This window comes from Physeter macrocephalus, chromosome 16 (genome assembly GCF_002837175.3).
Source record: "Physeter macrocephalus isolate SW-GA chromosome 16, ASM283717v5, whole genome shotgun sequence".
Classification (NCBI taxonomy): domain Eukaryota; kingdom Metazoa; phylum Chordata; class Mammalia; order Artiodactyla; family Physeteridae; genus Physeter; species Physeter macrocephalus.
This window is the reverse complement of record NC_041229.1, coordinates 68,744,274-68,816,362: the sequence shown is the minus strand read 5'-3', so window position 1 is coordinate 68,816,362 and position 72,089 is coordinate 68,744,274. Positions and strand designations below refer to the sequence as shown.

Below are 72,089 nucleotides of genomic sequence, written 5' to 3'. Positions count from 1 at the left end.
GAGTGCAGAGCTGTTAAAATCAGTGTAGCAAAAATCCAGCTGGGTTTGGCCAGTGCCACAAAGTACAAAATGATGATCACTTGCTCTGCCAAGACCCAAGGTTCCCCAGACGTGGTGGCCTGAGCAGAATTATTTGAATATATGTTCATTCTTTAAAACAAGGAATTTGCTATTAAGAAATAGACATCTGTTGTTTTTTTTCTTGCTCTGGGTCCTGAGGTGGATTTATTGGGAAGCTTCAGAGCCTTTGACTTGCATGGGTCCCTGTAAGGGCTGGGAGACTCTAGGAGTTAGAGATTGCTCTAGATGGGGAGAGGAAACCATGTTACAATCAAGAGGCATTTAAACATAAGCATTTCTGTTAAATTGCCTAAAGAGACCTCAGCAGAAAAGAACTGAATCTCCAATATTTCAGTAACTTGTTGCAACTTATTTTCTCATTCTAAACAAATTCACTTTCATACTTATTTTCAAATCTGTAATTTTGTATTATTTTTATTAAGGAGAGGCTGAAAATTATGAAGCTTCAGGCTCCACAAAACCTGAATCTGTCCCTGTCTGCCTCCATGGCTTTTCTTCTGGTCACCACACCTTAATTTGCCTTTGTGAAAAGGCCCTACTATTCACTCAGTGGTAGGCACGAGATCCAGGTCTAGACAAAAAGAGAGGAAGTGACTGGTTTAGGAAAAAGCATGTGATCCAATTTGGGCCAGTGAGAATTGGGGCCAGACTTTTTGCTCGATCTCTCTACCATTGTTGTTAAGTTGTGGGAATGAAAGTTTGACATTACTGTTTTGCTTCTACAAAAGGAAACTGCCTGAGAATAAAGTTAGCATAGATGAAAGGAGAGCTGAGAGATCAAAAAGAAGCCAAGTCCTCATGTCACTTTTTGCCCCAGAAACCAGCTATATTGAAGCTGGTATACATAACCCTGGGCTTTTCAGATAGACAAGTCAATTAAGCCCTCTTTTCTGCTTAAGCTAGTTTGAGTTGGGTTTCTGTCACTTGTAACTGATAGAGTCTTGACTAATACAGGTCTAGAAAAAAAAATCTACTATTATTTCAGTTCAGAAAATGGTTCATTGGTATATTTGAGTCTTTCCCCCAGCTTTATTGAGATATAATTGACATATAACATTGTGTAACAACTTGATTTGGTACAAGTATCTACTGCAAAATGATTACCACAATAAGGTTAGTTAATGTATCTACCACTTCACAAAATTACATTTTTTTGTACTTGCCTCTTAATAGTTATAAATAGATAATGCTTACTGATCACTCTCATTAAGGGCTTGCATAATCCATTGTATCTTACAAGCAATCTTATGGTGTATGCACTATTATTATCATACCCATTTTACTAAAGAGGAAATCGAGGCATATAGAAGTTAAGTAACTTGTCCAATTGGTCCACTATCACAAAAACAAGTGTCTCAGACTTGAAGCCATGTTGACCAGTCCTTCCATTTTTTCAGCAAATATTTATTGAGCACCTACGAGGCACTGGGGATTTAGGGATGAATATGACATGGTTCTTTCTAAAAGCTCTCAAAGTATTGGAGGGAGGCTGGATGGGAGACAAGGTCAACAGTTCCCATGAATGGAGTGACTTGGAATCACAGTAGAGGGAGGTGCCAACTCATGGAAGGGAGCGGGGAGGCTTGATAATGAAGGAATGCAGATAAGGTGGCAAGGAAAACTGGTCTTGAGGTGCCAGCAGGAATTACCAGGCAGAGAAAAGAGAAGAGGATTCCAAGCAGATGGAACAGCATGTTCAAGGCTAGAAACGCAATAAAGGACACGACTTGTTTGGGAAATAGCAAGAATTTTGGTGTGGCAGGAGAAGACAGTTTTTGAGAAAGAGTGGTGAGATGCATCTTAAAAAGTAGATAGAGGTCAACTCACAAAGTCCTAGTGTGCTGTGAGAAGGAATCTGGAGTTTACCCAGTATTCCTAGGGAGCCACTGAAAGATCTCAAGGAGAGAGTGACATGACTACGTTTGTATTTCAGACAGGTCACATAGACAACAGTGTCACTCCCTTGTAGTAGTCAGGCCCTTCCGTCCAGGCTTGCTCTTTGAGTTTGAGGTTCTTCAGATCGATCTAACTTTTTCCTCCATGATCACTACTGTTGTCATATTTTTCTCTCTCTTTCATCAATGAGCAATCAACATAACCTGAGGATTCCTTCACCTATCAGCCAGGATTACAGCATTCCCTCAGAGAAGTAATTCTCAACCACGTGTGGTGGAAGTACATCACTTTCACTTGATGGGTATTTTCATAACACATATGTCTTTGTGATACACTCCCCACTTGCCCTGAAATTCTGATAGACCTAAGATTTGGGAAGATGCATAGGGGTGGTTGGAAAGACTTGCATCTTGGAAAAGTTTATTCTTTTAAAGAATGTGGATCTGGCCATGCAAATAAGTGTCTAATAAATGTCTCTCTCAATTCGGTGGTTGTTATTAAAACACTACAAAATCTGCATGTATATATTAATAATGATACCCTTGGTAGATGGTTGAATGGTGGCTCCCCAAAAGTTATGTCCTTGTCCTTACATCTGGCCCCTGTGAATGTTACCTGCTTTGAAAATAGAGTCTTTGCAGCTGTAATTAAGTTAAGGATACTGAGATAACATCAGCCTGTATTATCTAGGTGGGCCATAAGTCCAATGATGAATGTCCTAATAAGAGACAGAAGAGAAGAAGCAGGGACAAAGAATAAGGCAGAGATTGAAGTTATGCAGCCACAAGACAAATGTCTGGAGCCACCGTAGTTGGAAGAGGCAAGGAAGTATTCTCCCCTAGAGCCTTCAGAAGGAGTGTGGCCCACCGACACCTTGATTTCAGACTTCTGGCCTCCAGAATGATGAGAAAATAAACAAGCTGGTGGTTGTTTTAGACCAGCAGGTTTGTGGTAATTTGTTATGGCATCCTTAGAAAACTTGGATACCTTCTTTCTAACAGGTTATGCTTAACAGTCACTTTTCGAAGAGAAGACAACTTTCAAAAGTGTTATATATGGTTATGTTATATATGGTATAATGCAAATGAATCTGAGCAAGTTAACAATCTCTCTGAGCCAATTTTCTCACCTAAAAACATGGAAATAATTCCATCATCACAAAGTGTTTAGACAATTAAATGAGATAAATGATGCCCAGCAGACAACTAGCAAAAAAGGCAGGTGCTCAAAGATGTATCCATTTGAGAACAGGACACAACACTTACTACACAGACACCCTGGTGAAACAAGGCCTCTCAGGAGAGAGCTGGGATAGTTCACATGCAGAGTCCTGGCCTATGTCAGAACTGCTTTTGCACGTAACCACCTACACCCATCTGGTGTCAGCTCTTGCTCTCACCAACTAACCACTGCCCTCTCCCTCAACCTTCTCTACTTCCTGTTTACGTAGATTGCTGCTTCCTGGCCAAGGGAATTGAACAGTTTCAGCCAGACTGCTTTTCCCCTGGACCTATGCCAAGACTACCTTCTCTGCTTTCCTTCTTTCAATCTGCTTTCTTCTTGTTTTAGAAGCTGTCACATTAATGAGAACAAATTTCTTGCTGCTGTAAGCAATCCACAGCTAAGCAGTTAGTTGCTCCTCTTCCTGGCTGTTGGATTGAATCAGATGGACATGAGAAAAAAAATAGCAAAAATTATGGACGCATCAAGAAATCGGTCCAGCCCTGCTTGCCTCAGCCTCTCCAAGCTATTGATAATGAGGCTTCTTTCACTCAGCTGTGCTGGTCACAATGCCTCCACTCTCAGGCCCAGCCCTCACCTGTTTGTGTGAAGCAGTCCTGACCAAGGCCGGCAGGATAGCAGTGAGTCGAACTAGACCAGAACATCAGGTTGGAAGGCTGCTGAGATGATCTAATTTGTGATTCTCAATGTGAAATAAATGTCCAAATCACCTGAGAGGTTCTTTCAAAACAGAAAACAAACAAGCAAACATTTGGAACTGGAGGATAGGCATGGATATTTGGGGAAAAAAAAACCCCAGATGATAATGATTTTGCCCACAAGTCCAGGTTTATTATTCTTAACACAGGAGATGAGAAGGTGGACTCTCGAGCCTGACTGGATTCAAATTCTAGCTTTGCCACCAATGAGCTGGGTGACATTGCACATGTTTCTTAACTTCTCTGTGCCTCAATTTCCTCACCTGTAAAATAGTAGTAATAATACCTACCTTCATCATAGAAATGTTGTGAGGAGTAAATGAGTTAACATGTGAAAAGCACTTAGACTATATAAGTGTTTGCTAGTATTACCGTTATTTCTATGTTGTTTTTATTGACCAGCTCGAGGAAGAGGAAGTTGATCAGAGGATGAGATGCCTGAATTAGTGATTTGAAGATGATACAGGCAGAGGGGATGGTAGAGTTCAGTGTATGACAGTGGAAATGGGTAATGGAGGCTGAAGAGAAGACTATCACTGGAAGGAGAAAGTGGAGCAGTAGTAAAGCATATGCTGTCTGGAACTAGAGTGCCTGAGTTTAGATCCTGCTTTCACTACTCAGTAGCAGCACAACCACAAGCAGACCTAATTGTTTCCTCATCTGTAAAATGGAGATGATAATAACAGTGACCTACCTTATATGGATGTCATGGAATCAAATGAGTTAATACATGACATGCTGATTTCTCAGACTAGTGACTGGCACATAGCAAGTGTTCTCTTATCCTTAACATTTTAATTGGAAATGAGAAGGTCAAAGAACTGAGGGGCCAATTGTTAGTCGGAAATTGGCATTATCCGAGATGATGGCAAAGTTTGAGGTAAACAGGAACACTGTGAGCCAGTTCACATGAATGAGTGTTCAATAAATGAGTGAGATGACCAGGAGGCTGGTAATAAAAAAGTAAGGAGGAGGAGAGTGATCATAGCCAAATGGCACTAGCCTCCAAGTGGCTGAGTCTTTCACAAGAGTGTGAAAGCACTTACAGGGAGCAACGAGGACCCCAACATCATATTCTGGCCCTGAAATGAGCAAATAAATTAAGGCCAAGAGCTAGGGGGAACAGTCAGAGAAGGGGCTGAGGCTATAGGAGAGTTTCCTGCCTAGGGAGTGACTGTCCAGATGGAGTGGGAGGAGTCTGGAAAAGAAAAGAAAAGATGGGGGTAGAGCCACATTGCTAAACGTCACAGTAGGTGCTATGGACAATAAATGGTCTAGACTAGCACTATTCACTAGAACGTTAGGCAGTAATGGAAATGTTCTGTATCTGCACTGTCCGATATGGTAGGCACATGCGGCTATTGAGCCCTTGAAATGAGGCCAGTGTAATCAGTGTTATTAAACAATCACTGAGGAATTTTGTTAAGATGCAGAATCCCAGACCCTGCCTTCATCTACTGAATTAGAATCTCTGCACTTTGGTCCAGGACTATCTCCCAGAGATCCCCAGGTGACAGATTTAGGCCAGGTATACAGCCAGGTTTAGGCCATGCTGCATGATCTAAGGAGGCTGGAGAAAGTGGGTATCCATATGGGTTAAATATAGGAAAGGCTATCATATAGGGTCTGTTTGGGAAGTTTTAAACTTATTTTATTCTGAGTGACTCTGATAGTTTTTATTTTGAAAGTGTTTGGCTTGGTTAATCTAAGAAAATTTAAAACTTAAAGAATATAAGAGTAGAGAAAATCATATTATGTTAAAGGTTAATACTAGTGTTCCTATTAGGGGAGAATTAACTGCTTGAGAAGAAATTTTTTTTTTTTTTTTTTTCCAGTACGCGGGCCTCTCACTGTTGTGGCCTCTCCCGTTGCGGAGCACAGGTTCCAGACGCGCAGGCTCAGCGGCCATGGCTCACGGGCCTAGCCTCTCCGCGGCATGTGGGATCTTTCCGGACCGGGGCACGAACCCGTGTCCCCTGCATCGGCAGGCGGACTCTCAACCACTGCACCACCAGGGAAGCCCGAGAAGCAATATTTTGATAACTGCTAGAATCCAAAAGTGAGAGTGGGACTTCCCTGGTGGTCCAGTGGCTAAGACTCTGTGCTCCCAATGCAGGGGCCCTGGGTCTGATCCCTGGTTAGGGAACTAAATCCCACAACTAAGAGTTCCTAATCCTGCAACTAAGAGTTTGCATGCCGCAACTAAAGATTCTGCATGCGGCAACGAAGATCCCGTTGTGACACAACTAAGACCCAGTGCAGCCAAATAAATAAATAAATAGTAAAAAAAAACAAAAAAAAGGGAGAGTGACAATCCTTTCTGTGTAAAAGGGAAGATGAATCTGAGATTTGGATGGGCCTCTGGGATGGAAAAAGGGAAAAGAAAGAAGAGGGGAAAGAAGTTCTGCAAGATGGTGGTGGGCTGAGTATGTACAATGTAACAGCACCCACCCCCCACCAAAAAAAGTCAAATACAGTTCACCAAATTACAAATATTCATTGAGCAAGTTATTTAACCTCTCTGTGCCTCAATTTCCTCCTTTGTAAAACAGTGGTAATGCTACTTACCACTTTGTAAGACCTACAGGCTTTTTGGTTGGGGATAACTGGTGAAAGAGCTGAGTTTTCTAGCTCTTGGGAAAACCTGGGTTGTCCTGGGGTAAATTAGAGCCAGTATGATTGAATACAGATGCCTGGAGGCAGAGAGAGTCAGGAGAGCATCAACTGCTGAAAATGCCCAAAACTCTGAGGAAAGTTTTGTGTTACTCCACATTGTGGAATCAAGTAGTTGAGGCAGTTTCATTGGGCTCTCACTGGTCAGGGAGACCTCAGCTTTCATCTGGGGTACAGCAGGAAAGAAAGCAAAACATAAAATGGGCTGTGGGTCCTGCTACTTGAATTCACTGACCCTTAGACTGGCTGCATGAGCCGCCGTCCACTCATGGGCCTCTCTGCTAGCCTATCTGGTCTCTTGGGGCTGGTCTGTTTATGTCCTGTCCTCTCATCCCCAGAGTGGCCTGGTCAGCTCTGGTCTCAGCTCTTATCATCCCCCCCGAGTGGTGTCACAAGGATGTGTGTGGATGATAAGTGCTCTAGTCCTACAGTCTAAGGGTTTAGGGAAGGGAGTCAGCAGTGGGGCCCTGGGTGATTGGGTATCTGATTTGCCCTTGAGGGAGGCCAGATTAGGCCAGGCAGGGCCTTAGGCAAAAGTGGGGTGCAGGAAGGAGGAATAGCTTTGGGGAGCAGGGGTACAGGGTTGCCTAGAGCAGTTGGAATATAATTGATACAGAAGGAAAAAGCAAATGTATTCCAGGAATATATGTCAGCAATTGAACCTTAGAAGCCAAATCCACATTAAGTCTAAGAAAAAAGGAATGGTCAAAAATGGAAGAAGGGGCCCAATTTCAGAAACAACTAAACACAGGAACATAGCAGAAGACAGGGTGAAGGGAGGAATGGCCAAAAGGTACTGGATTTCTAGCCACAGTGCTAGGTTACATGTGGCTAAGTTATCCTCTCCTCAGTGAGAGGTAGAGGTTGCCCTGCACATGGAAACATACCTTTTTTATGTGTGTGTAGTAAGATGTACATAAGATTTACTATTTTTTAGTGTATAGTTCAGTGGCATTAAATTCATTCACATTGTAGTGCAACATCACTACTCTCCATCCCCAGAGGTTTTTCATCATCTCAATCTGAAACTCCAAACCCATTAAACAATTCCCCATTTCCCCCTCCCACCTGCCCCTCATAGCCACTGTTCTACTTTCTGTTTCTACAAATTTGACTAATCTAGGTACCTCAAATAGGTGGAATGATGAAATATTTTTCCTTTTATGCCTGGTTAATGAAACATACCTTTCCCCTCAAAGTTCCTAAGGAACGTGTCAGATGTGCCGCAGGTCATGTCTCAACTAGCTCTGCAAGTAAACCAACGACTTGCTGCTTATCCATCACTGGTTCTGATTCTTCCCTTGAGGGAGATGAATGCAGTCAAGAGGAAGGGGTGCACCTTCTCCCTTTCTATTATTTTTGCTGCCAATTTGCCTCCTCTGTTCTCCAGCCTTTTTTTTTTTAACACTTTTATTGGAGTATAATTGCTTTACAATGGTGTGTTAGTTTCTGCTTTATAACGAAGTGAATCAGCTATACATATACATATATCTGTTCCCCAGCCTTGATCACCACTACCGATGTTAGCTCTACTTGATCACACCACAGCCCTCTTTAACCCCAAAATGGAATGAAATTGCTGCTCTAAAGAGTGAAACTGGGACTTCCCCGGTGGCACAGTGGTTAAGAATCCGCCTGCCAATGCAGGGGACACAGGTTCGAGCCCTGGTCCAGGAAGATCCCACATGCCGTGGAGCAACTAAGCCCGTGCGCCACAACTACTGAGCCTGCGTGCCACAACTACTAAAGCCCACACACCTAGAGCCTGTGCTCTGCAACAAGAGAAGCCACTGCAATGAGAAGCCTACGCACCTCAACGAAGAGCAGCCCCTGCTTGCCACAACTAGAGAAAGCCCGTGCACAGCAACGAAGACCCAACGCAGCCAAAAATTAATTAATTAATTAATTAAAAATATATATATATTTTTAAAAAAGAGTGAAACCTTCTTCAACAAACCTTAGGTAGTCTGGCATCTGAACAAGTGTGTTTGGATTCATACAGATGGCCATGAACCTCTTTTAACTAACTAACGTTTGGACATGGACTCATTCTGTGATACTGCTTAGCTCAGCCTCCCTCACCTATCTGGTCTGTGCCCATGGTGAGATGGATGTGCCCTTCCACTGCCCACCATCACCCCACTCTCACCCACATAGTCCTCTGCTTTTCCAGCACCAGGCTTCTGCCCTCCCCCTGGGATTAGGGCCTATTTCATCATTCCCTCTCTATTCAAAGGTATCATCCATCTGTCTAGGGTCCCAATCATTAGTTCCCATGGTCCTTTTTACCATTTCCCTTAGAAGGCCTAAGAGTCTTCATGCAAATCGACCCCTGGTGGTGGCTGTGATCTCCCAGAATTCTCAAGGTGACATGCAGTTGAGCCTCACCATGACCCGTGTGACTCATGAATTTTAGTTTTGAAAGAGAAGAAGGAGGGGCAAGTTGAAGACTATAGTTCCATGACCAGACACTGTCAGGGGGCTTTGCTGAAAGGCTCTTGCCTATCATAGAGGGTCAAGAGTCTCTCATCCTCAGGGTCTGAAAGTGAACACTGAAAAGGAGGAAAACACATTTTGCTTTGGCAAAAATCAGGATTCAGATCCTGACTCCTTCATCTACTAGGTGGGTGACCTTGGAAAATGATTTAATCTGGCTAGCCCACAGTTTTCTTATTTGCAAAACTGGAATAATATAGTACATAGCATATAGGGTACATCGGTTTGGAATTGTAGTGGCTGTAAGAAACAGAAATACAATATAAGGGGTTTCAAAAATATTTTTTAAATTTTTCTCTCACCTCAAAGTCCTGAAGTAGAAAATCCAGAGCTGTTCAACAATGTCCTCAGGGACCCAGGGTCATGTCACTGCTCTCCATTCCTTCTGTGTGGCCCTCACCCTCATGGCCCAAGATGGTGACTAGATTGCATCTGTGTTCCAGGTAGCAGGATGGACAAAGGGATGAAGAAGGGGTAAAGGGCATGTACCAATTTTGAGGAAAATTTCCAGAAGCTGCCATACAACACTTTTGCTTACATCCCATAGACACAATCACACCTAGCCGCAAGAGAGACTGGGAAATTCCAGGCAGCCTTGTGCACAGCTAAAAATTGGGAATCCTGCTACTGTGAAAGGGATAAGGAATAATGGGGGGACATTTTGAGGCTCTGTTACATAAGTTACTTATTGTAAAGATTAAGGTACTCCATCAATAAATGTTGGCTATTTTTAATATTCTCCCTTGAGGGATTACTAAGGAGTAACTCAGGGAAGCAGAAATAAGAGTGTCCCCCAGATGAAAAGAAGATGTGGCTTTCATTTTATCCTTTGTTAAGATAATGACTCACCCAGACATTGTAGCCTATGAGGTGCTGACTTAAAATTTTCAAAGTTATTATCTCCTTTATTTTCTAGGGCTCGGCTCACTTTGAAAGTCTCTTATTGACTCACTCTGAGCCAATCAGTGTCCTGTCTAGGCAGACTCTCAGAAGGGAGCATACCAGCAACCTAACCAGATACAGTCCCTGAAAGGGAGGACTTTCAAAAGATCTGTGTACCTTCTCATACCCATATCACCGCTGTGAGTGTTTCCTTTTCTGTAGAAACTTCCACTGTCTAGTGCCCCATCAGCACCATCTCTAACATGAATCTGACTTCCCCTCTGCCAGCAGCTTACATTCTGTCTGTGGTGCAGATAAGTTCCTGAAGATTCTTGCTTCTTCTCTGTCGTAATATTCTTGCATCCCTCACTAACTGAGATGGTCTCTTTCATTCTAGAGAACACCATCCCTCCCAAAGCCCACGATCACATTGAGTGGATAACCAAGGCACTAGAAGAATTGATCAATTAACTGAGCACAACTACAACAGACTTCTAGAACTGCAAGGACATGGAGGTCAGATTCCATTCTAGTAGACTTCAAGAGCAGAACCACTTCCCATTTTTTCCTATTGAAATATTACATTGTATCTCAATGTGTAAAACTGATAACAGCAGAGTTGATCTGATTGAATGTGGGGAGAGCCCAAAGCCCAGCCTACCCATCTTGCCTCTTACCAAGCACCTTTGCTCCTACATGAGAAGTCCCTGGGTATCTCCAAGGAACTCCAGGGCTCACTCCACTAACCTCAGTTTGAACATCCTTATTCTGGTCATTCTCTTGCTTTAAAAGCTGGTCGTGCGAAGGGGAAAGAAAAACGTTTTAGAATCAGACAGTCCAAGTGTCACATGTTGAGATCTTACTAGCTGTGTGACTCTTGGGCCTCAATTTTCCCATTTGTAAAATGGAGATGATGAATGCTGCTTTCCTGCATTGTAATAAGACTTAAAGTGAGTTTATGAATATAAAGTTCCCAGCACAGGGTAGGTTCTCAATAACTGCTAGCTCCCTTTCTTCTTTTCCTTCCCCTTAAGGTAAGATGACATCTAGCACATCTTTAATGGATGTTTAACAGCTTTTGCCCACCACACTGACCACTGTGTGTGTAGATGAGTGTGCCTTTATGCATGCGTCTAAAAAAGTACAGGCCACTGCTGGGTAGTTTTAGGTCCTGGCAGCTAATGATTATTGTAGTTTGTGAAAACTGTCCTCAGGCATTAACAGAGCTAATGAAAGTACTATCAGATAAGGCCGTGACATAGATTGAATGGATTAGCTTCTTACGTTTTTTTTTTTTTTTTTTTTTTTCTTTTTTGGTGGTGGTGGCACGCAGCATGCAGGATCTTAGTTCCCCAACAAGGGATTGAACCCATCCCTCCTGCAGTGGAAGTGCAGTCTTAACCACTGGACCACCAGGGAAGTCCCTGTTTGAAAATATGAATCAAAGAAAAATTGGATCTATTAGCCTGGCTATCGCAATAAAGAATAAAGAAGAAATAAAGAATAGTTTCTTGAATGTTGCTGAAGAAATATAGTTTCTCCTACCCACCAGTAGGTGAGCAGGGGCTACTCTTCATTGTGTTGTGTGGGCTTCTCATTGCGGTGGCTTCTCTTGTTGCGGAGCACGGGCTCTAGGCGTGTGGGCTTCAGTAGTTGTGGCACACAGGCTCAGTAGTTGTGGCTCGTGGGCTCTAGAGCGCAGGCTCAGTAGTTGTGGCTCACAGGCTTAGTTGCTCCGCGGCGCGTGGGATCTTCCCGGACCAGGGCTCATACCCATGTCCCCTGCATTGGCAGGTGGATTCTTAACCGCTGAGCCACCAGGGAAGTCTGTTTGGGCAGAGCAGCCAGAGTACCCTCATGCTCAGTATAAGGCACTTTGGGTCACTTTATATAAAGGTCAAGTGAGGGGGAGGGAGCCAGTCAGGCCAGAGACCAGCTTCTCAGCATGGGATTCATGAATCCCATCACTAAGAGGATGGCTCAGGCCTCGTATCTGAAGGAGTTTACTAGTTTCAGTCCTAATTCTAGAATCAGAGAGCAGGGCGCAATGAATAATGGTTGTTGAAGAAGGCAGAACAATGGCCCCCAAAGACATCCACATCCTATCTCTGGAACCTATGAATATGTTATATTACATGGCAAAGGGGAATTCTGGAATTAAGGCAAGGCTGCAAATGGAATTAAGGTTGCTAATTGGCTGACCTTAAAAGAAGGAGATTATTCTGCATTACTCAGGTGGGCCCAATGTAATCATAAGGGTCCTCAAATGTGGAACAGGGAAGCAGAAGAGTCAGAAGGACATGTGATGACGGTAGTAGAGGTTGGAATGTTTCAGTGTGAGGACTCAACCTCCCATTGCTGGCTTTGAAGATGCAAGGGGGCCATGAGCCAAAAACTGCAGGTGGCCTTTGGAAGCTGGAAAAGGTAAGGAAACACTGTCCCCTCCAGGGCCTCTAGAAAGGAACACAGCTCTGCTGATACCTTGATTTTAGCCAAGACCCATTTTGGTTTTCTGACCTACAGAACTCTAAGGTAATACATTTGTGTTGTTTAAGCCACCAAGGTTGTAATAATTTGATACAGAACATTAGAAAACTAATACAATGGGTTATGGGCAAACACTGGGAGATTATACAAGGCAGTGGGGAGGGGCATCCATGAGCCCAGCTGTGGGAAACTAAATAGCACAGAAGCTGGGGAGGTAAAGTCCAATGTGTCAAGGCTAACAATAGCTTAATAGTGATCTCTCTGGCTCATTGGCTCATTTCCTGGGTAAGTTGGAGATGGCCACTCCTTACCCCTTCAAGCCTGCAGAAGGAGGGCAAAAGGCATTGTGGGCACACTTTCCCAAAGTAAGACTTCGTGCTTTTCCTAATCAGTCACCAAATGATCCTGGGAACAAATGGTCTCCAGAGCCCCCACTGTAGTCCCTGTTGGGGAATCCTGCAGGTATCCTGACACTTACACTATCAGGATTGCTTCTCAGACACAGACTCACATGTCCCTGTGAGTACCTGTCTTCCTCTTATAGATTCTTGGAAACTCAGTGTATTTTGCTTTCATCCTCAGAGCTGAGAAGAAAAGGAAATATTTCACCAGGTGCAAGAAGATACCACAAGATGTTAGCATTATTAATGATAACAATAGATAGCATTTGAGTTTCCTAAGCACACTTCACAAAAATGTTACAGACCTCACTTCTTTTAATCATCATGATCATCATAATCCCATAAGGTGCATACTGTTGTTATCTGCATCTTACATATAAAAGAACTAAAATCCAGAGAAAGGAGCGTGCCCCAAACCACAGCCCTAGCAGGTGGTAACTCAGCTCAGTCTTACTCCAAAGCCATGCACTTAGGTATTTTATCACTGCCTTCCTAGGCCTTGAGTACCACACTGCTCCAGAACTAGCTGCAGAGTGGGAAGCTCCAGCTTCCTGTAGTTCTCCCAACACCAGGGCAGAGATTTTTGCCTGAAAATCGCTTCCAATAATAAAATAACAAACATGGTTCAGAAATCTAACAACATTCTTTCCACTCTAACTCTCACGCCACTCTGGTGCACTAAGTGACAGTCCCTTCTTAGGCTCCCAGTCAAATACATCCATCTCTTCCTGGTCTAACTTCCCATCCCCTCTTCCCTATTTCCTCTCAAACCTCATTTGCCATGACTAGCAGAGGAGAGAAAGAAAAAGGAGATAGGGTAGAGGAAGAGGAGTTGGACTGAGCAGGTAGAAAGGTAAGAATCCTGAGCCCTATGTGAGGATGGGCAGCACTGGTGCCCACAGGTCTAGAAGCTGAAGGCTGGGGTCCTCAGTTCAGAGTCAAGACTAGCTCCCAGCTTAAGCAGCATACCCCATGCCTTCTCTTCCCTGTATGCCTCGACACTATTCCTGCTTGGGTTTCCCATATCTATCTTACCAGAGGTAAAGAGGTAAGCCATAGGAGAGAACATGAAGAAAAATGAAGAAAAGAGGCAGAGAGATTCAAGAGAATGCTGCTCCAGTTCAATTTCATATACAATTTCTTGACTGCTTCCTCCAAAAATCTCCTCCTCTGCTGAAAAGCTCCATTCCTGCCATACTGGCCCTTGCTTTGTGCCCTTAAGGATTCCATTCTGTCACTGGCCTACATCAGAGCTCTTCTCTCTGGGAAAAAACAGATGTCAATCTAGGAGCCCAGGCATTCATTCAGCAAAATCATTGAGCACCACTGAGTAGACAGTGTTCTAGGCACAGGCGGTAGAGGGATGAACAAGAAGGATGTTCTCACCAAAATCAATCTTTCGGGGCAAAGTCTTATGTAAAGGAATCCAGAAAGCCTTTCTAAAGCAGAAACAGCCAGATACTCAGGCTAGGCTTTGAAACAGACTGAAGCACTCGCATAAACTCTAAAGTTCCTTAAGCCTGGCAACCCAGATCCTCCAAGTGTATGCTTGATCTTATAAGGACCCAGGCCATCATGCAAGGAAGATAAAGGTTTCATCTTAGATGCCAGCTCTGATTGACTAGTAGTGATTGACCAGGGTCCTGTGTTGAGAAAGATCAGGAGACTCCATTTGGGCTCAAGCAGGAAAAGGCGCTGTGATAGAGTAACCACGTCTGCCACATATGTTTAAGGAATGAGTGATGGCAGATGTGCTACAATTACTATCCCAGCCTAAGGTGGATGATCTTACATTTTTCACAGTTGTTGCATACCTGTTCATTTCCCAGCTAGGCAACAAGCTCTAGGAAAGGCAACATCATACGGTGGAAGGAGCACTGGAAGCTGAGCAGAAGAGCTTTTCTTTCTCTTCTGAAAGGTAGCTGATGGGATGGAATGAGGTGTCCAGAGTCAGAGAGGCAAGGCTTCGGAGCCCGGCATTCCACTCCTCCACGAGTTGTCTGATCCTGCCCATGGCACAGTTGATTCTTGTTTTTCTTGGTAGTTATGTTCTATAAATCTCTACAAACACTGAATTAGCAAATACTGAACTATTACTCATAGGGGAAATACAGGGTTAGGTTCCTGCAAGCCTCAGTCACAACATTTTTGCAACCAATCAATATATAACTACATAACTTTGTTTTATGTATGCTTCTGCTTAAAGACACCTTATTTAATATATATTGACTCATTAACATTGAACCCATAGCCAACAGCACTATAGCTGTTCACACCTGAAAATAGCTCATCTAACACAGGTTTTTCTCTGTAAGGCACATCACAGCGGCTTGCACTTAGGAAACAGTAGGTAGCCCTTCAACATTATGATTCAAGGCCATTTTAAACTGCAAAATCAACATTAAACAGCACAAAAAAGTGAAAAACGTGGCACTAAGTAAACTACAAAAGGGAAACTTGTTTACAGCGTCAGAGCTGAAACAAGAAGGGGAAGCGTTGCCTTGCTTGCCTCAGCTGGGAGCAAGCACATTGGACAAATCAATTTTTTCACTGCTCTGCACTGTCTGTGAATGACTTAAGTGCCAAGAGTATAAACTTGGGGTTACAAATAAATTTTAGTGAGTAGGCAAATTTGCATATACAGAACCCACAAATAATGAGGATGGACTGTACTTACCCTCTGTGAACCTCAGTGATGGTACCTCCCTCACACTACAGATTAAATGAGAGAAGGTGCGTAAAATGCTTCACATGATTCCAGTTAGTTCTTCTTTATTCGAAATATCTGCATTTTTCACCTTCTGTACCTTGTCAGCCGTGCTCAATCCACAGAGATAAGTAGATACCAAGAGATTTTCTGCCGAATGTGCCATCCTTATCCCTGGAGCATAAATCAAAAACTACTCACACAAGCTCAAGTAGAAAAGGAGGTATTTTGATGGAAGCAACCTAAGTGCCCATCAACAAATGAATGATAAATCCAGTCAAATCTATTTAGCCTCTTTATGCCTCATTTTGTTTCCTCAAAATGTTTACCAGTCTGTTTCCTCCTTTTGAAAATGGAGACCATAATAATACCTACCTCAACATTGTTTTGAAGATTAAATGAAACGACTTCCCTGGTGGCGCAGTGGTTAAGAATCCCCTGCCAATGCAGGGGACACAGGTTCGAGCCCTGGTCCAGGAAGATCCCACATGCCGCAAAGCAACTAAGCCCATGCGCCACAACTACTGAAGCCCGTGCTCCTAGAGTCCGTGTACTACAAGAAACAGTAGCCCTCACTCCCTGCTACTAGAGAAAGCCCACGTGCAGCAATGAAGACCCAATGCAGCCAAAAATAAATAAATAAAATAAATTTTTTTAAAAAGTGCTCAGGACTGTGCCTAGCACATAGAAAGTTCTCAAAGCATGGTAGCTATCCTATTAATATGATCCTAGAAGAATTTTCTCAAGAGTGTCTGGAGATTCAGATAGATCAGAAGAATGACATTGGAAAAGGCTGGAAAACATCCACTGGACTGTGATTCAAGGACGTCTTTGGGAATCTTGATGAGTTTCAATGTTGCAGTGGAGGCAGAAGTCAGAACGGGTGCCGGGGAGGACTAGAGGGGATAAATGGGTTGTGAAGAGGTAGATGATGATGGGCATATAGGAGTTCATAGTACTGTTCCTCTACTTTTCTGGATATTTGAAGATCTCATAATAAAGACTTTTTAAAAGACAAAAAAAACACAAAACAAATGAAAGATAAAGAAGATGTGGTATATATATACAATGGAATATTAGTCATTAAAAAGAATGAAAAACTGCCATTTGCAATGATGTAGATGGATCTAGAGGGTATTATGCTTAGTGAAACAAGTCAGACAGATAAAGACACATACTCTATGTTGTCACTTATATGTGGAATCTAAAAAAATAAAACAAATGAATATAACAAAACAGAAACAGACTCACAGATATAGAAAACAAACTAGTGGTTGCAGGTGGAGACAGGGTGGTAGGGGATTAAGAGATACAAACTACTATGTATAAAATAGGTAAGCAATTGTACAGCACAGGGAAATATAGCCATTATTTTCCAATAACTTTAAATGGAGTACAATGTATAAAAATACTGAATTGCTAAGCTGTACACCTGAAACTAATATAATGTTGTAAATCAACTATATTCCAATTTTAAAAAAAGCAAAAAGAAAAGGAGGTAGTTTGAACAAAAGGCACTCTCTGGGGGCACTAACGTGCAGGGGTCAGCACAGTCAGGACACCCTGGGATGGGACTGAAACAGGAAGATTAGATGTAGTCCCAGCTCTCACATGGTTGCATCATCTGCCATCCCTGCTTCTCTCTCCGTGTCTGCTGTACTTTCCTGCTTCTCTCAGCAGACAGGTTTCCTCTCCTTTTTCTGGCTTCCTTACACCCTCATAATTTTAGCTCATGTGTGGCTCTGGCTTCCACAGAGCTGATTCCTGCCTGACTCCACATGGCTGGTGCATACCTGTAGTCTTTGCCTGTCTAGCACCAACCTCCCACTTCTGGTAACAGAGGAGCTCACTGTACATCAAGTTCCAGGCTTGGCCTGTGACCCAGGCCTGGCCATTGACTCTCTCTCCTGAGAATGTGATGCTTTTTTAGGTATCTTCTATCACTTTTGTCATTACTCTGTATATCTTTTTGCTGCCTCGTGGTTTTTGTTTGCTCAGAGCTCTTGTTTATTCATGGTTTCTGCTTACTCATGAAGTCGGGATACTGCCTACTGTCCATGTCTTTCAGCTTCTGCTCTCACTGATGATGATGATGATGATGGTTTTTTCTCTCCAATTCTGATTCCTGAAAGAAAAAATATCATTGGAAGAGTTAATTGCCATTGATTCGGGCAAAACTTTCATGCCAGGATACCCTAAAGGCTAATGTCCAGCCTATTGATCAGCTGCTCCCAGATAAGTGCCTGCCCTTGTCCAACAAGCTGGGCAGAGTTGTAGGGGTAAGAGGGGAGCATATGGTATTAAATGTGGTCACCTATGTTTAAAAATTTATGTCAAGCTGGTTATCCAGATGCCTATCTTTTTCTATCACCCCAAATCCAATCCATGAAGAAATCCTATTAGTTGTACTTTCAAAATATGTTTAGAATATAATCACTTCTCACCATTCCCACTACTAACACTTTGCTCCAAACCACTCTGCCTCTCACTCGCATTACTTCAGTAGCCATTTGCTTCTATGCATAACCCATTCCCAACATAGTAGCCAGAGTGATTCTTTTTTTTTTCTCTTTTACGTCTTTATTGGAGTATAATTGCTTTACAATAGTGTGTTAGCTTCTGCTGTATAACAAAGTGAATCAGCTATATATATAGGTATATCCCCATATCCCCTCCCTCTTGCGTCTCCCTCCCACCCTCCCTATCCCACCACTGTAGATGGTCACAAAGCACGGAGCTCATCTCCCTGTGTGATGCAGCTGCTTCCCACTAACTATCTCTTCTACATTTGGTAGTGTATATATATGTCAATGCTACAGAGTGATTCTTTTAATATCTAAATCAGTTCATATCATTCCTTTGCTTCACACACTGCAATGGCTCCCCATTTCACTCAGAGGAAGAGCTAAAGACCCAGCCTCCATTATACTTTGATCTCATCTCTACCACTTTCCCCCTTGCTCACTCCACTTCAGCCACACCTGCCTTCTTGCTTTTCCTCTAATATTCCAGGCACACTCCCACCACAGGGCCTTTGCTCTAGCTGCGCCATCTGTCTGAAGCACACTTCCTACAGTTACTGGCTTAACTAACTCCTTTAGATCTTTACTCAAATCTCACTTTCTCCACAAGCCCTGCCTGACCAATCTGTTCAATACTACAACTGTAGTACTAAATACATTACAGTAAGTTCTGCAGTAGTAAATACGACACTTCCCCACATATCCATTCCCTCTTACACTTCTGTACTTTTTGTTCCTGCACTTATCACTTTCTAACATACTATATAAATTACACTTATTATTTATTGCCTGTCTCCTCTTGCTAGAATGTAAGCTCCACAAAGACAGAGATCTTTGTCTATTTTGTTCCCTGATGTATATTAAGGATTTAGAACAGTGCCTGGCCCAAGCACTCCATAAATATATGCTGAATTGAACTGAATTCCTCGGTAGGGAGCTATAAACATGGTAGGTACACTAAAGCTTTTCTATGCAACATAAAATATCTCTTCCAGTGAAATTTATACATATAAGTATACATATAAGAAAAGAGAAAAAGTCTGTGATCAATAATCTAAGCTCCCATTCAAGAATCTAGAAAAAGAGCAAAATAAAGCAAAAGGAAGGAAATAACAAACATAAGAGCAGAAATCAATGAATTTGAAAGGAATACTATGAACAGCTCTATATACATAAATTTGACAATGTAGATGAAATCGACCAATTTCTTGAAAAATACAAACTAACACAACTCACTCAATATGAAATAGATCATTTGAATAGCACTATTCAAGAAAATAGAACTATTAATGAAATTCACTACTTACCTATCAGAAGGGGTAAAATAAAAAGTAAGGATGCAGAGAAACCAGACCACCCATACAATGTGGGTGGGACTACAAAATGGAACAGCCACTTTGGAAAACAGTTTGATAGTTTCTTTTAAAACTAAACATGCAATCACCATTTAACCCAGCAATTGCACACCTGGGTATATATACCAGAGAAATTTTATGTTCACACAAAAATCTGTACATTAATGTTTATAGCTGCTTAACCTGCAATAGCCAAAAGCTGGAAACCCAGGTGTACTTCAAGGGGTGAATAGGTAAACAAACCAGGTATATCCATTCATGGAATATTCAACAACAACAACAAAAGAACACATTATTGATACATGCAAAATCTGGATCAATCTCCAGAGAATTACGCTGAGTGAGAAAAGCCAAAAATACGTATCATCTGATTCCATTTGTAGAACATTCTTGAAATGATAAAATTACAGAAATGGAGAACAAATTGATGGCTGCCAGAGGTAATAGCCTGGGCTGGGGTGAGGAGAATGACAGGAAGGTGAATATGCTTATAAAAGGGCAACATAGGGCTTCCCTGGTGGCGCAGTGGTTGAGAGTCTGCCTGCCGATGCAGGGGACACAGGTTCGTGCCCTGGTCCGGGAGGATCCCACATGCCGCAGAGCGGCTGGGCCCGTGAGCCATGGCCGCTGAGCCTGCGTGTCCGGAGCCTGTGCTCCGCAACGAGAGAGGCCACAATAGTGAGAGGCCTGCATACCGCAAAAAAAAAAAGAGCGGCTAGGCCCGTGAGCCATGGCCGCTGAGCCTGCGTGTCCGGAGCCTGTGCTCCGCAACGAGAGAGGCCACAATAGTGAGAGGCCTGCATACCGCAAAAAAAAAAAAAAAAAAAAAAAAAAAAAAGGCAACATAGACATCCTTGTAGTGATGAAAATGGTCTGTATCAATACCAATATCCTAGTTGTGATACTATAATATAGTTTTGCACGATGTTAACAGTAGGGGAAACTGGGTGTATTAGTCAGGGTTCCCTGAAAAACAGAACCAATGGGATATATAGATATTAGATTACAGATGCAGATATAGATATTGACACAGACATAGAAAGAGACATAGACACAGACAAAGATATATAGATATATAAGAAGAGATTTATTATAGGAACCGGTTCACACAGTTATGGAAACTGAAAGTCCCATGATCTGCTGTCTGCAAGCTAGAGAACCAGGAAACCCAGTGGTGTAATTCAGTCCAAGTACTAAGGCCTGAGAACCAGGAAGGTCAGTAGGGTGAGTCCAAGTCCAACGGCCTGAGAAGGAGGGGGCCAGTGGTTTAAGCCTCAGTGTTGGTCCAAAGGCCCGAGAACCAGGAGCACCAAGGTCCAAGGGCAGGAAAAGATGGATGTCCCAGCTCAAGCAAAGTAAACAAATTCACCCTTCCTCTACCTTCTTGTTCTACTCAGGCTCTCAATGGATTGGATGATGCCCACCTGCATTGGTGAGGATGATCTTCTTTACTCAGTCAACTGATTCAAATGTTAATCTCTTCTGGAAACATCCTCACAGATGCACCCAGAAATAATATTTTACCAGCTATCTGGCATCCCTTAGCCCAGTCAAGTTGATACATAAAATTAACCACCACACTGGGTAAAAGGTACAAGGGATCTTTCTGTATTATTTCTTACAACTACATGCTAATTTATAATTATCTGAAAATAAAAGATTTAATTTAAAAATACCTTTCTATTTTAAGATATCATGGGCTACATTTAGTAATAGCTATTTGGGGGGTAGGGGGAGAAGAGAAATACCTTATTAAATTTAATCGATTGTAAAACTGCATCTCATTTTAGAAATGTTAAAATGTGGAAAAAGTTACATCTTAGAAAATAGGAAATATATTAAGTGTGCATGTTTATTTGCATAATTATAAACATCAGACATAGGAAACCACATGAAAGTAAAGATACCAAAATAGTATCCTCTAAATGGTAGGATTTTAGGCATTCTCTCTCTTTTTGTTTTTAGCTTATCTGCATTTTCTCATTCTTCTGCAGTGAACACGTATTACTTGTGTAATTTTCAAAGCACAGCATATTTTTAAGACATTATTTAGATCAACCCTCAATCCATTGCTCAAAATCCTGCAACCAATCCCCAAGCGATTAGTTATTTCAGTCTATTCACATCATAGAAATCAATATCTCCCAAAGCAGCCCAGACAACTGTAATTATTGGAAATGAGAGTTATTGAAAGCAAGCCTGTGCCTTCAGAGGGCTTAAGGACATAGATTTGGTCCCAGTACAGATCAATTAACTTGACTTATTCATAGAGGAAAATCATAAATTTACACCACCCCCATGGTTCACAAGGGCCCGGCACTACTCAAACATTATCCACAAGAGACACAAACATGCGAAAGCAAACAGGCGATGCAAATCCATCTCTGCTAAGCACGCCTTCTCACACTGGGCAATTCCTCATTTCCTCAAATGGTCAGCAGGAAACATAAACAGATTTTAAAATAGTTGTTACAATCAATAGCCAGATTGAAACTAAGGTGTAAAAAAGCAATCTCATTTGCAACCAAGACCCCAAATCCCCATTAAATACTTTAGTGTCAACCTTCCAAGAACTGTAAAGAAAACTACAAAACCTAATAACACATTGAAAGGAAATCAGACTATATGGAGAGCTATCCCTGCTCATGACTGGAAAGACTAAACAAATGATACAGTAACACTTCCTATGCACAGATTTAATGCAATGCTAATTAATGGGGCATAAAGAATTTTACAAAAGAACTTGACAAAATAATTATAAAATGCACCTGAAGAGAAGCACACAAAAAGGTTAGTGTTCTGGGAGGAGACAAGATAATGCTGCAGAACATCACTTTCTTGGATTTAAAAACATTGTGATCTCATACAGAAGCGATGATCAAAACTCTTGGGCAGTTCAATTCCCAACTGAAGGGACTATTCTGAGTTAGCATGGTGAAGAGGTGAGGGAAGAGGCCAGCTCTAAAGACCAGTGAGAGGCAATAGGTGTCTTGGGAGGGCTTTTCTGTTTCTAGGACACAGGGACCTCCTTCAAGGTAGTTCAAGTAAAAGAGGGCTTATTTTAAGGCTGCAACAAGCAATTTCACCACATCTAAGGGTGGAAACAGAACAGCCGGACCTCACTGCACTAAAATTATGAACGAAGGCAACTCTCTCCATATCTCAAGAACCCTCCCTGATGCCCCCCTAGTACTCACTAGGTCTGAGCACTAGTTGGGTGACACCTCACCCCACCTCCTGTCTGCCCCTACAGTCCCATCTCCCCGAAGCAGTGGCAGCCCTGGAGGATGTTCAAAACACCTCTTCAATTTTATTCTCCCAGTGATACGTAGTAGCTGCTTCCTGAAATACAAATCTCTGGTTTTCCTAGCTTCCCCTTATTTGTGTTTACAGCTTTGCAACAGCTGTTTAACAAACTCCCTGAATTTAATCCCTTCTGTTTAACATGTCCACAGTGGTTTCTATTTTCCTGACTAGACCCCAATTGCTACATTGCCAATTCCAAGGCTGACCTTAGTTTGGTGTTTTTTGTTTTTTGCTTTTTTTTGAGCCAGGTGTGCAAATCACAAGCTGTTTCTCTTGTGAGCAGGTATCCACCTCTGGTCCAAAAAATCATGTCCAGGGCATGGCTATTTTCAGCAAATGGTCTGTCACCCCAAACTTTCTGGTGCAGCTGAGAATAGGACAGCCCAGAAGCTGGTGGACCTGGGTGTGAGTGGGCAGTTTGGGGGTGGAGAGGACTGACAATTGAAGAAGGACTACAAAGAGATTTGAGCAGAGTTACCCAAACACACAAAGAGCAAAGTCTGAAATCAGAAATCCAGAAAGAAATCAGTGACAGGTAGTCACTGTGGGAAACCCATGGGGTTGAAAGCCAAAAGTAGGTACAGGTACAGTTGCAGTCACAGGGAGTAGATTCCAGGAACAGGACTTAGACAGAGTGGGACAAAAGTGGGCATTTCAGAAATGTCAGGGACAGATATGCAGAGATGTGCTTGCACAGAGGGCTGAACAGTGTTAAATATAGTCACATAAAGGGATTTGAGAGCAATCGCCATTTATCTGAGTTTGCCCCTAAGGTGACATATTCCCTAACCTGCCCCTTCTTCTTCTTTATATTTTCTTTCTTTTTTTTTTTTTTTGCGGTACGCGAGCCTCTCACTGCCGCGGCCTCTGCCGTTGCGGAGCACAGGTTCCGGACGCGCAGGCTCAGCGGCCATGGCTCACGGGCCCAGCCGCTCCGCGGCATGTGGGATCTTCCCGGATCGGGGCATGAACCCGTGTCCCCTGCATCGGCAGGCGGACTCTCAACCACTGCGCCACCAGGGAAGCCCTCTTTATATTTTCTTAATAATTGCCTTTTATTTTACAATTACTATTTCTTCTTCATTCTATCTGCAGAGTTTTTCCTTTTTTAAGCATTGAAGTGATATGTGTCCATTATAATATAACATATATTAAAATTTATACATAAATGGCAAGAAAAATATAAAGTTCATCTGTAATTCAACCATCCATGGTTAACCTTCCAGACCTCTTTTTATGCCTCTGTATTCATATGCATATACCTATGTTCATATACATAGTTTAAAACCAAAATTACTTCACTTCTTAAGGGGATGTAAGAGGGAAGAATCTTATAATACTAGATTTTTTTTTTAAGTAGATCTATTGACCAAATCAGAAATAAATTCAAACCTACACAATAAGTTAATACATGAAAAATTTGGTGAAATAAGCAACAAATAAATGAATCTCTGTTAAACAATATTGGAGAAACTAGATATCATTTCAAAGAATCTAAATATATGACCATACTTTACACTTGATCCTAGCCAAAAGGCCAAGAAGCAATATATATGACCATACTTTATAGTATATGCCACAATAGATTTAGAGGTATTAAAAACAGAAATCTATTGTCATTTGAAGATAAAAATTTCAAAGATTTATCATAAAATATATAATACAATATAATAACATACCTTTACTAACAGGAAACAACATATCAATTTTGGAATATTGAAGCATTTAAAGAAATCATTAATGTCAAGGTCAGTGGGTTTTATGCTATAAAACACAAAGCCAACTATTTAATTAAAAAGTGAATTCAAGATAAAAAGCAATGGAATTAGAAACCACTGAAAATAAATGTCAAATAAAGTTTGTTCTCTATAATATATAAGGGACTGATAAAAATATGAAAGATCAGTTCCCCTTTCTAGAGAGATAAATAGCCAAAAGATGGAAATAACAAAAAATACAAAAAGTAAATAAACACTTTGGAAAATTCCTTGCCTCACTAATAATTAAGAAAAATGAATTTAAAACAATGATGAGGTAAAAATTCTCCCTACTATCAAAAGTAAAGTGAGAAAAATCAAAAAAATTGGTAAATAGACACTCGAACATTGCTATAGTACTGCAAATTAGGAAAATCTTTCTAAAAAGCAACCTGGGAATAGAGCTTTTAATCCCACTTTGGGGAAGAAAAAAGAGATTTTTTTAAACTATTTTTTATATCTGTACTACTTATTATTGTGAAAAAAACAGATACAAGTCAAATGCCCCAAATAGAGAGATTAAGTCATCTTGGTAACATCAATACATTAATATGGTAGAATACTGAATTGCTTATAAAAATAATAAATCTATGAACAATGTGTGTTAATGGAAATGAAAAAAATAGAAATTTAAATGGTATGAAAATAACTTCTTGATATGAATATGTAAACATTATATCTGTACAATAATATTTTTAAAAGAAAGCAAGCAGAATCTTGTAAATGGTGGATATTTTATGATAAAGGCATTCTTTGTGCTTTTTGTTGATCTGTTTAGAAACTTTTTGCTTGGATCAACTCTAAGTTTGGTTAAATACACATAAAACCACAACATATACAGTTTTCAATGAATTTTCCCAGATAATCAACTATGAAATTTGGCAGATGACATATCTCACAATTCTCTATCCTCCTCCAACCCATCCCCATTCTAGAACTCCTAGGAACAGCTGAAATTTAGAATGGAAATTCCTACCATTTCATTATTGTAGTGGATTCTGTAGCACACTGCCTACCTAGATCTCCCCTCCAGGACTGAGGCACTCATTCCCCTACCTGCTTTGAGAGTTGGTTGACAGCTCTCAGATGAATGTCTCTCCAAGACTTGCTCTCCCTCAACTGAAGAAAGCTGCCTTGCCCAAGGTCATGCTCCTTTCCTTGGGGGCAGCAACTCCTAATGACTGGCCAGTGATGGAGGGGAGGATAATACAGGCCAGACTTCCTTGCCTCAAGGATAGGCACCCTATGGGAGCCTTTGTTGCAACTGCATCACTGTTTACTCCTCCCTCTGTTCAACCTACCACCAAGAGAGATCAACACTGAGCCCTCAATATGGCACCATTCTTCCAGGAGACCATCCAGCAACTTGTTGGCAAGTTGATTATACTGGAAGGGGCAGCGATTAATTTTGACTGGAATAAATATATATTTGGGGTATGGGTTTGCCTCTCCTGCCCTTAGGGCCTCAGCCAGCACGACTATCTGAGGGCATATGGAGTGTTTGATCCACCAACACGGAATCCTATAATATTTTTATTGGACCCAGGAACCCAATTCAAACAGAGAAGGTGCAACATGACACATGATCAAGGGATCCAAACTTTCTATTTTATATCACACTACACAGAAGCTGTCAACTTGACAGAGTGATAAAATAGCCTTTCAAAAGTGCAACTGCAGTACTACTTTGGAGGTAATACCCTGTAAAGGTGGAGTGACATCTTCCAAGATGCAGCATATACCATAAATCAACAATTATTATATGTGACTGTGTTCTCAGTCGGTATAATACATGGTTCTGGAATCCAAGGGAAGGAAATAGGAGAGGCTCTGGGCTCTGCTTACCATCACTCACAGTGACCAATTGTGGTATGTACACTTCCTGTCCAAGCAACCCTGGACTCTGTGTTTAGAGGCCCTGGTGATTGAGTGGGTAATTCTTTGCCCAATTTTGATGGTAAATGGAGCAGCCTGAGAAGGGCATGGTAACCAGAGGCCCCCCAGGTAAGACACATACACAACAGCACCAAGGGTGAGGGAAATAAAAATGGATTGTAGAGCAGGGAGACAATGAGTATCAGTTGCAACCTTCAAAGCAGGAACAGTACCAGGGGCTGTAGTTTGTTCTACTAACCTTCCTCTTGTAGGTTTCCCCACAAAAACAGACCAACCAGAATCCTAGAGGAGCTGTTGCCAGAACTTATTATAGTGAAACTGAGTGTATCCAGTGCAAATGGTTGGCTGTAATGGATGCTATGGTATGTCACTCAGATCCTCCTTTCTGAATTGAGGCAATCATTCCCTCAGCTGCTAGGAATATTGGCAGCTGATGGCTCTCAGACAGGTCTCTCCTCTGATATTGTCCTCAGCTGAAGAGAGTCACCTCGCCCAAGCTCATAGGCAGCCCACATCTAATGACTGGTCCCTGCCCAAGTATGAAGGCCCAGTCCTCTTTGATACAAGGCAGGACAGAGCTCCCCACAGGATTGGCGGGCAGACCTTTGTTGTGACCACTCTGCAAATCAACTCATCCTTCTATGCAATCCTACTTCCTTCACTTCTTTGCTGGTATTGAATCCCTGGGCACTCTCCAGAAAACTTCCTGCATGCAAATATCCATCTCAGAGTCGGTTTCTGGGGGACTCAATATGCAACAGTTAGTTGTTTGGTTGTTTGTTTTTTAACAGAAAAGACTATCTAAAACACAAGGCTTTGTGTGATTATCATATAGACATTAAGAATCCCTGGGTGATCTATGTCTGGAAAGTACATTTACCTCACCAGCAACACTGACACTATTTCCTCGCCTTTGGAGACTTTGTTTTCCTGGGGCTCCATTGCATGTGCAGAGTACTAGAAGCAATCAAGAAATCTTTTGGTTCCACTTCTGTCTAAAGGTCATTTCCTTTCTTCTTCAGCTCTCTGGTTGTGTCAGACTCTGAGCTTCTCTATCCCATCCTTCCAGGAAGCCACTGGTCCCATTAGCTGGCATTTGTCTCCCTCCACCCACAGTCAAATAAGTTCTAGATGCTGACATAGTTGTGGGAAACTCTACAGTGTCACCAGGAGGAGGGGAACTTAAGTTCCTCTGGCTGGCAGTCACCGACTTGTTTCTCTGTTTCTTTCCTTTGTCCCCATGGCTTTTCTCTCTTGATCAGAGAGTTAAGTCACTTACTTACTCCACGTTATCTTCAAGTCCCTCTGGCTACTGTGATTCAACACCTTTTATAGTAAATCTCCACATTACACTTTCCAATTTTATTATTATTATTGTATTATTACACTTTAAAAGTTCTGAATGACAAAGCTACAAATGAAAACTAAGCCTTTTCCTTCCTTCCTTCCTTCCTTCCTTCCTTCCTCCCTCCCTCCTTTCAGTAAATTTCTTGGGTACCAACTGTGAGTCATCTCTTAAGTGAAGCTAGGCTTAACCTTATTTAAGGTTATTAAATATGATATTAGGGACACAACCATTCCTTCTTGAGATGGCCCTAGGGGCCAAACTTAGCAGTAGATTGCAGGTCTGTCTGAATCTTGCAGCACAGCCCACTGGGACAACAACCCAGAGCTCATGCCCTTGGATGGAAAGTATATTAACAGCATTCTCTTTGTGTAGGAAGACCTCCAAGTTTTGTAAAGGCCCACTATATTTAGTTTAGTAAAGTGAAATGTCCCTAACCAGTAGATTTCTATTAACCAGCCAGTCCTCAAAAGCCAACTGGAGAGGGAGGCTGGAAATCATAACCCAGCCCGCTTCCAAGTGACTGCTTTAAGACATGAGGCCCTCTTGTATACTTTTAAATCCAGAGCCACATAAAATTGGACCTTCTCCATCCTCACATTGCTGTTGACCTTAGTCCTGAAGTCTGGACACACTTCTCAACTTTTCTACAACCTCCAGGTTTCTGACCTTGCAATCATGCTTCATATGTAGCCTTGATTCTCCCTCAGGACAGAGCGTGGGGTCAGCAGAGGGAACTACTGCTCCTCTTCACCACATTATCTCAAAGTACTGTCTTTTCAAATGGAGAAATATATAGAAGGTAGCCAAAAATTGTGACTTTTGATATGCTTACTCCTCTGGTTACAGAATCTTTCTTGTTTTTTGTTCATCTTTGGCACCATTTCTTTTTGACTTCACACTTTTGTTTTGCTCATCAGTCAGGATTCAGGCTCCCTCATACTGGGACAAATCAAAGAAAGCTGAAAGAAGGAAGAGAAATTGCACCATAGAACCCTGGAAAATTCTGAAATTAATGGCACCAACTGCCTCTGAAGATGGGAATATGGGGTGTGGGTGGAAAGAAAAGATTGCTTGAAAGTCTTTATAACTATCAGTTAGATACCCAGATTCATCCCCAAAGCACAGCCAAGCGACTACCTAGAAGAAGCTAGGTGGTTTATTCTCTTGAGAGGCTGGGTCAAAGGCTCTCGGCTTGGTGCACTAGATGTAGTGAAAGATGGGGGATTAAATAGAAGTCTCTGTAAGGAATGATGAGCTCCCCTTACCCCCACCCTCCACGCTTTTTCCCCTGATACTTTCCCAGAAGGCTAGAAGCCAGGTTCATAAACTCTCCTGCAAAAGGATTTCTTTGACTAACTGACTAGCCAGCCTAAGAGAAAGTAACTACAAATAATGCCATTTGGAGGTCCTTCCCACTGTCCCACCCCCAAATGTGACACTACTGTGAAGGCCAACAGTCCAGTACGCTCTCCCATCCACAGAGGGGGCATTTAAGTGCCTCACTCTTAAATACGAATAGACAGCCATTTATGAAAAATCAAAAAGGTAAATACAAACAAAAAGAGTTCAGAGGGACATGATGATGCGGGAAAGAAAAGAAAGCATCAAGCACTAAAATGAATGCTCTTAGAGAAGTAAGAGAAAATGCTGCATCCATGAAATAAGAACAGGATGCCATTTAAAAACAAAGCAAAACAAAAACAGGGACAGGAGGGAAGGGACAATCAGGGAACCAGAAAGAGCTTTAGAAAATAAAAATATGATAGCAGATTTTAAAATTCAATAGAAGAGTTAGAAGACAAAGAAAATTTCCCAGAAAAAAAAGAAAGATAAGAAGAAAATTAAATCAGTTCAAGTGATCCAAAAACTGAACCAAGGGTTCTAGAGTGAGCAGAGAAAATGGAGGGGAGGGAATTACTAAAATAAAAACATACATGATAATTTCTCAAAACTGAAGGAAATGTGTTTTCAGATTGAAAAGGTCCATGGTGTTGAGGTTCATTTTGCACAGTGGATGAGAAAAGACCCTAATCTAAGGTGCATCATCATGAAATTTCAGAACGTTAGGAAGAAACGGAAGATCTCAAAACCCTCCAGAGAGGAGGAAAAAAACCCTCAAGCCCCACAGGAGGTACCTAATGTTAAAATTCTCAATAGCAATATGGAAAGCGAGAAGACAAAGATGCAAAGTTTTTAAAATTCTGAGGGAAAATTATTTTCAACCTAGAATTCTATACCCAGACTATCATTTAATGTGCTGCTAAAATAAAGGCATTTCAAACATGCCAGTCCTAAAAATAATTTACCTTTCATGAACTTTTTCTTAGGAAGCTATTGCAGGATGAGTTCCACCAAACCAAGTGAGCAAACCAAGAGGAAAATATGAGTTCTAGGAAACAGGAGACCAAACAAAAGAGAGATGTAGAAGGAATTCCCAAAATGATGAAAAAGGGAAGTTGCAGGATGACGGCTGGGCAGCTGGCCTAGAGAGCAACCAGTCCAGACCGGAGCTGGACAATGAAAAGCTCCAGGATGACATCCAGAAGAGATGTCTGTGAGAAAACAAACAAAACTGATAGAGTGAGAGATTTATAATTCTGTCAGAGGGCTTGGGCAGAAATTAGTAATTGCTCTATGGAAACAGAAGTTTAAAACAGACAATTATTAACCTAAGGGAAGATAAAATGATTAAATAAGCTACAAAGTGAACAGCAAGCAGCTCACCTGTGAACAATATTTCCATAAGCATAATAATGTAAACACTGAAAATGGGTCGAATCAAAATTGTGATATAATTACAATGGGAGGATAGTTATAGGTGAAGGGTGTGTGTTGTAGAGGGTACTATAAGAAAACAAAATTCTACCCTCCATAATAGGGAAGCAGGAGATAATACCTAAACTGAAAAAGTATTGTCTCCTGATTTCCTATTATGGAGGGTAGAAAAAGTCAAGGGGAAAAAATTACAAATAAGCACCAGAAGAAACAGCTAAAAGATGTGCCTATAGTTGGCTCCATAGAGTGGAAATCAGTGGTGGGGAGGAGTGAGCAAAAGGACTGTCATTTTGTTTTGTTGATTTTGGTAAAAGCCTTGTGTTTGACTTCTTTTTTTTTTTTTTTTTTTTTAATTTTTTAATTTTTTTGACTTCTTATACTATGTGCTCATATATCTGATTTTTAAAAAGACTAAAGCAAAAAGAAGTGAGTTAGGGAGGAAATAAGGGAGAAGAGAAAATTAGGGTAGAAAAAATAAGATGAAGTCAGAAGTAATATTAGATCCAGTACACACCATTGCTAAAGATAGGCTGAAAATTGGGTTCTGAGCTTTTTAGCAGCCAACACAAAGTGGAAATGTAATCATTTATACAGTTTCACAATGTCCAAGAGATAAAAACAAACTACTTAGTCAGGAGAAATTTATCTATTCCTGGTACTGAGATCTGAGAGACAGTTTTCCCATCTGTCCTAAAGAGGACACCATGTGACATAGTGAACCACATCCTCATCAACTTGCCTAAAGCAGATGCAATAAGTTTATAGAGCTCTCTCTTATCATATCTCTCAACATGGTTCTATGACAAAATGCCAATGCAAAGTTTAAAAGCAACTCTGCAAGAAGATAAAAATCTCTTCACTTCAGAGAGACAATAAAGCATAGTGGCTAGTGTGTGGGCCTGGCTTCCAAATCTGTTCTTAAAATAGTTACTCAACTACTCTGCACTCAGTTTTCTCATCTATAAAATGGGCCTAAATATGATCATCTCCTAGGATTTTGTGAGGATTAAATAAGTGTATGCATGTGAAGTACTTAAAGCAATGCCTGGCATATATAAGCACTCAAAAAAAAAAGATAGCTCTTATTCAGAGAGTTTTTTTTTTAATGGATCTTATATGTTAAGACCACAGTAAACAAAGCAGTGTGGTATTGCTGAAGAGATAGATAGATAGATCAATGGAGATGTACAGGGAAACAGATCCACACAAGCGTGGCCAACTGATCTTCGACAAAGCTGAAAAATAATTCAGTGGAGGAAAAAAGTCTTTTCAACAAATGGTACTAGGGCAATTGGACGTGCACAGGCAAAAAATGAACTTTAACTGAAACCTCACGCCTTTTACAAAGATAGCTCAAAATGGATCATAGATTTAAATGTAAAATGTCAAACTATACAACTTTTAGATGAAAACAAGGAGAAGATCTTTGGAATTTAGGACTAGGTGATGAGCTCTTAGATGTGACACTCAAAGCATAATCCGTAAGAGAAAATTTGATAAATTGGACTCATCAAACTTTAAAAGCTTCTGTCCTGCAAAACATCCTCGTAAGAGAATGAAAAAAAAGACACAAACTGGGAGAGTGTTTGCAAACCAAAAAGTACTACAAAAAGTATTGCAAACCAAACATCTGCAAAGGACCATAATGAACTCTCAAAAATCAGCAGTAAAAAACAAACAATCCAATTAGAAAATGGGCAAAAGACATGAAGAGACATTTCTGTAAAGATGATATACAGATGGCAAATAGAAATTTGTTCAACATTATTAGCCATTATGGAAATGTAAATTAAAACCACAATTGGACATCATTATACATCTATAAGAATGGCTAAAATAAAAATAGTGACAAAACCAAATGCTGAGAGAGCAGTTGGTTCTATTATGTATTGCTGGTAGCAATATTAAATGGTACAGCTACTCTGCAAAATAGTTTGGCAATTTCTTAAAAAACTAAACATACACTTACCACATGACCCAGTAATCACACCCCTAGGCATTTATCCAGAGAAATGAAAATTTAATTCCACACAAAAACATATACAGGAATGTTTATTGTAGTTTTATTTGTAATAGGCTAAAATTGGAAACAACCCAAATATCCTTCAATGGGTGAATAGTTAAGCTATAATATGTCCATATCATGGAAAATTACTCAGCAATAAAAAGAAACAAACTATTGATACATGCAACAACTTGGATCGATCTCAAAAGAATTATGCTGGGTGAAAAGAAGCCAATCTCAAAAGGTTGCATACTGTATGATTCCATTTCCATAACATTCTCAAAATGATAAAATTACAGAGATGGAGGACAGATTAGTGGTTCTAGGGATTTGGGTTGGAGGACGGGAGGAGCATAGAGGGTGACAATAAAGGGGTAGGACGAGGGATCTTTGTGGTGATAGAATAATTCTATATCTTCATTGTGATTGCGGTTACATTAATCTACACATATGATGAAATTGCATAGAACTATACACACACATACACAAACACACACTCTCTCTCTCTATCACACACACACACACACACACACACACACACACACGGGCATGTAGAACTGGTGAACTCTGAATCTGAATAAAGTCTATTGATTGTACCCAGGTCAATTTCCTAGATTTGATATTATACTATAGTTATGTAAGATGTTACCACTGAGGGAAACTGGGTGAAGGGTACACTAGACCTCGCTGTACTATGTTTGCAATTTCCTCTGAATTTATAATTATTTCAAAAGAAAGTTTAAAAAAATAGATACTGTGAAAATATTGGGTAAATCCTACTTCAAAATCTTTCTAATTTAGGGATTAAAGTTACCTTTATTCAGCAAAATCTTTCTTTATAGATTGTATAAAATGATAATTTAAACAGCTGAACAGTTGGTAGAAATTGTAGAAATTAATCTGAGTATAGGGCTTCTTTCAAAAAATAGTGAAGGCAAGGAGCCAGGTGTGTGTGTGTGTCTGTGTGTGTGTGTGTGTCTGTGTGTGTGTCTGTGTGTGTGTGTGTGTGTGTGTGTGTGTGTGTGTGTGTAGAAAGAGAGGTGCTGAAGGCAAGGAGCACATTTCCAAATGTCCTTACAGAATGGCACTTATTTCATAGACCAGTGTCTGGTCTTCAGCTTTTTAGTTCAAAAACCTGATTTTCTTGCCGACTGAGCATGGATTCTCATTAACTGAGCTCATAAGACTGATATGCCATACATGACAATCTGAGCCACATGCAGATACACAAGAAAAGCCAAGTTTCTTTCTGTTCTTTAAATAACTTACTTTGAACTCCAAACCCACATCCTACAACCTGGAGGAATATCAGCCTAACCAATTCTTTGCAAAGGCATCACTGGTCCGATTACTGCCCAGATACCAACTTTCATAGTCTGAAGGGTACTCCTAGGAATAGTGACTGCAAGCTTTTTATGATGCTTGAGATTCAGAGAGTCTTTAGGGCCTAGGATCCAACCTCCCAGGCACTCCATACAATTTTGTCTTCTGTCTTACATCTTCTCAGGCTCTTATATATCCCCCTCCCCAACCTCTGGGAAACTCCTAGAGAAGCCTCTTACTTCCCTAAGATCCCTTCTCCCCCTGTCCTCCAGATACCCAGCATCAAATGATCAATCAGCTTTGTTTTTGCAGAAGGTGGGAAAACCCACTAACTTGAAGCTGCTTCTGCTTTTGGTCTTACCAAAATCCCTATGGTAAAGAATTATAAAGGCTTACTACCTTCAAAATGTGGGGGGAAATATAGGGAGAACAGAATAAAATTAATACTTCAACAAATCATTCTACTAAAACTACATCGTACCAGAAAAGCCACTTTATTAATTTGCAGTGAGCAATGAATGTCACAACAGGTCACATCCACGTGGCTAGCCATTTCTCCCCTATTTAAAGTAGACATTCAAGATTCTAATTAGACTGTTTTTTGGTGAGCCTGGAAGAAGAACTAGAGGTATTAGAATAATTCAACATTTAAAGGGGACAGCCTGTCTTAGCCTGATGTATCAATCCCACAACAGGGATACTCAAGTCATGCTAAGGGAGCTGGAAACACTGGAAGTTCGTTGACTATAATCCCCTGGATCCATGTTCACTTTGAGAATGTTCTTGCCAGTAGAGTTGCAACAGTCAGAGGCATTTGGCTGGGACTTTGTCTCTCAGGAGAGCACTTGGATGAACACCACCAACATTTGTCCTAGAGACTGTCCTTTTTCTATGCTTCCACAACCTCTTCCATTGAATAACAGCCCAGTCCTTCTGGCCTATGACGCATGTCTCTTCTGGATGATTTTGCATAGATCTGTTCCAATATATTGCATAGGGACTTCAAACTGAATTCTCAAAGAACCATATAATTTCTCTGTTCTTGGGTTAGCCTTCCTATACCCACCACATCCTGATACTGGTATATATAAAACTAATTATATTAGAAGATCTTCAATGTGGGATTCTAAATATCAGATGCATCTAAACAAAAGTATTATCTTAAATAATGTAAAAGTAATTATACATTTAAAATGACATCATTGCAGTGCCCGACTCAGCATGGCGGCCACGCACATCCAGTCTGCTTGCAAGGGCAGTGGAGAGCCGGGGGAAGTCATGGCCTTGGGAATGTCCTCTGATGAAAAAGAACCTGCAAGCTTATCAAATAATTTTCGTGTGGAACATTGGTGTGTTGAAAAGCAGTTCTGTGTGCTTTTCCCCCTTGGTGTGGATCAGCAGTGCTGAGGCAGCAGGCGTGATACAGAAGTGTGAGCAGAGACCGTTGGGAATCCCCAAACTCCAGGGAAACTAAAGGTGACAGCAAGCCTAGTGAAGAGGACAGGAGTTGGGGGCCTGTGGCGGTGGCAGCAGGAAGGCGCCCGAAGGCAGCAGCGTCCCATCTGCAGTGGCGGCAGCCCAGCAGGTGCCCCTCATCTCCCTAATCCTGGCTCCAGCTGGGTGGTCAGGGGAGCTGCAAGGTCTTCTGGGCGAGCAGAGCCCACAGTCCTGAGCTGTTCTTCACTGTATTTGGGTCATCTCCCCCCATCCAAGGGGAGAAATCTAGATGAGGTTTAAGAATTAGGGCTTTAAGAACATGGATCTCATAGTTGAAACCTTGGAACACGTGTTTTCAGCACAAGGTGTTAAAGTGGATTTAACGCCTTTTCAAGGAGGGTATCTCCATGTGGGCAGAACTAGAGAATAAATGGATATTGAATACACTGAAAAAAAATGACATCATTGCAACCATTGAAGAATAGTTAATTGTTTCATACAGCATGAATGATGATGGGTGAAATCTGCTGGATGCAAATGATCCAATAATAATGGATCACTGAAGTCAGATTTTTAAGGTTGAGTGTACACTGTTAAGTATGGAGTGGACTCACTGTGAAAGATCCTGAGTATTTATGTTTGTGTGGGTAATAATACCTTTCTGGATTATTGTATGTGTGCTATGTTGAGATATCTAATCCTCAGACATATCATAATCTAGTATAGGACGGGCAAGTCCATGGAATTTTCTCCCACTCTTTGCAGAGAAATAATGAATGTTTTAGTGAAAGTATCATACTCTGAATTTGCAGAGTGCTTAAAAGCAATCTTTTTGGTAATTCCTCACCTATATATCTATGTGTACATCAAGAATTATTATCTTTTTTTATTTTATAGGAGAATAAGAAAATATAGTTCATAATAATAGTAATAATAATAATAGATTTCACAGTCATTTTTCCTATAAAAAGTTTAACAAGTTACATCACCCATGGCAGCAAGAATGAAACTCAGACTGAGCCTGCTCCCTCAAACTCTGTTTAGTTACTTTGTATTCTCTAGTATCCTCTGCTTGTCTTATTTCTCTTTTCAATCATTTTTTTCTTTTCTAGTTTTCTTAAAATGTCACAAGCAGGGTACTCATTGTTACTAATAAGATCTTCCCAATCTTAATTCATTATGTCCAGTAAAGCCAGAGAAAACACTAGCCAAGTAGCCTCATGAATGATTTTGTAATAGCTTTCTCTATCAAGATAAATGGATAGGGACTTCCCTGGTGGCGCAGTGATTAAGAATCTGCCTGCCAATGCAGGGGACAAGGGTTTGAGCCCTGGTCCGGGAAGATCCCACATGCCGCGGAGCAACTAAGCCCGTGCACCACAACTCCTGAGCCTGCGCTCTGAAGCCCGCGAGCCACAACTACTGAGCCCGGGTGCCACAACTACTGAAGCCCACGTGCCTACAGCCCATGCTCCACAACAAGAGAAGCCACCGCAATGTGAAGCCCACACACCGCAATGAAGAGTAGCCCCCGCTCGCCCCAACTAGAGAAAGCCCGCGCACAGCAACGAAGACCCAATGCAGCCATAAATAAATTTATTTTTTTTTAAAAGATAAATGGATATGCTATAGCATCTTAGGACTTCTGAAGTAATTCCAGTATAATTTTAGGATTCCAAAGCAGTATATGAGAAAACAAAGGTTTTTAAAGTTCATGTCAACTGGTTTGGGAGTAAAACTTAGCATAATGTTTCTATCAAGTTGTGCTGTTTTATTTTTATTTGATTCCTTGACTATTTATGAAGCACATGAATGTTTATGAAATACATGAATATATTTACTTTGAGATTTGCTTTCCTCCAGCTCATGCATAACAACCCTTTTTTTATTTATGTAAACTTGAAATAATAATAATAAGCTAGTTGTGTTCAGTTCTGTCCTTTGAGATGAACAGATGCAGTCATAGCCCCAGAGGGCAGTCATATGGTGTCCACTGCCTCTCAGCATGATAACAAGTAAAGACTGTGCTCAGAATCTGTTCAGATGACCATTTCACCCAAGACACATTTTTGTTAAAGACAGAACACCAGGCATTAGAGGACCATGAGGCTTAGAATTAACGTTTTGTTTTGCTAAGACAAAAAGACCCAGTCCCATGTCACCTACTGACTCCAACCTACTGCAATTGGAGCAACAGGACAGAACCTGTCCTTGTCCTCATGGCCAGACCTCCAGCCTTGCACACACTCTGTGAAACTCATTTGGCAAGAAGGATCCAAGGGCGCAGGAGAGTGTGCCCTTGGATCCTGTTGCCTACGTGTTGTATGAGGTGGCAAGAACATCTCTTTTGGTTTGGTTTTCACTGCCGGAAATTATAAAATCAGATTACTGCACATAATGGGGCTTATTCTAAGAGGCTAGAGGGAGATTTAGAAGCCTTTCAGTCCACTTATCAAAATGCTTACAGTTCCCATTTCATTGTGGATGAAACAATAATAAATATTGAGCAAAGGAAGTTAATCCCCATCCGAAGGATTTTATTCAGTTAAACAACAAAAGTTGTGCAGATCCCAGGCAATGAATTTCATATTAAAATTCACAGCAACCCATAGGCACATTTCATTAAAAGCCATAGACATTGTAATGTATCTTTTTCACTACTGATTCTGTCATGAGTCTAATTGAAAAACAGTAATCACGAACATCAGGGTTGGGTTTTTTTTAAATCAGTATTTTTCTTTTAGCAACATAGCAGATCTAGGACTGACAGGGACCTATCACGTAATGTTGTCTGCATTGTATAGCAAGTATCTTCTTTTTTTAAACATTTTTAAAATTTATTTTTTGGCTGTGTTGGGTCTTCGTTGCAGTGCGCGGGCTTCTCATTGCGGTGGCTTCTCTTGTTGCAGAGCATGGGCTCTAGACGCGTGGGCTTCAGTGTTGCAGCACACGGGCTTCAGTAGTTATGGCTGGCAGGCTCTAGAGCACAGGCTCAGTAGTTGTGGAGCACAGGCTTAGTTGCTCCGCGGCATGCGGGCTCTTCCTGGACCAGGGATCGAACCCATGTCCCCTGCATTGGCAGGTGGATTCTTAACCACTGCGCCACCAGGGCAGTCCTATAGCAAGTATCTTCTAAAGAAATCTTTTTATTTGATCTTTTAACCAATATAGGCTGGGTGTGAGGGAAAGTAAAGTTACTACACAGTCTTATACTTAGTATTTTTATACTTTGCTTGACATTTGACTATTTTTAACATATTTGTGGCTTATAATAGGAATTTATTTATGTTTTTGGTTACATATGTCATATATGCCTATCAATATGATATGGGTGTATCTATGTGATATATATACCCTGTGGTGTGGTGGTAAGTCAGCCCTTCAAATAAGTCCTGATTTATTGCCTTTGTGAATTTCCTTGCTGTAAATACTCCTACCGTGGCCAATTTCAAGCTACCAATATGATGATAATGAATGTGGAGTTTGGAAGAGGTGTGAACATTTGGCTCCAGCACACCACTGTATCTATATATGTGTGTGTGTGTGTATATACATATAGATAATGTGTACACACACACACCTGTGTGTATAGGTATGTATACACCACACAAACACATATACATCTACACACACAACTGAGAGGGCTATGGAGTAGTGAGGAAGACTGAAACCAGTGCAATCCCACTTCTGCCACTCTCTAGTTATTTGAACTTGGACGAATCACTTAACTCTTCTGTGTCTGTTTTCTCTTTTGCATAAAGAACATAATAATAGTACTATTAAGGAACCATTGACTGAAACCACCTGCCTTGGCCAGGCACGATAATAACCGCTTGCATGAGTTGTCTCACAACAGGAGTTCCCGATAGGGAACATGGTGCTGCCACCAAAAACTAACCAGGATGATTTGGGAGGGCCAAAAGGAGGGAGGAGATGCCAGCCCACAATATATCCTGCCAACCTTTTTGAAACACTCACACTGGAAACCATTTTGACTGAGGAAGGGCCTTGAACTGGAGCAAATATGGGCCCGGGCAAGATGACTGGCCAGAGACAACCCAGAAAGCTAACCCCATTACCATAAAACCTGAGACTGTGAGCCCCATGGCAGAGCAGTTCTCCCGGGTTCCCTCACCCTGCTGCTCTCTGACTGCCCGGGTGCCCCTTCCCAATAAAGTCTTTTGCTTTGTCAGCACGTGTGTCTCCTCAGACAATTCATTTCCAAGTGTTAGACAAGAGCCCACTCTCGGGCCCTGGAACGGGTCCCCCTTCCGGGAAGAGTACCACTTAATAGACATGTTGTAAAGGTTAAATAATTTAACATATGTCAAGTGCTAACAACAGTAACACTTAAGAGCTATATATCAGCTATAATAATTGTTGTTGCTATTAACATTATTATCTATAAATAACCGTGTGTATATATAGTAATTTGCCAGGATCTTGTCCACCAAATGCAGCTGATGCTCCACCTTCCTCTCCTCTACTCCCCAACCTCCGCCCCAACTCTCCCCTCCTTCCATTTGCAGGTTCAGGTTAGCCTTGTAGGGACTAAGTTCTTTCCCAGTCAGAATCAGCAAATCTTTAGACCTGAGGCAGAAGCTGTTCTGTTACCAAGTCTCAAGTTGTCTGTCTTACCTACTTGTCCCTCTCAGTGCCTGGACAGCTCCCCTTACTGGAGCATTACCCTGGATACTTAGCTACCTACCTTCAATCCCCAGTCTTTGAGTTCAGCAGTTGCCTCTCTTCTATTGGCTCTGACCAGTGGCTTGCCTGATCCTTGCTCTGAATGAGAACCTGGATCTCTGGACCTTGACTGCTGGGTTCTAATCTCATGACTCTGCTATGGTTTGGAATCCTGACTGATGGCCTTCGTCTGGACCGTCCCCAATTCCTATCCATTTTGCACTTACAATTCACCTGATCTGGGATGTCTATAACTATGATGGCCATTCAACCTGGGTTTTCCAGATAGTGTCAATTTTAGATATTTTGTCCTTTAGACACTAGTGTTTTGGTATATAAAGTATATTTCCCAGAGAATTTTTGATGCCAGAAAGAACTATAAAATCCCATAGGCAAAATATGTTCTTTTTATTTTTTTAATTCAGAAAATATAATCAGGGTTTATCTAACCTTGTAATAAGTTCCCATACTCAAGTGACCACCAGTCTTAATGCCCAGCTGCAAACCACGGGTCTAGGTTCTATATATTACTCTATCAGGCAGTACTATATTACATGGTAGAGGTGATTTGGAAAGAAGGCACAGTTAAAAGGAGGACCCAAAAACCTCCTTGCCCCAGGTTTCAAATAATGGCCGGAATGTCACACATTCTATTCTCATTTTTAAAAATGATTTACTCCATCTGTGTGTACGTATTGTAATCATCTGATATTTACAGTCATTTGAATAGAATGAAGACAAACAACTTGATTGTGTCTGTTTTCTTCCATTCCACCTCTTAGTGACCACGTGTGTATCAGCAGCTATCTCTTAAGATGGCCTGCCCTGGTAAGCTCCTCCCTAAATTGAAAAGTGAATAAATTTCTGCAAAATCTAAAATCAGTGATTTGAGCTCAGTTACCCCACTCTATTTCCAACAGATTCAATCTCTGCTGGCAGCTTTTCTGCCTCACCAGGCATTCAAAAGTGAATTCTTAAAAATATTCCCTCTGAGAAAACGTCAAATTCTGCTAGAGCTCTAAACAACAATTACTTTTCTAAATCAATGTCTTCTATTGAAATATAGTAATTATATTATCATTTGGTAGTTGTGGTGTATATGGGTTGCATGGGTGGTGGTGGTTGTGTGTGGGGTGCAGGAATGGAGTAGGAAGGGGAGGGTCAGAGTTCAGACCCTTTTTATTCTTTAGAAACTTCCACACAAGCAACCCTTGGGTCCCTCTCGTTTTAGAACTGACTCACTCTAGCAGTTTAAATAAAATTCATCTTTTCTACCTAATCCCCTTTATTAAGAGAGAAAAAAAAAGTGTAGGATTAGATACAGAACTTAGCTAAGTCAGAAGGCGTGGATTTTAAACCAGTTTTCTCACTAACTCTTGATGGATCCCCACGAGGTCCATTCTGTCCATAGACAGAATTCAGGGTGTCTGTGAATTTAAAAGGGGAAAAAAATTACATCATTATTTTCATCGATGTCTAATTGAAATTTAGCATTTCCTTCAAGAGCTCTCCCAATTCTGCCCTATCTTTCACTTCCTCCCATTTGTAGGCTTAAATTGGCCATGTAGTCCTTTGATTATTAATGTAGACAAGAAACCACAGAGTGTTAGCAGTACTTAACGATTTTTCACCACGAGAAGTCAGACATTTTCTTATTGCTTTCGCATTTGTTGCAGATATCTCAAGATATGATATCTATTCATCACTATTTCAAAATTATGGTACTTAATAGACTTGCTGCTACGTCTTATAATTTAACATGTTAAAAAAGAAGCACATGTACTACTATATCATATATTTGTTTTTTAATATTCTGATAACTATATTTTGATAGAATTGGTTTCCTTTGGATTCTTACGTATTTTTAAAACATCTTTTTTGAGATATAATACATATAACATAAAATTCACCCATTTAAAGTGCACAATTCAAAGGCTTTACTATAATCACAGAATTATGCAACCATCACTATAATCTAAGTTTAGAATATTTTCATCACCACAAGAAGAAACTTTACTCAATAGCAGTCACTGCCTACTCTTTTCCTCTCTATCCCTCAGCCCTTGGCAATCACTAATGTACTTTCTGTCTTTATAAATTTGCCTATTCTGGACCTTTCATATAAATGGGATCATACAATATGAGTCTTTTGTGACTGGCTTCTCTCACTTAGCATGTTTTTAAGGTTCACCCCAGTTGTATCATGTACCAGGACTTCATTTCTTTTTATTGCCACCTAATATTTCATTGCATGGCTATCCATATTTTGTTATTCATATTGATGGACATTTAGGTTGTTTCCACTTTTCAGCTATCATGAATAATAGCTGAAATGCTATGAGCATTCATGTGCAAATGTTTGTGTAGATATATGCTATGTTTTCATTTCTAATGGGTTTATACCTAGGAGTGGAATTGCTGGGTCATATGGTAACTCTGTGTTTAACCTTTTGAAGAATTGCCAGACTGTTTTCCAAAGTGGTTGCACCATTTTATATCCTCACCAGCAGTGTTTGAGGGTTCCGATTTCTCAATATCCTCTCCAACTCGTTATTGCATGGCTTTCTGATTACAGCCATCCTAGCGAGTGTGAAATGGTACCTCATTGTGGTTTTGCTTTGCATTTCCCTAATGGTTAATGATGCTGAGCACTTTTTCACATGGTTATGGGCCATGGGTCATGGTATGTCTTCTTTGGAGAAATGCCTATTCAAATCGTTTGCCCATTCTTTAATTGGATCTTTTGTCTTTAATTATTGAGCTGCAAGAGTTCTTTATTCTGGATAGAAGTCCCTTATCAGATCTAATTTTTCTTCAAAAAAAAGACGGCAGAAAAGAACAGACATGCTTAGAAAAATCCAGACCTTGGTGTCATTGTTTGATTATCCTTGTGCATGAACCAATAAATCCTCCTTATTGTTTAAAAAAAAAAAAGTTAGATTCTAAAATTAGATCGTGGTGATGGTTGTACAACTCTGTAAATGTACTATAACTGTACATACCTTAAATAGATGAATTTTATGGCATATGAATTATATTTCAATAAAGATGTTTTTAAAAAGACAAAAGAGGGGCTTCCCTGGTGGCGCAGTGGTTAAGAATCCACCTGCCAACACAGAGGACATGGGTTTGAGCCCTGGTCTGGGAAGATCCCACATGCTGCGGAGCAACTAAGCCCGTGTGCCACAACTACTGAGCCTACATTCTAGAGCCCACAAGCCACAACTACTGAGCCCGCGTGCCACAACTGCTGAAGCCCATGCACCTAGAGCCCGTGCTCCGCAACAAGAGAAGCCACTGCAATGAGAAGCCCGCACATTGCAACAAAGAGTAGACCCACTCACCGCAACTAGAGAAAGCCCGCACGCAGCAATGAAGACCCAACAGAGCCAAAAATAAATATAAATAAAATAAATAAATTTAAAATAAAATAAAAAGACAAAAGAAACCATTGCCTAATCTAGTCATAAGGTTTACTTTTATGTCTTCTAAGAATTGTATTGTTTTGGCTCTTACATTTAGGATTTTGATCCATTTTGAGTTAATTTTTGTACACGATATAAGGAAGGGGCCCATCTTCATGTACTGTACATTATTTTATGTTCTTAAAAACATTATTATGAGAGGGAATCCACAGGTTTCACGAGTCTGACTAGGTGGGTCCATGTTACAGAAAAAGGGTGAAATCTTTGATCTAGAAATTGGACTATACCCTTACTTCCCTGGTCTCAGTTTCCTCCCCTGTAAAATTCATGGGTGGGATTGAATTGGGAAGCCCCTTCCAGTTCTGTGGTGCTCTTTACTATGTACACATTATGGGTGGAAATCAATGATTCTTTTCTTAAGAAAATACGTATTTATGACACCAGCTGCTTTATTTAAAAGGAAGCCATTGTTGGGCAATCGAGGGAGGGCTCAACCAGAGCTCTGGAAAGTGTTTTAAGGGGTAGAGGTGACACGATAGGGGAAGGAAATGTTTTCTATTGAAAAGCAGTCAATTGCCTTCAACAAGTTGCCAACAAACTGGGAAAAGACTTCTTTTCCTCTGGTTTCAGCTGAATGCCAGCTTTTGGAAGGTAAATAGAGTGGGCTAGATGAAAGGATTACAAACATCCCCAAATGAGGGAGGGAATTATTTTGTACAAAGTCAGCAGGAGGAGAGATGCCATACATGCAGCTGAGGCACCATCAGTGAAGTCATCAAAGGGGAAGAAAAATCAGGAAAATACAATCAGAGCTTTGCTTTTACAACTGTAAAGGGACTTTTACAATTTTACGATTGTTCCTCTATATTCTTTACCTTTAAAAAAAATTTTTTAAACATGGTATGGAGGGTCTTCAGTATTTATTGTTTGGGTCTCTTTCAAAATTAAATAATTATGAGATAAGTCATTTGCATTTTTAAAAGCTTTAGCATCAAATTCTTTTTTAAAAAAATAAATTTATCTATTTTATTTATTTATTTTTGGCTGCATTGGGTCTTCATTGCTGAGTGCAGGCTCACTCTAGTTGCGACAAGTGGGGTCTACTCTTCATTGCAGTGCGTGGGCTTCTCATTGCAGTGGCTTCTCTTGTTGCGGAGCACGGGCTCTAGGTGCGCTGGCTTCAGTAGTTGTGACACACGGGCTCAGTAGTTGTGGCTGGTGGGCTCTAGAGTGCAGGCTCAGTAGTGTGGCACATGGGCTTAGTTGCTCTGTGGCATGTGGGATCTTCCCAGACCAAGGCTTGAACCCGTGTCCCCTGCATAGGCAGGCGGATTCTTAACCACTGTGCCACCAGGGAAGCCCCAGCATCAAATTCTTTAAGCTATTTGATCATTGCCTATATGCATTGTAATTTTTCCTGGAATCTATTTCTACACTGTGGAACTACAGATCATAATTATAAAAGGAAAGCAAAATGTTTGCAAAAAGTTGCATTAAATATGGCGTTTTTAAAAGACTACAGGATGCTCAAGCTGTACAAGTTTGATAATATTAAATATTTAGCAGGGTGTATATTTATGTGCCTAATAGTAAGTCTGGGATTTTATCACCTGTGTATATAATAAAGTGTCTATTTAAAAAAAAAAGATCAAAATTTGCCTGTTGGTGAGTTTGTAATTAGATAACAGAGTGAAACCACCTAGCTTACGACCAGAAAGCATGTGGAATTGTATCTTTGCCACTGTATTAAGTAATATTATGGACTGAATTGTGTCCCAACAAAGTCCATGTGTTGCTTTGCTGTATACTTGAAACTAACACAACATTGTAAATCAACTATACTTCAATTTTTAAAAATCCATGTGTTGAAAAAAATAAATAAAATACTACGGGATATTTGCAGAAGGGCTAACATAGTCTCCTGAAATATGTAAGCTATCTACCCTGATGCATAGAACACGTTAAATTCTGTTTCTGCAAATTTTGCAAGTCTTTTTTTTTTTAATTAATTTTTTATTGGGGTATAGTTGTTTTACAATGTTGTGTTAGTTTTTGCTGTACGGCAAAGTGAATCAGCTATACGTTTACATATCCCCTCTTTTCTGGATTTCCTTCCAAATTTTGCAAGTCTTGTGTTGATATCCATTTAAATGAACAGTAATCCTTAATCAAGGAGGGGAAAATAATCCTTAGGGGCTTGAATGTCAGGACTTCCACTTTTCCTCTTCCCAGCACCTTTTCCTCAGGTTCTTCCCCCTTCCAAGAAGGACTGACTGACAATGTGGGGGAAAAGAGTGTGGGCAGAGAGGAAGCAGGGTCAGAGCTCAAGAGCCCTGCCAGTTAGTCAAAGGTCAGCACGGAAGGGACTGTCTGTGAGAGGACGAGGCAGCTGACTTCTCTTGAGCCAGCTGAACTAGATGGTGGCCAGTCTCTATCTCCTCGCTGAGCTGGAGTCAAGTCCCCACGGTTTTATGGGGCCCCATAAAGACAAAAATGCTCTGTAGAACAGGGTCTAGCTTCACCTTTTTAGGTGAACAGGCCAGGTTTCAGCCGGGGATCAAGGGAGCGAGGACAGAGAGGACCAAACTGGTATGTGCTGCTTCAGAAACTTACAGGCTGATTTGGAAAGACTGAAACTAAATAAAGACTTCTTATTAGCATAGAACTAGAGTTATGAAATCTAGTCAAAGGGTTGTATGCAAGGATGCTGGGTTTTTATACATATACTCTCTCGGTGACAGGGAAAAACAGTGAAAAACAACATTCTAATTAGGGGAGAAAACTATTGTTTTTCATAAATTCCTAACATTTCTCATGCCAACAATTTTCTTTTGACACTAGAACACAGGAATGATGCTCCCAAGTTTTTGCCCCCCCTCCTCAAATTGAAAAGGGAAGTAAAATTCTTTTCTCAGAAATAAAATGCACAGTAAAAAAACAAAGAGCATTAAACTAACATTAGATGACTTATTCTAAACGATGTTCCCCTTTAATTGGACTTTTCTTCAGATTTTCTAAGAGGAAAAGTTGACATCTAACTCCATGTGTTAGTTTCTTTTTTTCCTTTGTAAATTTTTTTCTCACACTTACTTTCTGGTGGGAGTAGTATTTTATTCTGTGAAAATCCAATTACAATCCATCAGTTATTATTATCAGTTATTAGACATTTATGTTCAGAACTGATGGACCTTTTTGCTCTTTCTGCATTTCGATGATCTCAGCTTATTTTCTGGAAATGTGCATTGAACCAGAAGTGATATCCTATCCCCCCTGAGGACAAATCTTTCCTAAATGCCTGTCTAGCTCACTGTGTTTTTCACAGAAGGGAGAATCCTGAGGACTGGGTCCAACGGGGAGGAATATTGCCCAAGATGGCCTGAGACAACATAGCTGGATGGCGAGTCCCAATTTTCATCATCTTAGTTGCAGAGAGACAAGGTCATGGCACAGAAGACAACCTTCTGCATTTGAGAGCCAGGCAAATGCAGAGAAGCAAGTAGGAAAGCTGAAACCAGGGGAGTGAAGGTCTGAACAGAGCTAGGTGGATGGAGAGGGTCAAGGGAAGGGTTTGGGTTCTGAAGCCACAAACCGGAAGCAGGTGCCAGAGTGCCCTTTTATGTCAGCTGTTGACAGCGGTTCTGCTGCTTGGAGGAGCCACCCAGCACTCCAGGCTAAATGCTGCAAAGCAACAGATATATCAGATCTGTTTTTATTCTCTCTTTTATATACTTTATTTTCATCTCAGTACTCTATGGTTTTTTTATCCTTTCATTCTTCCTTCTGTGGGTTCCTGTTTTGTTTTTGTTTTGTTTTTAATTTTACAATTTTATTTATTTTTTTATACAGCAGGTTCTTATTAGTCATCAGTTTTATACACATCAGTGTATACATGTCAATCCCAATCTCCCAGTTCATCACACACCCCCACCGCCCTCCCGCCACTTCCCCCGCTTGGTGTCCATACGTTTGTTCTCTACATCTGTGTCTCTATTTCTGCCCTGCAAACCGGTTTGTGGGTTCCTGTTTTTAAACTCCATTCTCTACAGCTCTAGACTCCTTTTCGGACTTTTAAATTTTGTTTTCTTTAAGAGTGTTGTAAAAACTAGCACTTGTGCTGTTTTTGTTTTTGTTTTTCTTTGTTCATGTAGTCTGATCTGGAAACCAGGACTTTATGTTGGCCTGGATTTCTCAGGTCTCTAATCGACTCTGTGGAAAGTAGAATAGCTTGGCAACAGGCATAATAATAATAATTAAAAATAACAGTGAGCACAGAACTAAGAAATGAGATTCAAAAATAAGAAGGAAAGTGACATAGGCTTTCATCTGAAAATATCTATTCTGGCCAACAGAGAAACACACTTACAAATCAGTTAATTACATCCCTCTATGTAGAGAAAAGCAAAACCATAGGGAAATTCTACCTTCAAGTGTAAAGTTTGCTTCGTGTATTACCTTCTGGTGAAATTCCCAAACCTTTGAAAACCCAAGATGAAAACAATGGCTGCCACTAGAAAGACTTCCAAGGATACTTTTAAAACAGAGTAGGTTTGTTTTTCTGGTACAACGACTTCAGAGAAGTTCTCACTTAAATCCATGCATGGTCATTTTATATCTCCCATTTATGCCCTCTTGTTTGCGGAACTTAAGTCTAGTGAACGAGTTATTTTAAAAAATACTTTTTGAAATTACCCCCATCCTAAACAGCAGGACTGCTGTGTGTATACTAGTGCTCTGGAAAGGCACAAGTCAGGTATTGGGTGTAGGCACAGAACAAACCGCATGGTCTGCCTTGGCAGCCCTGTCCTCACCTGCAGGCTGCCCACACACACACTGTCTTCCAAACGGTGCTCCTCTGATGCCAGATGGCTGACTGAGCTACTGTGGGAGGGAGCCTATGGGAGGGGAGGGAGGAGGGGATGTGGATAAAAATTTTATAAACTAAACTTCAAGCTGAAAACTTGATTTACCCTTTCAGCCCAATTCACATTGGAAGTCCCATCTTTTCTTAAAAATCTTGGACACTGAAGAGTTAAAAGGGTATGGAAGCTGGTGTAGCCTGGGGCTGTCATCCAAGGCCAGCAGCAGGAAGGGTTTGGCTCTGGCTAGGCTACAGACAGGCCATCTGGATGCAGGGAAGGCCTAGAATGCCAGAAGCAGCTTTTCTTTTTTGGTGTTCGGCTTCATTAAGTTCAGCCTGGGGAGAGTCTCTTTGGTTTAAGACCCAAACTGAGAGTCTTCTTTGAACAGGGATTTGATATTTTGAATTTTATATAAAACAAACACCCACTACATATACTCTTTCAGCAAAGAAGGTCATGAAAAGCAATGTCCTCGATTAAACATATTTTAAAAAGGATGTAGACCAGATTCACTAGACTTACAAATACATAGAAGCTATGTGTAGTCTTTAAATAACTTTGCTAGGAATAGATAAATCTGGGTAGGTTATCTGAGAAAAAACAAATTCTATTTTTTATATAGTACCGCTCTGTGACTCTTATGAAGAATTCTTTCATTGTTTTTCCTATAGTTCACTTGGAAAAGCAGTTTCACCACACTGAAATTGCTTTTAGGTCTTAAAAATTATTTTCTTTCTTCATTTTTATTTTCTATTTAATTATATAACATTTGGCATAATGTTAACGTGGGCCAATTGTAATTCCTTTCACAGGAAACTTTTCTTTACTAAAATTGAGAAAAACAAAACTCTGCAGGGAAATTATAGCAACTTCCTACTCTATATCACTCATGAACATACACTCTGTTTGGAAACCACCCTCTTTAAGAGATATGATCTATTCTTCCCTAGCTATAGCAGTCTTTGTTGGATTTGTATGTGTTATTCTTAACAATGAAAGGAAAAGGTGAATGTAAATTCACTTGGACAAAACAAAGCAGGAAAGAGAGTATTATCCTTAAGAGAATTCTTACCTTAAGGAAAAGAAAATGCACGTATCTTTCTGGGTGGGGAAGGTGAAGGGGGGAAGGGGTGGGTGGGGATTTTTTCTCTCCAAGGCATTAATTGCCACCTAGCAGCAGAGGAGGGAATTGCGCACATAACTTTGGACTTCAATTCTAGAAAATATTGGTTTTAAAGGGCACATTACTTTTATTATGATCTAAGGAATTACTAGCCTAGGGATTGACTTTTTTTCTCTCTGTAGCGAGGAAAGAAAAGGAACTATAACAAGTGAAAAATTTTGCCTTATTTATAAGAATGCTCTTTCCATCCTAAAATGTCTCTATTCTTTTGTTTCTCAATGGTTACCCTTGCCACCTCAGCAACAGGCCAAAGGAAAAGAAATTCTGAAGCCACTCTGACACCAAAAAAAGGCTGGCTTTGGCCCATTAAAGGAAGAAATGCCTGTTTTTAATATAGAAAGTAGTTTTCCAAACAATCTCAGAGTTATTTTTATGAAAATGAGATCAGAATATATTTTATTTTGCTAGGGCAATAAGACGCCATCTATTTTGAAAATTAAAAGACTTTTTTTTTATAAAGGATGAAATAATTTCCAGATCAAATGATTATTCAAATGTGTTAAAGAAGGGCATCCTTATTTCAAACTTCACCAACCATGTTTTTATTTTTGTAGCAGTCAGCCATACTGAATGCCAAAGCTTTAGAGTCTCTATAATTGTGTATCATAGATCTTGGCAGCTAAATAAAAATACCTAAAAATTTTCAAAAGAGATTAAAGCAAAATTAAACAGTTAAGAGGACTTCAAAAGCTAACAAGTTGAAAAACCTCTCAGCTTTACTCTTGGCTAAAAGTGTATCTTATTTAAGGTGTTAGATATGGGGGGAGGGAGTGGCTCATTGTATACTTCCAATTTGTCACTTTTTATCCATATAAATAACAGGTATTGCCACTATATTGATTATATGAGCATATTATCACTAAGGCAGTCAGCAACATTTTGGAAGACAAATGCTGGTTTTAAAAGTAATAATAATAGTAGGTAAATTTACTGACTATTTACCATGTGCCAGGCAGTGTGCTAAGCACTTTAAATGAGAAATTCACTTATCACAATAATCATAAAAGATACTGGTCAATATGATCTCGATTTTACAGGTTTAAGCAACAACAACAACAACAAAACAAAGGTTCAGAGAGGTGAAATAAGTCATCGAAAGTCTCAGAGCTTGTAAGTAGCTAGGCTTAAATACAAACCCAGCTCTGTCTTAAAAGTGGAATGCCCCAGCTTTCAGTTCCTGGAATTCTTTCCTATCTACTCTCACTCCAATCTCATGGCTCTGAATAAATCTTCTACGATGATGACCCCCAATTTTGGATCTCCATCCTGGACCTCTCCACTAAACTCCAACTCATATGTCAACTTACTACTCCATATCTCCATTAGAATGTCTCAGAGACATCCCAAACTTGAAATATACAAAACCATATCCATCATCTTTCCCGCCAAGCCTACTCCTCCCATCTCTCCTTTGTCACATTTCATTGCAACTTTTTTCTTCCATTTGCTCAGGCCAAAAACGTTAGCCGTTTTGAAACTTCTCTTTCTCCTACATGTCACATCCAATCCATTAGCAAAGCACTGTTGGCTCTGTCTTCAAAATATACCCAGAATCCAACTACTTCCTATAATCTCACCATTACAACTCTGGTCCAAGCCATTGTCATCTCTCACTTAGATTACTGTAGGCTTGATCTTGTTAACCTCCTTGGCCCCCTATAGTTTGTTCTCAACACAGTGTCAGGATAATCTTTTAAAAAGTCAGTCCTGAAATGTCTCTGTTCAAAACCCTCTAGTAGCTTTCTATCTCACTCAGAGTCAAAGTCCTTATTGTGGCCTAAAGGCCCTATATTATCTGCAGCCCCCAAACCACTTCCTCTCTGATTTCATCCCATATACCACTCTTCCTCAGGAATTTTTGTCTGTTTTGTTTACTGAGGTATTCTCAGCATCTTAGTAATAATGCTTGGCATATAGTAAGGTAATCAACAAATATTTGTTCAATTAAAGAGAAATATCTGACTCTAAAACCTTTCCTTTTCATCATTCCCTTCTATGAATATATTGGTGGCTTTGTGAATTGAAGGTGATTGGCTGGATTATTCACAGTGGCTCTTGCATCAGAGCCCCACTTGTAGACGGATAGAAGAAACATTTTGATCTCTTGGGGTTTTAATGGCTTTAGGCTCCTTTAAGCATGATTTAAAGATTTGGCTCAGGGTACATCCTGATTCTTAACCAGCAGTTGCAAAATTGATCAGTAAGGGTATTCTGCAGAAAGAATAGGCCAGAAAAGTGGCACTACTCTGTTTAAAGACCATTTTTAGTCACTTCAGGATTTTTTAGAATTAAATAAAAATATTCGAATAAGAGCCAAGTTGAAACTTTCCTATGCACATGTAACATTTATTGTTACTCAACTATCTAGATGACATTCTGTAATAATTTCTTAATTTCTGGAAAAAAAAAGCATTTCTCAACAACTCAAGTATGCCAATGGCTTTTGTACAGGCCTGTCTTTTGGTCACACACACTGAGGAGGAAAATTATCTTATATACTTTAGATAGAATTCTAAAGTGTTAATCTTCCAAATTATGTCTATTAATTTCAATTTGTTCTATCCCAAGCTTAAGCTCTTACCCAAAGAGAATCTTAGCTTCTGAGTATCTATTAAAAAAAAAAAAAAAAAAGGTTGTAGTGGATACAGATAAGGCTACCTTTAGAGTGAGCTATCTAAAGGCTATCAAATGTTGGTTAAATAAATTATGATACATTCCTATGATGGAATACCTTACGGTTATACAGACATGTAAAAGCATGTGACATGAAGAAATGTTTGTGGTGTAATGTTTAAATTAAAAAGCAGGTTAAAAATAAGCATATATAATTGGATACAAATTTTTGTGGCAGTTTACTTTGTTGAGATACTAATTCTATGTTTTCTCCTATCCCCCTGCTTCTTGACCCCATTCAAGCAGGTATCCAGACCTCAGATTCCTCTAAGGCAAAAAGCAAAAGCTGCATGGAGACAAATATAGGCTCTCCCTATATTTTGAAATGAGAAGGGGGAAAAAAAAGAAAGGAATGCCTTTGAGGAGGACGTGGAAGAGATTCCTCAGGATTTAGGAGATGGAAGCCCATAAGTTGAGTGAACATCTAAGACTCCTGTCTTGCTCTGTGACAAAACCTCAGAGAGGAAAGCTGCACCTGGGTGCAGGGGGTGCTGAATTTACTCACTTGATTCCGGATTCTTGAGTTCTCAGGGTGGTAAGAAATATTGGAGTCCTCAGACCTGAAGGGAAGATGGCACAAAAGGGAATCTCAGCAGTAAATCAATGTGGACTGACGACCAAATAATTTGAGGTAATTCCAGGTATTTCCACAATGATTAAGGCCCTAGAAACTTTGTACAATCCTGGATGGAGAGGAAATGCTCAATAATAACTGAGATTGACTTTCCCACCAACATGGCAGGATGGGAACTCAGGGTCCGATTCATGTTGATCTAAAGAAATGCAATATTTCTTTCTATGGAATGAGTCACACCCCACAATAGGCATATGCACACAAAGACAATGTATTACATATTATAAATATTGAAAAATGTATTATCAGGATAATTTTCCTCCCTTCTTTGATAGATATTATTGTAGGGGGAAAATGACTAAATTTCTAATAGTAATTTTCTCTACCTAGTGGATTATATGGGGTTATTTTTCAAACTGTCTGCATTTGAAAAAAATTAAAATAAATGTATATTCCTCTTATAATTGGAAAAATATAAAACCAACTGTAAGCTGACTTCTTTCCTATATATTTGATAAGGTAGAAAACAGGAAAGGGCATATATCATTTTAGGTTCTATTTTCCAGCTATTTCAGAGCCACCAATATTAATGTGCCTAGAAGTGTAATATAAACTAAACTTCAAGAAAAGATAACAGATTTTTCTCACATCAAAAAACTGATGTAGGGGCTTCCCTGGTGGTGCAGTGGTTGAGAATCTGCCTGCCAATGCAGGGGACACGGAGCCCTGGTCTGGGAAGATCCCACATGCCGCGGAGCAACTAGGCCCGTGAGCCACAACTACTGAGCCTGTGCGTCTGGAGCCTGTGCTCCGCAGCAAGAGAGGACGCCACACTGAGAGGCCCGCGCACCGCGATGAAAAGTGGCCCCCGCTTGCCGCAACTAGAGAAAGCCCTTGCACAGAAACGAAGACCCAACACAGCCAAAAATAAATAAATATTAAAAAAAACACAAAAACTGGTGTATACCTACTGCACCCTGTAAAAACTGAAAATATTATTGTATCTGTCAGGGTCCCAGCAAGAAACAGATGGCACACTCAAAAAGGGCAACTGAAGAGAATATAATCAGAATGTGAGGCAGGAAACAGCAAGAGATGATGCAATGTATTTATTACCCTCTCTCCCTCCACGTTGGCCAACCTGGCCAACGTGAAGGGAGAGAGGGTAATAAATACACTAATCTCTGTCTCCTACTGCCTTCTGATCTCCTGCTAGCACGCTCCATCAGCTGAGCTCAACCAGAAGCCAGAGGGGAAGGGAACTTGCTGATGTAACCTCTAAAGGGTGATGCAGATCTATAGGGGCAGCAGAGAATATGTGGCACAGTGACATTAAAGTACAAGTAAATCTGTCATTTTGCTATAAATATTTCCAAATTTAAAGATTTCTACTAGAAGAGTACTATAAACAGAGTTTTGTACTTTAATCTTTGAATTGGAATATCTGCAATATATTTGGAATTATTACTACTGCTAAAGTATTCTTACTCATCCACGAATTCTAAACTTTATTGAGTACCTAGCTTGCATGATACATTAGATATATATATTATACAAACAGAAATATAGCACAGTCCCTGTCCTCCAGGGGTTTGATTTACTAGATGGAGACAAACTGTAAATAAATAAGTACTATTGTTATATGTGTGTAGCAAGATGTTAAAATGGGACTTTCTGTCTCAGTTTTGGCTGAGGCTCTAAGGAGAGTAAAGTGCCAACTATTCCCACATTCCACAGTAAAGTGGAAGACCACCAAAATTAGAAATTAAAAAACAGAGGGGGGCTGCTTTTGTCACTTTTAATTGTCTACCCATTTCCTCACTTCATGCCTAGGGAGAGAGGCTTTAATGGAAATTAGATATAGGACCCCTAAGCTGGGCGTCACGGTGGTGGATTAGTGTCTGGCTTATATCTGAGGAACTCATCCATTCAATACTTATAGAGCACTTATTAAGTATAGGCACTATTCTAGCCACAGGTGACTACAGAGGTGAACTAAATAGACGAAAATCCTCTGCCTTCATAGAGCTAACATTCTAGTGGAATCTAGGCAGCAAGAAATTTTGGTTGGCTAACTGTGAAGATGAGTTTTCAATTTTGTCAGTCTATACTCCCATAGATGTGAGGCAAAGCCATTCTGTGGGTGTTTCTTTCGGTCAGATATGGGCTACCAGAGAGGATCAAGTGGAAGTGTGAGGAGACCTCCACAGAAAGAAGCTGGAGGTGTATACAACAGATGCTAATAACCAACACTGAACCTTAGACCAGATGACATATATTTACCCAAGTGCAAGTGAGGGACTGTGAGCATTTGCTCACTGGGGATGCAAGTGTTTCCAAAGAATGCATAAAGTAACGAGTCAAGTGTAAACACCTGCTCATCTCAGAGAGCATCAACAGAACTCTACTAGCCACGTTAAGAACTCTCTTGCCCTTTCCTCTATTTCATCTGGGGAGAAGTAAGGCCACCGAGTTGGTGGTGGTGGTGGGAGGGGGCATGAAGAGAGATTTTAGGCTGGGACATAGAGAAGAAGTCAACCATTCCCCTTTCACCATGGCAGGCTCAAGCTGGTAGAGGAGGGAAGGGGCTTTGCTATTATCTGCCAGTTATTATTATGCTGGACTTATTAACTACTTATCTGAGGCTATTGAATTGCCTAGTTAACTTTTTTTTTTACTTGAATGTCAGAAGAGTCATGATATTTGTGCCATATTTCATTCACAGAGCAGGGAAGAAATAACTCCACAGGATGTGTTTTAACATGTGGTGGGAAAGTTTTGTGCAATTGCACCCTACACATCTCATTTAGCAGAGAGCTCCTACAAATCAATGAGAAAATGATTAACAAATTAATAAATTGAGACAGTGGTTGAGAGTCCGCCTGCCGATGCAGGGGACGCGGGTTCGTGCCCCGGTCCGGGAAGATCCCACATGCCGCGGAGCAGCTAGGCTCGTGAGCCATGGCCGCTGAGCCTGTGCGTCCGGAGCCTGTACTGCGCAGTGGGAGAGGCCACAGCAGTGAGAGGTCCGCTATCCAGTATTGGTGAAGCCATAAAGAAAGTGGAGTCTCAGGCACTCTAGAAAATATACCGATATAGCTTTCTTTTTTTTTTTTTTTTTTTGCTATTTAGCCATATTTATCATGATTGAAAATGTGGGTTCCCTTTGAACCTGCAATTCTATTTCTATGAATTCATCATAAGGAGGTAATCAGGAAAGTACACAAAATGTGTGCATGTACAAGAATATTCATTATAGTATTTTTATAATAGCAAAAACTTAGAAATAATCTAATTGCCCATCCATAGTTAAATAAATTATTGTATTTCCACACAACTGAATACTACGCAACTATTTTAAATAATATAGATTATTACTTATGGACATGTTAGATGGCCACAACTTTTTATGTCTAGTATAAAACAGTTTAATATGACTTTACTTTTAAAAAGGTTATATATTTATTATACATGTGTGAGGCACATGAATATAGAGAGATATGTAGAAAAGAACTATCAAAATGTTTATGTGCTATATAATAATTTTAAATGATCATTTATTTAATCATTCATTTAACACTATTTATTAAGCTCTTAATATGTGCTAGGCATTATGCTAGGTGCTGTGAAAACAAAAGAAAACAATCTGTTAATTCAATCTGCTAAACTAACAGTGATTTTGAAAAATGACAACAAGCAGTACTGGTGAGTTTAAGAAGGGGAGCACTCTCATATACTACTGTTGAGAATATATTTTGGTAAAACATTTCTGGAGAGCAATTTAGCACTTTTTATGAAAGACTTAGAAATACCCATTTCATTTGACCCTACAATTCCATTTTCAGGAATTTATTCTAAAGGAGTATAGATGTACACACAAAAAATATGTCAAGCAGCTCATAAATGAGTTGCTTGGGAGAAGGGTAATCTAAATATTAAACAATGGGGATTTGGGTAAATAAAGTATCATATGTTCACAATGCAGAATACTAGGGAGTCACGTTTAACCTAGAAAATGTTTAACAGGAAAAATGTCCAAAATATACAAGTGACAAGGTTTAAAAGGAAGAGTGTGGTACTAAACTGCTGGGAACTTGAGCAAATCACTTAAATGATCTGAGTCTCTTACTTCATCTGCAAAGCTTAGATACTTAAGGACCCTCTCAACTCTTACCTTTCCTGAGTCTAGGTACTCATCCTTTCTTCTTTATAAAGAAAATAAGTCATCATTGGCAGTCGGTAAATGTTAGGTTGGCAGCTGATTGCAGAGCTGTCCTAAACTATTTCATTTGGGGACTTACTAAAAGATTGCTCACAAAAGAGAAAATACGTGTCTTGTAAGAAAATGTCCACTTTTTTCCTTAGTAGCCTAATCTTTCAGGCATCGTGCTTGATTTTGAGGGCACAGAAAGACATTGGTGCCCTTGAAGAGTTCAAAGTCTCTTAGGCGGAGGGAACCAATAATGATGTTAAAGAGTGATAAATGACAACAAAGCCTTGAAAGATGAGTTCTCCAAGGAGTAGGGAAAAGGATTCCAAAGTAGAAAGAAAAACATGTCTACAAACAAGATACTCGAGGAAGAGTATGGTTCACACACAGAAACGAACCATTATTTGTGGCCTTTCTTGCAGTCTCGTTCTTCTCACACTACACAACACCCCACATCTCTGTGGACGCTGAAGGAGAGGTTGAGCCGCACACTCGCTCACCCGGAGTCTCAGGTGCATCTGGCCGGGTCGGTGAGAAACTGGCGGGAATCTGCAACACAGAGGTAACTTCACTGAGGACACAAGAAGGGCGACTTGGTAGTGGCCGCCTAGCGGCTCTTAGCTCCCGCGGGGCCACCTGTCCCGGGGTTTCCCGCCAATCTCGGTTCCTCCAGCTTCCCAGGCCCCGCCCACTCCCGAGCTGGCTGAGAGCTTTGAGGGCGGAGGAGCGAGGGAAGCCTATCGATATCTCTGGAATAGACTGCTCTACCCTGCGCCACCGCCTTCAAAGTCCCGCAGACTTCTCTGTAGATCGCCTAGCGGAAGTTTAGGCAGCACTGCTCGGTTCGCGGGTTTTCAGGAGGCCGAAGCCAGCCTCGCGCCGGAACCATGGTGAGTTGGATTCCGAGCTCAGCCTGGGTTTGGGCAGAGGTCCGCTGGCTGGTGGTTGGCGAGCCGCCTCGCCTGTCATGCTCAGAGCGGCCCGAGGCCACGGGACATGGGAATCTTAGCCGTGGGGAGGCTTCAGGCAGTGATTCAGCATCTCCGGCCTGGCCGGGAGAGCGGAGGTCGGTAGTCGGTGCGGCCTTTCCCCGGGGTTTGTTTCGCTTTCCACCGGGTCTTGAACAGTACTTCCTCGGACTACTAGCCGAGTTCGCCCCTCAGTTTCCTTCAGTCGAGTAGATTCCGAGCGGTCCAGAGAGGCCCCTAGTGCTCTGTGTGGGAGAAAGGGAAAATGGGGACTTAAGATCTCCCTGTACTGCCAAGTGCGGACTTGACCCCAGGGTTTGGGTTCCGGGACCGCGTTCATTTTCCAGGTGGGTCCCTCTGTAATCTCTCCCTCAGAGCTTGATCAGAAAAGGCCCTTTTCAATCACTTTGTCCAGTCACCTAGTTTTACAAATGAGTGAACTGAAGCTGATAGGAGAAGTGATGGAATCAGGGTTACAATATAGGACTCAGGGCTTGCAGACCTATGTCTGCCATTCAAGCTCTCAGCCTGCTCACCCCCATGATTAGCCTCCTGAGTACTGTGCTGGTGGACTTGTTTTAATACCGTCCTTAAAGCAGTAATGGGTCTGTCGCTGTGGCTATTTGTGTCCACTTTTAACTTCTTGGGGACATTCTTGTGTTCATTCATTCAGTATGAATGTTTTAAGTACAGTGAAGGTTCAAAGATAAATCAGACATGTCTCTAATCGTATTATAAAGTAGAAAGGGACATGTAGATAAAGAACTGGTGGGAGTATGTTTTGGGATTTGGGGAGAAAAGATGGAGAAGACCTTAGGAGGTAGACATTTGAGCTAGTTTAGGGAAGAGTAATGCTTTTGACCATTTATTAAGGTCTGGTATAAGGGAAGAGCATAAGCAAAGATAGGAAGGAAAGTGGACACATAGGAACTTCAGTAATTGACTGAACCTAAAGCGGGTGCTATGGACAGTGTTAGAACTGGAAGATAGGTTGGGAGGATAGGTCCCATCTAGATTTGCTCTCCCCTACCCAACTAACTCCTTGTAAATGTAAGACTGGTTTGCAGCTGAGTACAGTAGTAATCTTCCAATGAGGTTGCAATAACAGTCTTGTTAATGTTAGATGAAAACAGATGGAAGAACATTTTTTAATGATAGAGCTTGTTAAGATTTGGGATTTGTAATGTTCTTGTATTAATAAGTCTTTTTTCATTTACTTTCAGTTTCGCAACCAGTATGACAATGATGTCACTGTTTGGAGCCCTCAGGTAAAATGTTGTATACTATTTCTATGAAGTGGTTTTTGGTGGCTGCAATGTGTTTAGAAACTTATGGGATTGTGGGCAGTGAGAAAATGGAATATAATCACTTTAGACTTTCCTAAAACCTAAATGTATCATTAAAGTAAGTTTCTTGGGTTTTTTGTTTGTTTGTTTGTTTGTTATTTATTTATTTAGGCTGAGCTGGGTCCTAGTTGCGGCATGCAGGATCTTTTTAGGCGCAGCATGCGGACTCTTAGTTGCAGCATGCATGAAAGATCTAGTTCCCAGACCAGGGATCGAACCGGGGCCTCCTGCATTGGAGTTTTACCCACTGGACCATCAGGGAAATCCCAAGTTTCCTAGTTTAACTATGTTCACCTGATTTGGGGGATGTCTAATTTTAAATCTATAAGAGGGTCTTGTAAGATGACTCTAAGGTATTTTGGGTTTTTTTTTGTTTTAGGGCAGGATTCATCAAATTGAATATGCAATGGAAGCTGTCAAACAAGGTTCAGCCACAGTTGGTCTGAAATCGAAAACCCATGCAGTGTTGGTTGCGTTGAAGGTAAATAAAGCAGTAAATATATCTTCTTCCTTTAGAAAACAACTGTCAAATGTAAGTTTCACTATATAGATAATAAAATTGTAAACTTGTTTTTCTGTCTTAAATAATGTCTCTATTTAGAGAGCACAGTCAGAACTTGCAGCTCATCAGAAAAAAATTCTCCATGTTGATAACCATATTGGTATCTCAATTGCGGGACTTACTGCTGATGCTAGATTGTTATGGTGAGTATGATCGTGGAAAACAAAAGAAACATCCCTTTGATTCATAATTGATTACATTTCTAGAAAAGATCCAGATATTTTAAGAAGTTGTCTGCCAGAGTGCTTATAAGTTAAGATCATGAATACCTTAATGGCTTTGGAGTCAGTTACTAAGTATTCCATTTCTTGATCACTGCAGTATTAATTAATAGAATTAATCATATTAATATTAATGCTTTTGAGAAGTCATTGAATAATGTGTTACTTGATAACTCAGTATATATCGTTTGATATCAGGTCTGAGAAGAGCTTGACACTTTTGTCAGGTTTCTAAGGATCAGCTGAACTACCCTTGCTTTCTTTAATACATCAGTATTCATTTGACATTTATTTTTTGCAAAGCTCAATACTGGGTACTGCAGGGTATACAAAAGTGACCAGACATAGATCTCATCTTCTAGGAACTTAAAATCTAGTAGAATATCTATAATACAAGGTAGAAAGTAGAGAGTAACAGCTATATTTCTGTGAGAGACCAGAGGAGATAAAGATTATTTCTAGTTGAGGGGCATTGTGTAAATGAAGAGCTGGGGCTTTGGAATCACACAGTCTTTAGTTCCCACTTTTAACACTTAGTCTGATATTGATCTAGTTACTTAAACTCTCCATTTTTTTAGTGTTTTTTCTAAGGTTACTGATAAGGTTATTGATAAATAGCCTAACATGTAGAACACTTAACACAGTGACTTTTGGTGTGTGTGTTGGGAGCTGGGAGGTAGTTAGCCAAAAGTAATCTCTTAAGTCTGTGATTTAATTAGGAAAGAAGGAATATAAACACTAAGGGCAAATAATAATGCCAATTTTTTTAATTTTTAAGTTTTTTGATGAGCCCCCCTGCTCTCTTAGGTCAGCAGTATAGTGACAGCATTATTAGTGACGGTTTCTTTTAGCTGTTGAAAATGTAATATATGTTGCGCCGTCAAACATTTTATTTAACCCAGTCTGTCCAAAATATTGTCATGTCACATGTAATCAGTATAAAAACTTTATTAATGAGATGTTTTACATTGTTTTTTTGTACTAAGTCTTTGAAATTTCATGTATATTTTGTACTTATGGTACATCTCAATTCAGACTAGCCACATTTTCTGTGCTCACTAGTCACATGTGATTAGTACCTGCCATATTGGGCAATGCAGTTTTAGACAGCCCTGGGAAATGGACTTAAATGAAAGTAGAGAACAAGTAGCTTGGTTCCTGCAGCCAACATTTGATCATCAGATGTGACATACACATAAACTAGACAAAGCAGCATGAAAGAAAAGTACATATCCATTTCTTGTTTATTCTCTTGGCTTTAATAGTTAGGCATGAATTTCCTTTTCCCCTGTGTTATACTTGCTTGAATCTTGTCAGGTTTAAGAGTGAGACTCAACAGTCTAGTGTCTGGTATCTCCTCTAGAGTGCTGCTTATGGATAGAAGTAACGTTGGCAGGACATGTTAACAGTGCCATACTATGGATTCTATTTCTTGTATTTGTTCTATTGGGGAAATTTTCATCAGCTTTCAAGAAAAAACCACTGTCTTATTGACAGTGGGAAGGGTAAGAGAAGAGACATTGCTCTTTTTCTCTTGCTCAGCCTTTTCTTCTTTATTCTATAAAGTGCTCTGAGACAAAGGTTATCTAGAGCTAAGGAACATTTTAGTCATAAACATAGTAAGGTTGTGAAAACTTTAAGGTTAGTCATTTAAAATTTAGAAGGAAGAGTGGTATAAAAATGCATCCTTGTGGCCATGTCTTTATGGTTCCCTTGTATGGATGTAATTCATGTAAATGTCTGGAAGAAAGCAAAAATAAATGAAATTATTTAGATTAGAATAACTCTCTGTGATTTGAAATTACTAATTTTTCTTGTTTCTTTTTTAGTAATTTTATGCGCCAGGAGTGTTTGGATTCCAGATTTGTATTTGACAGACCTCTTCCTGTGTCTCGTCTTGTATCTCTAATTGGAAGCAGTATCCTTTTTATTTATGCATTTATTTTAGCATTTATGGATGTGGACTTTAAAGGGTTTTGATACTTTATCCTTATGTTACTTATTAGGAATATGATAATATATAACATGGGTAAGATTGTGAAAACTTTAAGGTTAGTCACTTTTCAATAGCAGAACGTTTAAAATTTTTAGAAGGAGAGTTGTAGGAAGTTTTACAATGGAAGAATGGGTCTAAATAAGAAATTGGGCTGCTCTTTTATCAGCCCTCATAGATAAGCAATTAATATTTTCCAGATACAGATAAGCCAAATTTCAGAAAAACTAAGCATCATTTTTTAGAGGAGATTTAAAATTTTTTATTGGTGGTTCTAGATGTTCCCCCAAAATCCTTGCCCCTTATATCCAAAATGAATGAGATTCTTTACATCAGAGAAAGTCATTTTGGTAGCACTCACTTTGGATTTGGTGGATAGCCGAACATTTTTTAATACTAAGCCAAATAAATATTTCTCTTTTATTTTCTTCTTGTGGTGGATTATGCAGCAATTAAGAAACCAGAGTTCTTTGTTAATAATGTTTAATTTGAAAATAAAGATAGTACTTTATACCTTGTTAGAACAGGCTCTTTAACTAGTTTAAGAAACTCAGATACCAACGCAACGATATGGCCGGAGACCATATGGTGTTGGGCTGCTTATTGCTGGTTATGACGTAAGTTCATAGAGTATTGTTATATTTTAATGATTTTTTTAAAAACTGACTAGAAGTTTTCTAATTTTTAGCTCAATCAAAGTCAAGAATTATGTAGTGTATTTTTCTTCTCTTTGTAGGATATGGGCCCTCACATTTTCCAAACTTGTCCATCTGCTAACTATTTTGACTGCAGAGCTATGTCCATTGGAGCCCGTTCTCAGTCAGCTCGTACTTACTTGGAGAGACATATGTCAGAGTTTATGGAGTGTAAGTGATTTTTTTTTCTTGTCCCCTCCAGTCTTTATGTAGTGAATAAATACAGTATTCTAAATGAAGAAAACTATCTGCTTTACAGAAAAAATTTTTAAAAAGATTAAGCCCATGAAGTGTATATTATTTCTGTCACACATACTAGCTTTTACTTTCTCTGGCTACCACAGTAATTTGAATCATCAGTAGAACTTTTTCAAAATATAGATTATGTGTCCCTAACCTTGAAGATTCTTGATTCAATTGGTCTGAAGTAAGTGTGCCCCAGCCAGAGTTGAGAGCTACTGTACTAGCTACCAGTTGTAAGTTCTGTTTACAACTTTTAGTTTTCTGAGATTCTTATTTTTAGCCACACAGACATTCTGCATTAAGTAGTCCATAAATAAATGAGAAGTCAGTGTAGCTGTTGGAAAGAAAGGTAAAAGATGTAAGGTGTGGTGATAGGGCGGGTTTTTGAGTAGTTTGCTTATGCAAGGGTCTTGGATTCTATCACATGCTTTTTTATGCATCTATTGGGGTAATCATGTGGGTTTATTTCCCCCTGTATTCTATTGTGGTGTATTGCATTGCTTTTGAATATTAAACCAACTTTGCATTCCTGGGATAAATCCCTCTTGGTCATGGTGTATAATATAAATTATATATATATATATGTGTGTGTGTGTGTGTATATATATATATATAAAATGTTTATCTAAACATAAATGTTGCTGGATTCAGTTTGCTGGTATTTTGTTGAGGTTTTTTGTGTATATGTTCATAAGGGATATTAATCTGTAGTTTTACTTTCTTGTGGTATCCTTGTGTAGTTTTGGCATCAGGGCCAAAACTACACAAGGATAGTTGTACTGGCCATACAAGGAGTTGGAGGCTCCTTTTATAAAGAGCAAATATAGTGGTGAGCATTCAACAGAATACATTATGTGAAACTTTGAGCTGTATCATTTGTGAATCAGGATTTTGATTTAACTTAGCATAAGAAAAGGGTAAATTGAGTAACAAAAATCATGTATCCTCATTAAATAAAATAATAGCAATCTAATAATAGGTTATTAAAAGATTATATGGCCAAACTTTAGACTTTTGGGTTTTTGTATTATGATGTATTTAGTATGTGACTAAAACCATGATTTCAGACTATAGGGCTGACAAATAAAAGAAGCCTAGCATGAAAATGGAATTAAGAAATAATTGTTAATCTATTATATTTTAGGCAATTTGAATGAACTGGTTAAGCATGGTCTGCGTGCCTTACGGGAGACACTTCCTGCAGAACAGGACCTAACTACAAAGGTAAATCACATTTCCCAATTGTAGATACTAACATTACGGTTTAATCATTTATTACATAAATGTAAGTAATAGAGGTTTGTGTACTTAAGAGTTCTTCAGTTTGCGAGTTGTTTGCCTTGGCTCATTCTCTCTTTAAGATGCACTAAAAGGGACTGATTTTGAAATGATTTTTAAACATTTCTTTTTGGTATAAAGCAATAAAAGCAGTATGTCTGAGGTAGAATATTCTTCATTTCTTCAAGAGGTAGGAATATCGTCATATTTTTAATTCAGTTAATAAATATATACATTGAGCACCTACTACATGTAGGCAGTAGGCGTTGAGAATATATAGTAAACATAACAAACATCTTGGCATTTTTGGGACATTCATCCAAGTGGGGGAAGAGAGACAATATACCCACAAGTAAGTTATATAGGATATTAGAAGGTGATAAATGCTATGGAATAAATGAAACAGGTTAAGGGTAGTAAGAGTGACCAATAGGGTGTAGGAAGGAGGTGTGGTGGGTATAATTTAAAATAGAGTGGTCAGGGATGGCCTCACTGAAAAAGTGAAATTTGAGGGAAAGATCTAAAGGAGGTGAGTGAATGAGCTATGCAGATGTCTAGATCAGTATTCTTCCAGGGAGTATAATTACAACGGCGTTGAGTCCAGAATGTCCCTAGTGTTCGAAGCAAGGAGGCCGGTAGTGTCAGAGTCAGTGATCAAGAGGAAGAGAAGGAATGAAGTCAGAGAGGTAATGGAGGCCAGATTGCGTATGTCCTATAAACCATTGTAGATGCTTTGGATTTTACTCCGAGTGGGCTGTTAGAGTTTGAACAGAAGAATACCATGGCTTGATTTAGGTTTTAAAAGAGTCACTCTGGTTGCCGTTTTGAGAACAGATTGTAGTGGGGACATGGGTGGAAATAGTTTCAAGGTTGTTATAGTAATTCAGGTGAGAGATTGTGGTGGATTAGAGCAGAGTCATAAGAGTTGGAGATGATGAGAAGTAGTTCAGTTTTGCTTATGTTTTGAAATTAGAACCAAAAAGGTTTGCTAACAAATTGGTTGTGGGGTGTGAGCTTAAAAAATCAGGCTTTTGGCCCGATTAGAGGAAGGAAGAGATTTATGATTTATTGAGATAGATAAGACAGAGAACTGGTTTTGGGGTAGGGTTGTGGAGGAAGATCTGGCGGTTAGTTTAGGACTTAACAGGATTTGAAATGCCTCTTGTTTGTCCATTTGGTGATATAGAATAAACAGGTATCAGATGTTCACCCCCTAGAGTTTGGTAGAGAATGGTCAATCCTAGAGTTACAAATGTTGGAGTCTTTGTGTAGAAATGGCATTTAGAGACTGGCCTGGATTAGATTTCTAAAAGAATCGAATAGTTAGACAAGAGGTTTGAAGACTTGGTTAAGGGCACTCTACCCTTTAGACGTTGGGAGGTGAGTAGGAATCAGCAAAAAGGACTGAGAAAGATGACGAGGGAGGTGGGAGGAAAACTTGGAAAATGAGGCATCCTTAAAAGCAAATGAAGAAACTGCAGTCGTCCCTTGGAATCTGGAGAGGGATTTGTTCCAGGGCCCCCCCTTGGATACAAAATCTGCGGATGCTCAAGTCCCTTGTATATAATGGCATAGTATTTGCATCTTAACCTACGCACATCCTCCTGTATACTTGAAATCATCTCTAGATTACTTACAATACCTAGTACAATGTAAATGCATGTAAATAGTTGTAATTGCAATGTAAATACTATGTAAACAGTTGCCAGTGCACAGCAAATTCAAATTTTGCTTTTCGGAACTTTCTGGAATTTTTTTTTTTTCCCGAATATTTTTGATCCATAGTTGGTTGAATCTGAGGATGCAGAACGCACAGATAGAGGGGCCGACTGTCTTTCAAAGAGAAGAGAATGAAAAATTGCCAATAGACCATGGAAGATGTGGACTGAGAATTAACCATTAGATTAGCAGTGATGTCTCTGGGACTTGACTAGACAATCTTAATGGAATGGTGGGGTAAAAGCCTGATAGGAAAGGAGTCAGGAGAAACTGAGAGGAGAGAAATTGGAGACAGCTCTTTGGAAGAGATTTTCTGTTGTGGGTCCAGAGAAATGGGGTGGTGGCTGGAAGAGAATGTAGTGAAAAAAGGTTTTTTTGTTGTTTTGGTTTTTTAAGATGGGAGCGATTACAGCAGGTTTGCTGCATGGGTATAAGAATAATCCAGTATCAAGAAAAACATTTATATAAGATAAAAATGAGAAAAACTGCTAGACCAATTACCTTGAACAGCACACAGGTGGAAAGGTAGGCCTTAGAGAGGAAATTGGGCTATTCATTCCCAGTAACAGGAAAGGAGAGAATCTAGGGACATAGATACAGGAAAGAGTGGATACTGTGGGAGCTTGTGAACATTCTCTTCTGATTGCTTCTATTTTCTCAGTGAAATAGGAGCAAGGTTTTAAGCTGGAAGGAGAATGGAGAATATTAGAAAGAGTTGTCCAGAGAAGGGGAGATCGAATGATCTAGGGACCCATATAATACAACAACCACTAAAGGCCTCCTTGAGGTTAATGATCGTTAACTAAAGTGAGATCAGTCAGCATATTATAAAATCCATTTTGTTATAAAGAATGGATAATTAATATTTAATATGTATATGAAGACTTTATAGCCTGCATAATCTTTTAAAATATTTTTTTCTATTATGAAAATAATATTCTTTCAAAAAAATTAGGAAGGTACATTAAATTTTTTAAATTTGTTTAAAATACCTATAATGCCATCACTCCAAGATGATTGTCTTTTAAAATTTGGGTATACAGTTGACTGTTGACATTTACAACTTGGAAAAGTTTGCTCAGGTATCTGGCTTCCTGATTTCACATTTTTACTGAATCATAGAGAATGCCCTATATATCCTTAATGCCTCAAGTTTTTGCTGAAATTTTAATCTTCCGGGAGGTCTTTTGCGCTGTTAGCGTTCACTGAACACTTTAAAAATTGCTTTTTAATTTTTCCATGTAGAACATAGTTCCAATTCCCTAAATTCAACACTTTAGAACCCAAAATTTATTTCCCTAAGAACTATCATGTCTTAACTTACACACGAAACAAATTTGATTATTTCTTAGAAGTTAGGGTTACTTCCTAGCAAAGTGGCTTGTTCCCTCACACTGGTCTTCGCATTCCCATTATGAACAAAGTTGCAAATTTCTAGGTGACATAGACCTTTGGAATTATTCATGTTTATCAGAAGTGAATATTAGGGACTTCCCTGGTGGTTCAGCAGTTAAGACTCCATGCTCCCAATGCAGGGGGCCTGGGTTCAATCCCTGGTCAGGGAACTAAATCCCACATGCTGCAACTGAGACCTGGCGCAGCCAAATAAATAAATAGATAAAATTTTTTTTAAGTGAATATTAAATCTGCAAATTACAAAAGTTTAGTAGTTTTCTTTTTCCTTTTTTCCCTAAGTATTTTTTAAGTCTCATTCAAGTGCTATATAAATTTTTACTCTGCTTTTTTTCCATCCAACATTTTATCATAAGCATTTTTCCAACCTAAATTCCCTTGAGTTTTAGTTTTTACCTTTTTTTTTTTTTTCCCCTCAGAATGTTTCCATTGGAATTGTTGGTAAAGACTTGGAGTTTACGATTTATGATGATGATGATGTGTCTCCATTCCTGGAAGGTCTTGAAGAAAGACCACAGAGAAAGACACAGGTATATAACTAATTATAAGCAAGAGACTTTAGTTCTATTGTTCCTACCATGACTGTGTAAATCTACCACTTTTATCTTTAATTATTGAGATAGGCTCATAATTCATGTGGCAGTGGGAAAACTAAGAACTGACTAAAGTAAAATACTGAGGGGTCAGTGATCTCCATAAAACACAAAAAGGGTGATTTGGTAACCTATTGCAGTTTCTCACTTCTGTGGGTTGATGGGCTCAGCTAGATGGTTCTTTTGCTCATCTCATTTGGGGTCTCTCAAACTTTCCAGTCAGTTGAGGGAGTGGGGCTGGAACATCCAAGATGGCTTTACTCACGTGTCTTCTTTACTCATACTTGCTAGGTATCTTAGAGGGACAGCTAGAAGGCTGGGACCTCTGCTAGGATCGCTGGGCCTCTGTCCATGTAGTCTCAGGGCCTCTCCTTCACCAGAGTATCTCTAGCAGGGTAGCAGCTCAGAGGTTGCAAAAGTTCAAGAACTCAGAAGTGGCAAGCTACCAGGCATTCTTAAGCCTGAGGCCCAGGACTGGCACAGCATCACTTCTGTACATTCTGTTGGTTAAAACAAGTCATAGGGCCAGCCAAGATCCTACCAGATTGGGGACTGAGAAAATTCATTGGGGACCAGCCTGGGAAACTAAGTTGGCTCCTCACAAATATTGAGAAAAGGATCAAGAAGTATTGGTGAATCTCAGGTTAAATACTAGCCTTTTTTTGTTGAATGTTTAGAGTACACATTTGCTTTTGTAGATGCTTATTTGATAGCTGTGTAACTGAAAAAAAAAAAAACTCATGAATTTCTTCTACAGCATGAATTTTTTTTTAACTCGGTATTTGGAGGAGCAAGATTTGCATTATTTAACTGCTGTTGGTAAGAACCAGCACTGTTGGGAAGAATGCAGTGGAGTACCACACAGCTGCTTTGTTTGAAAATATTTTTGCTGTGTTCATTAGTGCTAAAGAGGAAAAGAATGTCTAAAATGTGCCAGTATTTTAAGGCTAGTAGTGATAATAAAAGGAAAGCCTTTATTCTTGAGAAACGCTGGAATTGTTCAGTGATGCTTAGGTTTTCAGAACTGTAAAATTGTATCTATTTTTTTAAAACCCTTTGTTCAGAAATTTTAATAGGACAATGAACCAAAATTGAGTATCCAAAATGTCTCCTAACTCCTTTTCTCATAAATTTTTTTTATAACGTAATGTTTATGATTAAAAGTATATATTGGTCAAGCGTTCTGTTTACATATTTTCTTTTTTCTTCCTCTCTTAAGCCTACTCAACCTGCTGATGAACCTGCAGAAAAGGCTGATGAACCAATGGAACATTAAATGATAAACCAGTCTATATATGTATTATCATACATGTAAGAATGCAGGAACATGTATTGATGACAATAACCTATACTTTGAACCAAAAGATGCAGAATGGTGGAATGGTATGTTTTAGGAATCAGTCCAGATGTGAGTTTTTTCCAAGCAACTTCACCAAAACCATATAATGGGGTGCATTTTCTTTAAGAGCGTCTCTATAATCATTTTCTAGAAAGTATAGTTATCTGAACTAACGTTTTTATATGAAGAACATATTGTCTTTGTGGTTTTAAAGACAACTGTGAAATAAAATTGTTCCACCTGCTGATGTTTGGTGTTTTGCTTTTTAAGCAGCTTCAACTCTAAATAGTAGTCTGAGATTACAGCTGTGTCATCATCATGTGTGGTCACCATGTTTGCCAAATTAAATTGCCATATTTTTAGTGACAGGAAGAATATTACCTCTTATCTATAACAGCCTTATAGTAATGCCCCAGTGTATGGACTAGCTGCATGAGAATCCATGGAGATTTGGTCCAGAATACAAATGTTAGGTTCAACCCTGGAGATTCTGATTAAAACCTAAGAAACTACCACTTTCTAACAATAGTAGGAAGATTGTTAACATAGGAACGATTTTTCCTTCCAACCAGCAGGTGGCAGTAGTGATATCTCTGGTCTGGTCTCAGTGTAGGGAATTATTGCAAAAATAGCAAAAGGGAAATTTAATCCCAAGGCATCATTTCCTCTTATCCTGCCCAGCCCTACTTCAGCATAATCTTTAGGCTGCCTTCCATTATTCCTATGAACTGTGTATGTAAATATTGCAGTACAATTTTTATCTTAGATCATGCAAAATGAAATTCGAGGAAATCTGTTTTAAAAAACAAAGCCAGTAATCCAGAATTTTGCTGCTAAAAAGCCTAGAAGAATTATTTTAATTTCTGAGATTCATATCTTTCTAGAGAGGAGCAGTTTGTTTCTAGATAGGGAACTTGGATTTTTGACCTAATTCTACTAATTAGCTGCTATTGGCTTTGAGCAATTTACTTAGCCTTCCCTTAGGAAAATCCTTTGGAGAATTATTGTGAAGGTTAAGTGGGAAAATTTATGTAAAACTTATTAGGCTTAAATCTCTGTGTGACTTCTTGAAGGGAGAGTGGTAAGAGAACCTGGCAACCTTGTTGAAGGAATGACCTCTGACTAAATACAGGAATGTGGAGATGTTGGTCTCCACTCTGGAATCAGCCTCAAGAGTCTGCCATTTGAGCTTGCCACGAGGCCGCCAGTACCATTTGACCTACAATGTAGTCGCATCAAGGATATGTAACTCACAAACACAAAACAGTGAAAGAGAGAGTCCTACCTGCCTTCAGACTCAGTGTACAGTCTGGGCAAGGGAGTATAAGTGAGAAAATTCATAATCTGCTCTTTCCTCAAGCAGGTCTCCCTTACCATGTGCCTTTCACTGTGTGAGCCTCTGTCTTTGTTGAGTAATTCTGTTGTTTAAATGTGTGTGGTGTGTGTGTGTGTGTATGTGAGAGAGAGAGAGAGAGAGATTTTTGTGCCTGTTCCCTGAATGTAAACCAATTACTTTGCTGGCACTCAGCCGAAAAAAAAAACTGATCTGTATTGTACTTTGGGGGCAATTTTAGTAATTTTTTTTTCAATATGTAATTTTAGTCTGACACACTGACTTTAGAACTTAAAATCCTCCCCACCCCGATAAGATTCAATTCCATTATCTGTAGAGAGTTCATTTTGATGACTTTTCATGTTTTATCTAGTGTGTTATACTCAGGCATTCCATTTAGTCTGTATTAAATAAACAGTAAAATTCCTAATAATGTCCTCATAAAACCTATCACTTTAATATAAAGATAACATGTAATTCACTTGAAATTATTAGGCATCTATATGTACATCTTTGAAGAACTGGTATAGTTAAAAATAAGAGACAGTAAAGTAGGTGACAGGATTCAGGTTCTCATCCCAGTTTTTTCAGTGTTTAACCATTTTGTGATCTTGGGGGCAAGTCCCTTTTCTCTAGGCCTTGATTTTCTAGACATGTAAAATTTTCAATTCTTAGTATATGACAGGTCCTTGCTCTCAATTTATAATTTAAAAAGTGTTCAAACACAACATTGTAAAACTGTACCCCAATAAAAAAATAAAAATAAAGTGTTCAAAATGATATAATTACATGCTAGAGTAAAAAGAAGTCCCAAAACAAAGTTCATGTTATAACAAGTGAGGAAGAATTAGGCTGTATAAGAGCCTGATATCTGTTCAACAAGCTCTGTATTTCAGAATATACAATAATATATATACACTGCCAGTGACAATTTTCAGCGCAGACCCAAACTGCTGAGCTTTCTTATTGCTAAGTCTAGATTTTATGCCTTTTGGGTACTCTTTTCAGGCTGATAGATTGTCACTTCTTGATAAGTGGGCTTGGGAACCAGATAACTGCATTTGTGAAAATTCCATATTAAAAATGAAGATAGAAATGGAACAACTTGTACACATACCTTGGGTTGATCTCAAGGGAATTACACTGAGTGAAAAAAAAAAAAAGCCAAACTCAAAAGGTTATATTCTATAATTCATTTATATTACATCCTTGAAGTGACAAAATTATAATGATGGGGAACAGGGTAATAGTAGCCAGGGTTAATTAAGGAGGGAAGTGGCTGTGACTATAAAAGGATAGCAGGGAAGGAAATCTAAAAAAACGTAGATACATGTATGATTCACTTTGCTGTACAGCAAGAAACTAACACAACATTGTAAAGCAACTATACTCCAATAAAAATTTAAAAAGATAGCAGGAGGGAGCTTTGTAATGGAAATCTTCTGTATCTTGACCAGTGGTGATCATACAAATCTAAACATGGTAAAAT

At 39.7% G+C, this 72,089-nt stretch overlaps 1 protein-coding gene and 1 long non-coding RNA gene across 2 annotated transcripts; one reads left to right on the top strand and one right to left on the bottom strand.

Moving 5' to 3' along the window:
- Positions 1-41,344: 41,344 nt before the first annotated feature.
- On the bottom strand, positions 41,345-57,429 carry LOC102991053 (uncharacterized). Its single transcript, XR_448729.2, has 3 exons — positions 57,296-57,429; positions 52,619-52,673; positions 41,345-41,400 (listed from the first exon to the last, which is right to left on the bottom strand). It is a non-coding gene; the product is annotated as an uncharacterized lncRNA (long non-coding RNA).
- A 252-nt stretch (positions 57,430-57,681) lies between these two features.
- On the top strand, positions 57,682-69,511 carry PSMA1 (proteasome 20S subunit alpha 1). Its single transcript, XM_007121485.4, has 10 exons — positions 57,682-57,787; positions 59,089-59,133; positions 59,591-59,692; positions 59,813-59,916; positions 61,824-61,912; positions 62,534-62,604; positions 62,724-62,853; positions 64,070-64,149; positions 67,755-67,865; positions 69,148-69,511. The coding sequence occupies exons 1-10, from the start codon at positions 57,785-57,787 to the stop codon at positions 69,202-69,204; spliced, it is 792 nt and encodes a 263-aa protein (XP_007121547.1). The 5' UTR covers positions 57,682-57,784; the 3' UTR covers positions 69,205-69,511.
- Positions 69,512-72,089: the final 2,578 nt, after the last annotated feature.

Coding starts and splice junctions, on each gene's coding strand:
- PSMA1 (XM_007121485.4), top strand. Junction 64,150..67,754: donor AACAGGACCTAACTACAAAG/GTAAATCACATT, acceptor TTTTCCCCTCAG/AATGTTTCCATTGGAATTGT. Junction 67,866..69,147: donor GACCACAGAGAAAGACACAG/GTATATAACTAA, acceptor TCCTCTCTTAAG/CCTACTCAACCTGCTGATGA.